The sequence below is a fragment of the Monodelphis domestica genome, chromosome 2 (assembly GCF_027887165.1).
Source record: "Monodelphis domestica isolate mMonDom1 chromosome 2, mMonDom1.pri, whole genome shotgun sequence".
In the NCBI taxonomy this organism is placed as follows: domain Eukaryota; kingdom Metazoa; phylum Chordata; class Mammalia; order Didelphimorphia; family Didelphidae; genus Monodelphis; species Monodelphis domestica.
The window spans coordinates 340,748,688-340,820,776 of NC_077228.1; the positions used below are offsets into that span (position 1 = coordinate 340,748,688).

General features: G+C 37.0%; 2 protein-coding genes across 2 annotated transcripts; both read left to right on the forward strand.

Annotated features, from left to right (window-relative positions):
• Positions 1–6,151: 6,151 nt before the first annotated feature.
• On the forward strand, positions 6,152–8,764 carry LOC130457010 (hormonally up-regulated neu tumor-associated kinase homolog). The gene is made up of 2 exons (XM_056814846.1): positions 6,152–6,581; positions 8,305–8,764. Exons 1-2 carry the CDS (start codon positions 6,318–6,320, stop codon positions 8,599–8,601), a joined length of 561 nt encoding a protein of 186 aa, XP_056670824.1. The 5' UTR covers positions 6,152–6,317; the 3' UTR covers positions 8,602–8,764.
• Positions 8,765–12,298: 3,534 nt separating this feature from the next.
• Positions 12,299–48,574, forward strand: LOC103106613 (serine/threonine-protein kinase MARK1-like). Its single transcript, XM_007484280.2, has 7 exons — positions 12,299–12,350; positions 17,385–17,523; positions 24,725–24,852; positions 26,093–26,228; positions 36,611–36,788; positions 42,560–42,785; positions 45,382–48,574. Exons 2-7 carry the CDS (start codon positions 17,405–17,407, stop codon positions 46,119–46,121), a joined length of 1,527 nt encoding a protein of 508 aa, XP_007484342.2. The 5' UTR covers positions 12,299–12,350; positions 17,385–17,404; the 3' UTR covers positions 46,122–48,574.
• The last annotated feature ends 23,515 nt before the right edge of the window (positions 48,575–72,089 follow it).

Below are 72,089 nucleotides of genomic sequence, written 5' to 3' on the forward strand. Positions count from 1 at the left end.
ACTTCTGTCTGCTTTAGTTTCCTATTCTGTAATATGGTGATAACAATAGCAGCTAACACCCTGACCTGTTATGAAGATCAAATGAGAGAATATTTTAAAGTACTTTAGAAACCTTAAAACTACATATATATATATATGTGTGTGTGTGTGTGTGTGTGTGTGTCTGTGTGTGTGTATTACACATACATACATTTATATATATACATGTAATATTTTAAATGCAAAGTAGCTAAATAGTAGTGAGGTGGCGCAGTGGATAGGAAGAAGATCCTTCTTCCTAAATTCAAATATTGTTTCAGACACTCATTGGCTCTGTGACCCTGGACAAGTCACTAAACCCTGTTTGTTTCATCTATAAATGAGCTGAAGAAGGAAATGACAAACCACTCTCTTATCTCTGCCAAGAAATCCCCAGATGAGGTCACAAAGAATCAGACATAACTGAAAATGACTGAGCAACAACCTCATAAATTATCAGTATTGTTATTATTGTGGAATAGTAAGCACAAAGGCATGGTAACCGATGATGGGATGAAATGGGACGAATACAAGCAAACCAGTTTGACTGAGCCATAGAGTATAGGAAAAGGAGGAACATATAATAAATTTGAAATCCCAAACCTTGTTGTGAAAGGCTTTAAAAGCTAAACAGAGGAGATTATAGTTGATCCTAGAGGCAACAGGGAACCATTAGGATTTATTGAGCAGTAAGTGAAAAACAGCACAGGGCCAAGGACACATCCCTAAAGCACGCCACAAGGGACAGCCTTCCTAGTTAGTATTGAACTATTAATTATTTCTATTGAATGGCCATCCATTTAATCAATTCAGGATCAGCTCAATTTAACAAGCATTTATTAAATTCTACATATAAGGCTCTAAACCAAAGTCTAACCCTTATTATCTTTCCGTTTTGTTTCAAAGATAGCAATAAAGTCAAATACATTCCAGAAATCTAGGCATACCATAGTTATAGCATTTGTCTCATCAACTAGTTGAGCAGTTCTATTAAAAATAGAAATTAAAATTAGTTCTCCATGACCTGGTTTTGGCATGGCATAGAAAGAACAATAAACATGGAGGGTATGAATTTGAATCCCAGTTCTGCAAATAATTCATTATGAGACCTAGGCAAGTCATTTCTTCTCTCAAGGCTCTCATTTTTATCATTCATCATTTGGGGAAATTAGACCAGATGAGTAGTTTTTAATCCAGTTTAATTGTCATGGACTTTTTTGTCCATTTGGTAAGACTTATAGGTGGACCTTACCTCAGAATGCTTTAAATGCATAAAATAAAGAGCATAGGATTACAAAGGAAACCAATTTTATTTAAATTCAGTTACCAAATTAGTTTTAAAACCACATTCATAGATCCAAGATTAAGAGCACCCAAACCAGGTGATATTATTATTCTAAAGCATATACAAGCTATGCAGAATTACTTCTCCTTTCCTAGACATTCACAGATGAAATGAAGTTAAACTCATTGATTTATAGCTTATAGATTCTGCCCTCTTCCTATTTGAAAAAACCAGGATGTTTCCTCTTCTCTTGTCTTTTAGTATCTCCCATTGCCCATGAGTTTTTAGAGATCACTGACAGGGTCTCAGTAATGAAATTTTACAATTCTTTCAGGACCTGGTGACTTGAATAAATCAAAACATAGCTCTGTTACTGTCTTATCATTTATCTGAGTCTCAGATCCCTATTAGCCATTTTGGTTCTGCCCTTTCCAGTCCAGAAACAAATCTCCTTTTTGGAGAAGGAAAAGAAAACTAGGAACTCAGAATTGTGGAATTCTGCCTTGTCTTATCAGTCAATAGCCATTTATTAAGTACCTACTAAACACCAGTTGCTGTGTTAAACTTTGGGGATACAAAGAAAAGCAAAGAACAGGCTCTGTTCACAAGGAGCCAGCCCACAGTCTAACAATGGAGGCAACATGAAAACAATTATGTATCAATAAACTATATATATAGGATAAATAGGGAATAATCCACAGAAGTAGACTCTAGAATTAAGAGGAATCCATTATTATTCTCCCATACATTCCCTCCTTCCATATTTGATCTTACTCTTTTCCTCATTACAGCTTTTAAAAGAAACTAGTTTTCTTGCCTTACCATCATTAGCATTCTGAGCTTAGCCATTGCAAACAGCAACATTACAGCACTATAGCTGACTTTTATATTCATCCTCCATCACTTGTCATTGCTTCTATTTTCTGTCCATGTCTCTTAAAAATCTCCTGATGATATATTTGGCAATGGCCTGAAGGATGAATTTCAGGAGGGATAGCGTGTAAGCAGGAAGATTTGTTAGAATAGTTTAGGCAAGAAGAGTGTGGTTCCTATGGGGATAGAAGGAAATGGAAGAAGATGAGAAATATCATGGAAGTAGAATCCACCAGAACTGACAATTAATTAGATATTGTGCAGGCTGGAAGAGTCAGGCTAGTCAAAGATAGCTGGGAGTTATGAGTCTGAATAACTAAAGGAATCAACAGAAATAAAGAAGTTCAAACCAAGGAGTCACTGGCTAAACAAAACATAGGAGAGGCTGAATGACTTGGTGGGACAAGATCGCACAAGTTAACAAGCAAAACTAAGACTTCAATCCAGGTCTTATGACTCCAAAAGTAATATTCTTTCTACTCTATGTCTCCTAAAAAGAGTTATGTATACAGTGTTTTCAGGAAGTAGTCTCCCATTCGACTTCTAAATTCAGAGTAGCCAATAAGAATTCTTGATGTGTAGGGTTACTCTTTAACTTTTCATGTATTTTGCTCAGCTATATTGCAAGCTCTTTAAAATTAGGGGCTATATATTTTACGTATTTATATCCCTCACAGTGCCTAGAATAGACCCTGTGTGACAGAATATACTATCAATGAATTTTTTTTAATTAATCAACCTTATGATGGATAATCCTCTGGTTTCTCTTCTTTTTTAGACTTCCTTCTACCTTCTCCATCCCTTATCCCACCTAATCCACCCTCCCCTATTCTCTACTGCCAGTCCTTTATTCACAAATGAAGTCTAATACTTAGAGCATAATAACATGAATTTAGAGCCAGAAGTAACCTAACTACTTTAACCCTTCCTCTTATCCCCATTTTACTGAGGCCCAAAGAGGTTAACCCAAGACCATTCAAGTAGTAAATAGAAAAGCAAAGGTTCTCTGACTCCAAATTCAGAATTTTCATCACAACTCAAGAATATTATTCTGAAAAGTCCTTCCAGATGAACCATGAACTGATCTTTTCTAGTATTTGTGCTTAAAATAAAACAATGTATAAACCTTTGTGTCATGAATTAACAATTTTCTCTTGCTTTCCCTCATAGGTGTCAAATGACAAGCAGTAGCATTCTTCCTGTTCATTCATTCCCATTATTATAGTTAAGTAAAGGGGTTATATCTCATTCGGGATGTTTATTTTTCTTTTCTATAGTAGTAAGCAGTATCCAGTAAGGAATTTTTGCCTGGCCAAAAACAGGGGGAAATCATTTCAAATATCTATTCTTCCCAAAAGGCTTTTATTTCACTTAATGTTTTGTTTTGCTTTATTTTTACCTCAAATTAGTTAACCCATTTCCTCCTTTCCATGAATCTCATTTTAGACATAGTGATGATTGAGGGCTATGAGTTTTAGAAATCAAGTGACTGATCAAATGTAATAAGATTCTCCAGAATAAAATCTTCAAGCATCTAGTTTCTCTGTACTATTTCTTAGTTGATGAAGGTAGTGATGCAAAGGGCAGAACACAAAAGCAATTATACTTCCTTTCTTCCTAGTTGGTTTCCTTTTTCTTCTCTGTACAATTACCAAAAAGATATCAATTGAATACTACATAAGATTGGTCAGATTCGATCCTTTTCCCCAATGGGAAAAGGGGAAGAGAGAGAAGAAAGGAGGGAGGGACCCATAGACAGCAACAACCAGAATGACGTAGAAATCAAAGGTGCAAATGCCAAAGGAATTTTACCAATCTATGAGTACACACTTATCTAGTTTACTTATAATTTGTGTGTTCCTAAAAGCATAAGCACTTTCTGGTCCAAGAGAGGAGGAGGGTACTGTAAAAGGCTCTAATTTCCTTTGTTTACTCTTTTATATAAAACTCTACAAGCCCAATGTTCTGGGTGCCATTCAAGTCATTCTACAGACCTGACGAGGTTGGTTACCCCCTGGGTAGAACTTCTGTGTACTGTGGCATGTCCTAGAATCAGGACAAAAAGGACCCATGTGGCTATGTCACAGGTTGGCACATGCCCTCTCTCTGTATCCTTTGTTTTAACATCAATAAATTACAAACAGGTAAGTTTTCTATGCACATGATCTACGTCCCACTTATATCCTTAAACAGACTAGAACAAATGCTTAGCTGGACTGAACTAAATTGTGCTTGCTACTGTGTTAGGTAAGCATTATGCCTAAATTTCACCTACAAGGACCCTGACTTTGGGAATTTCACTTCCTTGAATACCATCTATGTTCTTTCATCTCCCTACATAAAATATTTTTTAATACTCCACTTTCCCTAAATTTATACCTTTGGGAAAAGTTAAACTTTTCAAAGAACCATAGATCTAAACATATAAAGGACCTCAGATGGCATGCAGTTGAATCCCTTCATTTTACAAAAGAAAAAATAACGATAATTAAGTCATTTTCACCAAATCGTAGATCATAAATTCACAGATGGAATTTGAGCTCACCTCCTGGGACCACACTGTCTATGCTTTGGTTGTTGCACACACACACAAAAATAAGTAAAAATAAATCGCAAGTTGGTTTTTATGCTCACCTATGAAATTTGATCAAAACTGGGCATATCTTCTAAAAGTTATTATGAACCAAAGAGAGATGTGAAATGCCAGGTAGTTGGGTTGCAGTGGGGATTATTAAAGCAATAGCATGATAAATAAATACTTGATTTCTAACTTTTTTATTCTAAGGAATGGAATGAGTTAACTCAATTCCATATGTGCAATGCAAAGTTTACCTTGAACCAGAAAGAATCTATAGATAGAATTGGGACTAGGAATTTTCATACCCCAGGCAAACTATGTACAGGGCAAAGGAATATAGAATAGACCCCTCATTGTTTGGGGGTATAGAGTCGGGTAGGTATGGGAATAGGCTTAAGAGGAAGAATGGGAGAATGTTTCACCACATCCCATTATTTGATAGCTTCCTACTTTAACTATTATTCTAAGTAGGAGGCGCTTTGTTGTTTCTATGTTGCTAAAGGACCACAGGTAGCAACAGCCCCTTCTAAAATTGACACCCTAGGGCAAAGCCCCAAACACCTCACCCTAGCAACATCTCTGACTACAAGTACTGATGTAATTCAGAGGTAACAGTGTTCAGCCTGCTTTCATGCAGCAAATGCTGTGATAAATAAATGCACTGAAGTATCTTATGCAGCATCCAGCTCAGAGCAAAAATCCAATTTAAATCTTCCTGAGTCAAGTGTAAATGGTTTAGAATATGGCCCACCTCTAACTGTGTGGCAGGCATCTCATGAAGGCAGTGACAAGGATTTGTACCACACAACCTTTTAAAATGTGATTAAGAGAGTCTCTGGTCTTTACATGTAAAATATCCAGTTTCCACTTGGAATTTATGTGCAAGTTTCTTGCTTTAAAAAAAAATAAGAGTTTTAAAAATGCAAATTTGGATCAACTTTTCAGTCTAGCCATAAAATAGGTGTTTCCAGAAAAGATTCCAAAAACCCGCTCTCTGGACAATAAAAATCAGGAAGGTAGGCTATGTTTTCTGGGGTATTAATGTAACCTCAGCATGAGAGCTGGTTTAAACCCTTGCCACAAGTTTCTAGCTAATTGCATTTCATTGCCCTCCTTGCCTCCATCCGAAGTCACAGGATGCCTTTGGGGACAAACAGTTTAGCTCCAGACTCCATTCAGAAAGGCATAGTTAGAGTCCCCTTTCCCATTTAGCTGCCTGGCTGAGCCTTGGCAAGCCTTAATACCTGGTCTGTGAAGGGGAATGGTTTAGTCCAGGTAAGGGCTGGGATCGGGTGTCAAGGGAGTTGACAGTGCCCATCATTAATTGACATCATGGATCAGGTTTAGTTAATAATCTACACATTGACTCTGCCTGAGCTGATCTGTATGCCTGTGGTCAAGAGGTCAGAAGCAAAGAAATTGGCAGGAAGAGAGGAAGAGCCCATCCTTGTACCCTCCCCTGCAGCTCAGCAGAAATGTTTGTACAGGCTTAAAGAGCAATTTTTCTCATGAACCAGGCTAGCCCAGCCAGGCTGCTCTGTTTAGTGAGTGGTGTCAGTGAAAATGCCTGCAGCAGTTCAAACAACCCTGAAAGGGCTACTAACAGACACTAACGACTTGGACAGGATATTGCCTGACCTGAAAAAGAAGAAGAAGAAGAAGAGAAGGGATCTGCCGACACCTGCATCCTTCAGGAAGACATCCCAAGGAAAGGCTAGAATTTTCCCTCACACCAAACAAGTTGGAACTTATCTGGTGGGGAAAATGATCAACAGGGGCTCCTTTGCCAAGGTGATGGAGGGACTGCATCTCCCTACGGGTGAAAAGGTAAATAAATGCATCTTGGCAAAGTCAGTCAAGCTCTAACATCACATCGGTATATGGTTACCCATCAGTGAACATGGAGGTGGGGAGGAGAAACATAGAGACCAAGATTGCAGACGTTTTTCCATAAGTCACAGTGAGGGGACTGGTAACTATATATCTAAATGTTTAAGCCTTTTTCCAGACAAGGCTATATTGTTTAGAATTTGAACATGCTGAGATACATGGTGGCGTTTTTCACAGGAGATGACAGAAAAGTCATGGAATATAGAACAGGGATCAGAGTTTAAGTTGAAACTAGGGGTTGCCAATAAAATAGCTGTCAGTCTGTTTCTGCTCAGCTGAATGAAAGATGGAACCTTCCTGCTGCCAAGCCATTGTAGCAGGTAGAATTATAGAAGCAGGTTCAAGAGGAAATCAATAGTTTTCCTTGAATGTTTTATGGCAAACTTTTATTAGCTTTTTTTCTCAAACTTGTACAGTGATCAGAGCATGGTACAGTAAAAAGAGCATTATCCCTGATATCAGAAGATCTGGATTCAAATCCCACCTCTGATGTGATCTTTCTATGTGTCCTTGAGCAAGCTACTTAAGCTCCCTCAACTCAGTCTAATAATTATCTGTGAAATGAAGATGTTGTACTAGATGGCCTCTGAGGTCTCTTCCAGTTCTAGATAAATTATCTCAAAATCTGATTGATAAGCTTATTATTTCAATTAATAAATTTGGTCTTTGCATATATAAGAGATTGTATGTGATAATTATAGTTCTTCAATCATTTTCAGTCATTTACAATTCTTTGTGACCCCATCTGAGATTTCCTTAGCAAAGATACTGGAATGGTTTGCCCTTTTCCTTCCAGTTCACTTTACAAATGAGGAAATTAAGTCAAATGCAATTAAGTGGCTTGCCCAAGGTCACAGAGGTAATAAGTGTCTGAGGTTAGATTTTAACTCAGACCTTCCTGACTCTAAGTCTGGTGCTCAATCCACTACAGCACTTAGCTGCCCTATCACTATATCTACCACCTTATCCCCAAAAATGCTCCCAAGAGCAAAGCTAGTAGAATTCCAGACAAACTCTATTTGGCAGCCCTTAGCTGTCACTGGTTTCTAACAAAAAATTCATATATGTATATGTTTAGGTATGTATATATGCATATATAGACACATATATACTTATATGTGAACACATATTTTCTGTTTTTCACATGTATGTGAATTTTTGTTAGGAACTACTGATAGGAATATATACATATATGTATATTTCACATATATGTAGAATTTTTATTAGAAACTAATGGTAGGTACATATATGCATGTGTGTATATGTATCAGAATGTGTAATTCTGGCAATTTACAAATGATAAACATCTCTTTAAAAATTATGAACCCTGGGAGCAGCTGGGTAGCTCAGTGGATTGAGAGCCAGGCCTACAGACAGGAGGTCCTAGGTTCAAACCTGGCCTCAGATACTTCCCAGCTGTGTGACCCTGGGCAAGTCACTTGACCCCCATTGCCTAGCCCTTACCACTCTTCTGCCTTGGAGCCAATACACAGTATTGACTCCAAGATGGAAGGTAAGGGTTTAAGAAAAAAATTATGAACCCTGTCACTCCCCACCTCCTAGTGTTGTGTGTGTGTTGCCATTTGGGGGTGTTTTGCTTTGTGTTGAGCAGAACTAGATGCTATATTTCACAGTATTTTCTCTGTGTTCTCTGACAAAGGTCGCTATTAAAGTCATTGACAAGAAAAAAGCCCAGCAGGACTCCTACATTTCCAAGAACATGAAGCGTGAGCCCCGCATTCAGCAGATGGTTAAGCATCCTCACATTGTCCAGCTGTACGAAACCCTGGAGACAGAAAACTCTTATTACATGGTGATGGAGCTGTGCCTGGGTGGGGATCTCTTGGACAAGATCTGTGACCAAAAGAAACTGGATGAAAGGGAAGTAAGGAGGTTCACCAGGCAGATAATGTCAGCCGTTGGCCACCTACACCACCATGGCATTGTCCACAGGTAAGGTGCCTTTTTCTTTCTATCAAAGCTCTTGAAATTCCTCATGAAAGACACATCAAAGCCCTGCTTCTAAGACAGGAAGAAATAAATCTCACTTTTCTGCTAATAATATGTCCATATGAATGAACCTGATGTGTCTGTTAGGGGGCATGGGTTCCAAGCTAGAAGGGCAGGTAGGTGTCACAGCAGATAGAATCTGGGACCCAGAAAGAGTTGAGATCAAATCCAGTCTCAGATACTTACTAGCTTTGTGACCCTGGACAAGTCACTTCATCTCTTTTTGCCTCAGTTTCCTCAACTGTAAAATGGGGTTAATAATAATACCTCTCTCCAGGTTGATTTCAAAGTTCAAATGTGATAAATTTTCCAAAGTACACAGTGCCTGACATATAGTAGGCACTTAATAAGGGTTTATTCCCTTCCTTCCCTCCTTCCATGCAGGAACCAACTTGACACAAGTTTATAGTCCTTGATAAGCTTGGTATTCTGTTTCTAGAAGCCCTGCAAACAGACTTTATCCTGTGGGTCTATGGGCCCGTGTCCAAAGAGAGACTGACCAATCCCTCAGTGAGCTCAGGGGAAATCACATAGAAGAACTGCACAGAATAAGCAGGCATGGATGGGCTGCTATCTGCATCCTTGGAAAGAATATACAGACTAATGTGATCACAAATCTGCTGGAATTTTTTTTTTGAGTGGGATTTAAGAAATTTTTTTTCCCTATCTCTCTTTTTCAGATTCTTTTTGTTTTGAGAAACTGTGCTTATGAGGAAAGTAAAGCTGGAGTCTAGCCTATAAATAGGTTACTTATTCAAGACTATTGGCATGGAAAACATTAGAGTATCAAAGAGGGAAAGGAAGAAGCATTAGTAGATGTGGGACTGATAAATGCAAACTTTTGTGAGTCTAATGGTTCTATTTTAGGAGGCTAGCCAATGCTTTTTGCTGGTATTCACAATGCACTTGTGCTCATTTTCAACTTGGATGTTGTAAATACAATAGCCTTATAAATAGATTGTATGGATAAAAACATAACCTGCTAAGAAAAAGATGTTTTTATGGAACCCAATGTGCTGAACTATACAGAGTTCATTCTATTAGGTTGTCTTCAAGGTTTTTTTTTCCTTCCTTTATTTCATTCATGGTCCAGGAGGGATACTCAGACTCTGTTTGTCATTAGTTGTTTTTCAGTCATGCCCAACTCTTTGTGATCGCACTTGGAGTTTTCTTGGCAAAGATACTACAGTGAGTTGCCATTCCTCCTGCAACCCAGGAAACTTTCTTCTCCAGAGAAGGAAACTAAGGCAAATAGGGTTAAGTGACTTCCTAGGAGTCACATAGCTAATAAGTGTCTGAGACAGGATTTGAACTCATGAAGATGAGACTTCCGGACTCTAGTACACTATACCACCTAACTACGCCTCAGACTCTCTAACCTAATGTTTTTCTACCCCCTTGTTACTTAAGTAGGCTAATTAGAGATATTCGTTTTCCACAAAATACCTAGAATATATTACTGATCAAATTTGCTCCTTTGATGGGAGCAGAAGGGAAGAACAGAATAAACATAAAAACATAGACTGTTTAAAGGATTTGGCTGGGGGGGGGGGGTACCTATCGATCCACAGTGCCAAGGTGAAAGGTGCCCGGGTGAGAGTTAAGGGATCGGACAAAATGATGGCAAATATTCAAGAATGTTAGGGGTGTAAGTTACTGTGAGCAATTTACTATTTTAGAAGACAAAGGGGAATGCTACACTATACGATACTGTGAAAGCCATATTTCTACACAGACTTTTTCAGTATATTATAGTTGGGAAAGCACTAGATTTGGAGCCCAGATACTTGGATTTGAACCCTCACTATGTTATCTATATGATTTTGGGGATGGGACTTCATCTCTGTGGACACAGTTTTCTGAGGGGTTTGAACCTGATTACTAAAATCCCAATCAACTGCTAAATCCTGAGATCTTTTTGTACTTTAAATTCTGTGTATCACATTCTGAATCCAACAGCACACCTGTTAAATTGTTCTTTTCCCTAGAACACCATCCATTCCCACCAAGTCAGGAAACTTGAGTACTTAATTCAGCATTTCCTTTAAGGAATTCAAATCTTGCCTCAGACGCTAGTTGGCTGTGTGACCTTGGATATGTCAGTTAACTGCTCTTTGTCTGTTTCCTCAACTGTAAAAGGGGATAATATTAGCTTTTCAGAACCAACTCTGTGATCCTTTAACAAACTCTTTCATTTCTCTAGACCCCATTTTCTTCATCTCTATCATGAATTGGGGAAGACCAACAGAATTTGATGGTCCCACCTAGCTCTGAATCTCAATTATCTCATCTACAAAGTGAAGGGGTTCAATAGATGACCTCTGAACATATTTTCAGGTTTAAATCATTAAGACAAATGACATTTGTTAAGCACCTAGTATATGCCAGGCATTACTCTATCACTGGGAATTTAAGGAAAGGCAAAATGTAGCCCCTATTCATAAGAAACTCACAATCCAATGGGGAAACAATATGTTAAGAAACATATGTATGTGACCCTGGGCAAGTCACTTAACCCCCATTGCCTACCCCCTACCACTCTTCTGCCTTGGAACCAATACACAGTATTGATTCCTAGTTGGAAGGTAAGGCTTGAAAAAAAATTTTATAGTGAGATGGCTCAATAAAGAGAGAGTCACATCCTGGATGGAGGTCCTGGCCTAGCTCTGGAACCCTGAACATGACACTTAACCCCAATTGCCTAACCCTTACCATTCTTCTGCCTTAGGATGAATATTTAGTATTAATTCAAAGATGGGAGAAAAAAATACGATCTACCCAAGATAAAGTGAAGATTATCAAGAAAGAAAAGGCACTCACATTAAGGGAATTAGGAAAGGTTTCTTGTAGAAGATCAGATTTTTAGATGGAATGTCATAAGCATTTCCAAAGTGATTATAATGTGCTAAGCACTTTACAAAAATTATCTTCTTTCATCCTCACAACAACCCTGGGAGGCAGGTACTATCATTATCTCTGTCTTACTAGTGAGGAAACAGGCACATTTGGGGGTGACTTGCCCAAGGTTACACAGGTAGTAAATGTCCAAGACTAGACTTGGACAAGACTCAAGACTTCTTGACTCCAAATCCAGTACTCTACCCACTGTCCTCTGTACCTAGAAGCCTCACCAAGTTGAGAAGCAAAAGAAACCAAGGAATCCAGGAGTCAGAGATGAGGAGGGAAAGAGTTTTAGGCACATGGGACATCCAGTAAAAATTATCAGACTTGAGAGATGGAGTGTCTTGTTCAAAATAGAGCAGAGGCCAGAGTTACTAAAATGCACAATGGTGGGGATGGGGTTGGGAAGTGAAGGGTCTGTATAACTTGCAGGAAGAATGGAAAGGTAGGGTGCTTTAGGAAGATACTTGCAGCACCTACCTCACAAGATCCCAGAATTAAACAAAATCCTATGTGTTAGTCAGCCTCAAAGTGTCTCATTAATATCATTTTTAATCATTATTCTGCTTTGATTGGAAATATCCATTAATATTTTAGACATAAAACCAATATGGAGGGTGAAGGGTGGTAAGAGAAGGGAAAAGAGAAATAACCATTCTATGTACAACTAAAATAAGCTATAAACACACAAATGTTTCTACCACCTAATAAAGCTTAGTTTATTTCTCATCCTTTTTAGGGACTTGAAAATTGAAAATTTTCTTTTAGATGAAAATAACAATATCAAGATTGTTGGTAAGTATAAGTTGAGCTACCCTGCTCCTCACACATGGTCCCATCTCCAATATCTAGTCCTTCACCCTGACTTTCTCCCATGCCTGGACTGCCCCCCAGGTCACCTTACCTCTGCCTCGAAGAATTTCTCGCTTCCTTTAAGAATAGGCACCATCTTTTTCCTGAAGCCTTTCCTGATTTCTCCAAACTGCCAGTGTCCTTTTTCCAAGAGCATCATATATTTTTATTGAATTTTATTTATGCATTGAATATTTATAATTTTATATAATATAATAATGTTACATATTGAGAGACTTTATTTTCTACGTATTGACATTTCTATATGTATATGTTTTGAATTAGAAATTCAAATCTTTGACCTTTGTACACATTCCTTCATTCTTAGGAACTCCAAGGAACTTCTCCCCTACCCAACATAGAACCTGATGAATAGAAAGAGGAGGTGATGAAGCTCATCTTGCTCATTAAATAAAAACTGGTCTAGACTAGGATTTATAACATAATTGTCCACCATCATCCAAAGGGTGAGAGTTTTGGTGGACCACCTCTCTATTGGCTATTTACCAGTTAGAGATGTCTTGAGATGTCCAAGGGAGGTCTGAAAAAATGAGCTCCCAGACTATATTTATGCTCCAGTGTGTGGGGACTTCCTGGTCTGATCACCAAGAGACATAAGTGACCAATTAATGCATTGGTTAAAGCTATCCTAATCAATAAATTGATATTCTTACCCAGAAGTCAGTTTCTTAGAATTTTTAATTTTCCCAACATAGTATAATATTGAATATAATATAGATGTATTATTTACAATATATTTATACATATATATGCATATATATAATAGGGGATATCTAGGTGACATAATGGTAGAGTGCCAGATTTGGAGTTAAGAAGTCAAATCTAGCCTCATATACTAACTGTGCAACCCTGGACAAGTCACTTAACCCTGTTTTTCAGTTTTCTCATTTGTAATATGAGCTGGAGAAGGAATTGGCAAACCATTCCAGTTTCTTTACCAAGAAAATCCCAAATAGGTTCAAGAAGAGTTGGACATGACTAAAATGACTCAACAACAATAATAATATATATATATATGTATACATATACTTGTTACCTTTCTCATTTTCATGTAAGCTTCTCATGAATAGAGATTGTTTCATTTCTTTTACTTGTATCCCCAGTGCCTAGTTCAGAGCCTGGAACATAATAGGCACTTAATAAAAACTTGCTGATTGGATTTTGTTAGGTACAATTATAATTTATGATATAAAGACTCACAAGGCTGAATGAAACCTTCAGAAGCTCCCTAGTCTATACTATTTTTCAAAAAAAACAAACTACATTATTTCATTTAGTATTTATAGTTAGCAACCTATATTATAAACATATAACCATGCTTGTTATTTTATTATTTATTACTAATTATCTTCTCATTTTCAATTCAACACAACTGGTTAAGCATCTAGCTGGTACAAGGCATTGTAGATCACAATTTAAAAATAATCCTTTTTAGTAACATCATGAACCTTTAACAACTATGTCCAACACAAACCAATGTTCTGAAGACACAACTACAAACTAAATCAATACATGAATTGTCTATGAAATCAATGTAAAAAGAGGTAAAAGAGATCAAGTCCTGTAAATAAGGAAGTGAAAACCTAAAAAGGTCAAGTGACTTGTTCTAAGGCCATTTCCCTCTGCAATGTATTCTATTCAAAATGTATTTAATAAAATGTGTTTGAGAAGAATTGACTTCCTCTTGGAACTTTTTACTCCACAGCAAATAAGGCCAAATTTAAAACAGTTTGTACTGAACAAAATCATAATATCTCCCTCAGCATAAAGATCCAAGCTTTGGATAAGGAGGGATCTTTTGACCAACATTATTCTCTATCACAAAGTTAATTCCATACAATTTTATAAGCTCCATTGCCCCAGTGACTCATTGTACAGCATTTGTTAAACAACAGAGGAAATCAAGGAAGGATTTCCAGAGGATGAATGTTGAGGTGAGTTTTGAAGAAATTTAACAAGCAGCAGGGAAAGATAAGAGATTGCAAGGACAGAACCAAATCTGAGTAAAAGCCTAGAAATAGAAAAGTATTTCACATGTTCCATGGTGAAGGTGGCTAGCAGTAGGAAGGAAGGAAGGAAATATAAAAGTAGTTAAGTTTGGATGAAACAGAGTAAGTTAGATGGGAAAAATAGTGTGGGAATGGGTAAAGAAGTTTGACATGGTTGACAAAAGCAAGTCACAGCAAGAATTTGATCAAAAGGTTGACACTGATCAAGTCTGTATTTAAGGAAAATGACTCTAGAACCATAGAAGTATGGATGACTCAAAAGAGAACAGAGGTGGGAAGCTGTGTTAGAGGGCTAGTGCTCCCAACAGATGTGAAAACAGACCATATTAGGTTGACAGGCATGGAGGACAAAGGAACAACCAGCTTCAAGAGATATTGCAGAAATAGTATTGGACTTGGAAAGTGTCTGGTATGGGAGAGTAAACAAAGGACAAAGTTATTCCAAAAGTTTGGAAGGGGGAGACTGGATGGATAGTAACCCCACTAAGAAAAATAGCCATGTCAGAAAAGGAAGAAATGAAATCCTATATTGTATATATATATACATATATATATATAAAATAGTTCATTATGTTATTACTTGCAATTAGTTATAAGTATCTCCTCTATATAAAGCACTATAGATTACAATTTAACAGGAATGCTTACTTTTCTTTGAAAATTCTATTAATACTGCTAAAATCTAAAATCAATGCTCTGAAAATATAATTACAAACAATTCCCACTTGAATAAAACCACAATAAATCCTGAAAGATCAAGCATTGGATTAGAAATGATCTTATGACCAATGTTATTCTCTATCACCATGAAGCTAATTACTTGCAATTTTATAAGCTCTATTAGCCCAGTGACTGGTTGAGCAATCTAGATCTGGGTTGAAGGTTTTTATTTTCTACGAAATCTATGTAGAAAACAGTTAGAAAGGTGAAGACCAACAAATGAACAAAGTGAATTCCAAAAAGGTCAAGACCTAGAGGGACATTTTGTGTGTGTGATGCAGGGATAAATCACCAATAAGAGCAAGAGAAGGGATCTATTAGGGAGGCACCCTGGCCCATTGGAAAGTATAGTGTAGTATATACTAGAAGATCTACTTTTGAGGATAGTTCTGTTGATGAGATGCATGACCATGGATGAGTCTCTTCCCTCTCAGGAGCCTCTTTTTCCATCTACAAAATGGGCTAGTCAACAAGGAAGGAGTATTGGATTGGGGTGGCAGTAATCAGGCAAGGGGCAACAAAGTAAAATAGAAAATTTCCCAGACTTAGAGTCAAAGAATCTAAGTGGACATCTCAGCTGTGCCATTCCCACCTATTTTGACCTTGGTAAATTACAAATTCCCTTGGCATTCAGTTTCCCAATTTCTAAAATGAAAGAGTTAAACTAAGTAATCTCCCATGTTCCTTTCAGTTTGGATCATTTCTATGACTGTGATATACAGACCAGGAAACCTAGATAATTGAGGGTCTTTCATTACTGATCTCATTATATTAGGAACCCTGTGACCCTAGAAAGCAAAGTCAAAGTGATAAGTAAATGAAAGGAAAAAAAAACCACCTTCCTCTCCTTTGCTTCTTTCTCCCTTTCTTTTTCCAGAAAGTTCCTCTCTCTCCTGGCCAGCTAGGGGCATGTGGAAGACTGCTCCAAAGAGGAGTTATTGAAGCTGGTATTTGTTTGTTTGTTTGTTTGGAGTGGGAGAGATGTCCCTCTAGGAATCAGAAACCTTTGATTATCACACTCATGTTCTCAGCTCTGGGCATTTTCTCTGGCTATCCCCCATGCCTGGAATGCTCTCCTTCCACTGACTGCCTTTCTCAGTGTACTTTAAGTCCTAACTAAAATTCCATCTTCTAACCCAAAGAATGTTATGTACAGCTACAGAATTAACGTTTGAAGAATAATAACTCATGAGTAATTACCTCCAGATAAAGAACTGATAAATAGAAACAGGAAAGGCATAACTTATATGCTTTTTTGTCAAGTGATGCCTTTTCTAGTGTGGGGAAGGGAAAGGGAGAGAAATTCTTGGGAACTTTAATGTAACTAATAAATAAATTAATAAAAAGCAATTAATAAATATAAAGCAATTTGAAATTATGAAAATAAAACAAATTCCATCTTCTACAGGAAGCTTTCCCAAATACTATTAATTCTAGTGCCTTTCTTATTTTAATTATTTTCTATGTATTATATATAGTTTGTACATAAATTGTTTATTTGATATCTCCCCAATTTGATTGTGAGTTACAACAAGGCAGGAACTCTTTTGCTTCCTTTTTGTATCCCCAGGACTTAGCAAAGTGTGTGACACATAACAGCTGCTTGCTATATGTATAATGACTGATATCTAGACATGCATGAATGAGATGGCTGGATGGTTAGAAGGAATATCTCCATGGACAGAGTCACAGAATCCTTTCTGTATTCAAGTGTTTGAGCTCACATTTCCATAGCAATTTAAGGATTAAAAAGCATTTTTTGAAACAATAACCTTCCAAGGCAGGGCTTGAGTTTCATGATTCCCAGTTTCCACTGGGTCTGACAAAGATGAAGTGATTTGGCCATGGTCAACCAGATAGCAGATACTCTCATTCCTGGCCTTCTGGCCCCATGTAAGTCCAGGGTTCTTTCCTCCCTTTCATGCTATCTCACAATCTAAGGGCCAGAGGAAGGAGGGACCCAGGAGAACTTGCTAAAGAGAACCGAGTCATTTGAGAAAATTAAAGACCTGGTTTTAAAGATAGTACCCATACTTGTTTCGTAGACATAGCCATATCCCCATAAAAACTGCTGCTATAGTCAGAGAAAGAAAGCATTCCACAAGAGCAAACGCCGTAAGGTTTATGGTTACTTCTAGACTTTCTCACCCAGGCCACTGGTCAAAAGAATTAAGTGGTCTCTGTCAGAGCTGAACTTTTAAGGTCTGGCTGTTTGTAAATCTTTCAGACTTTGGCTTGAGCAACATTATGAAGCTGGAGGGTCTTTCTCAGGAGCTGTTAAACACTCAGTGTGGAAGCCCAGCCTATGCTGCCCCGGAACTGCTGGCTCATAAGAAATATGGTCCAAAGGTGGATGTCTGGTCCATGTAAGTAAATCACCAAATTACCATGTCAGCTCGGGGACGTTGAATCATAATCACAGTGGATTTAAAGTTATGGGAAACCTGGTTGGTTAAATTTGCAGACCGTTGAGCAAGATATTTTTCTCACCTGGAGTTTAACACACACACCACACATACAAACATACGCACTCCCATAACCAAGAGCAAAATTCCACCAAAGTGATTGAGTTTAATGCATAAAAAATATTTTCTTTTCTCTTCTTGTCACCACATTTTAGAAAGAATATTAATATGGGAGGGAAGTCAGGATAGTGATGAGACTCTAGTTCAAACCAAGTAAGAATCACTTGAAAGAATAGGATATGTTTATCTTGAAGAAAAGAAGATTTATAGGGAATATAACAGCTGCCTCCAAGTGCTTGAAGGGCCATCATGTGAAAACTAGGTTGTACTTACTCTGGCACCAGAAAGTAGATACAGAGAAAAAAGAGTAGAATCACAATAAGCATTTGTTAACCTCATAGGCTGTGTTGAGGATGTGGGAAATCAAAGATAAAAAATAATTTTGTTTAGAGCTTATCCTATCCAGCATCTATAATTTTTTTAAAAAATAAATATGTGCAGAATAAATAAAAATAAATGTAAGGTAGTTGACTACAAGGAGGGCATTGGCAGCTGGGAGATCAGGAAAGGCATCCTGTAGATAGATGCTGGTCCTCAAGCAAAAGGAGAAAATTGCAAAAAGGCAAATCTGGGTTTCTCTCAAGAAAAGTATCCTAATAATCATATTGTATTCAAAATGTAATAAGCAGACTAGGGAGATAGTTGGTGAGTCCTTATTAGATCCACCTTCAGGCAGGGGCTAGAATAATCTAGGTAGGAAATGATGCACTGGAGATTCCTATTAAGATGTAAAGTCATTTAGACTGCCACTGAAGCCCGCTCTGACTTTGAAATTTTATGATTCAGAGAGTTTTATTTAAAAAATAGTTCTGATTATGAAATAGACTACCAACCTCCTGGACTCAGAGCTCGAATAGAGATATTATTTTTGGTCATTGAACAAACATTTTGATTGGCTATATGTTGTTTTTTTTTAATCCTTACCTTCTGTTTTAGAATCGATATTAAGTGTTGGTTCCAAAGCAGAAGAGCAGTTAGGGCTAGGCAATTGGAGTTAATTGACTTGCCCATGATCCTACAGCTAGGTAATGTCTGAGGCCAAATTTGCACCCAGGATCTTCCCTCTCTAGGTCTGACTCTCTCCACTAAGTGACCTAGCTGTCCCTTGAGTATATTTTTTTAACAGAGAATTTTGTGTTTCTTCTCTTCTCAGTGAGGGTTGTGGGATAGGGAAGGAAGGGAAGGAGGGAGGGAAGGAAGGAAGGAAGGAAGGAAGGAAGGAAGGAAGGAAGGAAGGAAGGAAGGAAGGAAGGAAGGAAGGAAGGAAGGAAGGAAGGAAGGAAGGAAGGAAGGAAGGAAGGAAGGAAGGAAGGAAGGAAGGAGGGAGGGAGGGAGGGAGGGAGGGAGGGAGGAAGGAGAATTATTACGGAGGCAAACCTCTATCCGGAGGTAAAAATTTCTCATAAATTCTAAATTGATGGAGTAAAGAGGTTTTAGAATTCCAAGGAAAGCAGAAAAGTCTATGATAGTATTTTAATACTATTTTAAAGAAAATAAGAGGATGCAAGACAACTTCAGAAGAGGAGCATGGAGGAAAGTTAAGGTAGAGAAAGAGATGGAGAGAGAAAATCTGGCTGTTAAAGCACTTTGTGAAGAATTAGAGAGATGAAGATTAAAAGAAATAATGGGGAGACAGGCAAATAGACAGACAGAAGAGAGTAAAAGGGAAAAAGAAACCAAATTTTCCCTCTTCTCGTAAGCCAGCATTTTTCCTAAACAATCTTCCACAAATCACTTCGATATCTTACCCAGATCTCAAATTTTATTTGATCTCAGAATTAGGGAGTTTTTCAAAAGATTCACTCTGAGCTCTTCATCACCATTTTTCAACTGATCAATTTTGACTACTCCTCAGAACCCTCCCCACAATATCTCTTTTAATTCTAATTCTATCAAAAAAAATAAAGCAACAAGAATTGAGCAGATTCCCTCCATCATCTGGTCTTTGATTAAACACTCTTCCTATTTGCCCTCAAAAAGATGATCATAATTAGAGCATAGCAATTCTCACTGGAAAACAAGAAGCCTGTTGTCGTTCTGCCACCCCATTCAACACATTCCAATCAAAATCCACAGTAACACAATTAGGAATCCATGGAGGAAACACCAGTGCTCACTGTGCCGGTCCGTGATTTTTGTGTATCCAATTTTTAGATCCTTGGAAGGACTGAAACATGATTAACTTTCATCCACTGGCCAAATTAATAAGCCAGATGCTACATCCAAAGCCTGCCAGAGATTTCAGTGGGATGGAAGAGTTCCATTCCGTTACAGCCAATAAATTTTCAAGCTTAACATATCATCAGGCTCCAGCCACAATTAAATAGTAGACTCACACTTGTTCAACTACATATGTTTTGTGTGTCACCTTTTGAACCACAGCACCATACAATTTTACTGGGATACCTTCTTGTGGCTCAGTCTTATTCTTATTTCTAGAGAACCCGACGTTCTAGTAAGATTTATGAGAAACAGAAGATAGATTTCCTTTTCTAGCCATTTAGATGTCAACTATGCATTCTCCAGATAGCTACATGGATGGGCATGGCAACAGTCTGACAATTGAAATGGTTATTTTATTTTAACATCATATGATCTTTGTGATCCCCAAGAAGGCTCATAAGCCATTATCTAGTGCTTATGGATTTCCCTCTCAGTCTGTTTGCTGTTCTTTACTCAGCCACAGCATCACCCTGAAAACATGACCTCAGGTTCAGTCTATCTGAGCTTCCCAAGAATATTAACACCCTCCATTCCCCACCACTAAACCAGTGTTTTGGCACACCTCACTGGAAAACAGCTGAAAAATATTTGAATCTGGGTGCTTAAGTGGCTTAGAGGATTAGTAATGGGATCAGGAGTCTTTTGGCTTAGAGGTGCCTGATTCAGAGGCAGTCCTAGTTGATAGTGAATTAAATTCTGGTTGATAGCAAGTGTGAAAGCTATTGACTTCCACCCTGGGATTCTCTGACCTGCTCTTTCTTGGTGGTCTCTTGGCTCTTTCCCCACATCCCTTTACAAGGAGCAAGACTTGCCACCAAAAGATGATGAACATGTCTCTGAGGAGAATATGCTTGTTAGTCACAAATTCCAAATGGATTTGGTTCTTCTTTCTTGTAAGTCTCCTTTTTTCATGCATTTCTAAATTTTCTGCTCCGAACCAAGACTGACTGGGTGGAAATCCCAGAATGAATATTGAAAGAATATTTTCTACAGGCATATAAATGTTTTCATTTTGGCCTTGACACTTTAAAGCCTATAAACAATTAAAATCATATGTCTATCATGAGTATCCACCCCTACTTTCAACAAGTGATAATTGGTATATTGAAGTATTTTGGAACTGAGTTTTTTTACAGGACTGACCTTATATCACTCTCTTCCCTAACAGTCTTTTCTGCTTCTCAGTGAAATGTCCTCATTGGAAACTCAAAATTATATTTTAAAAGTTTATATGTAATTGAGAAAAAATAAAATATTATTTAAAAAAAAGAGAAATCTCCTTTACTTGTATGATATATTCACTCACCCAATTCTACCAAACCTTTGGCCCTTAAGTCAATGGTTTTCAGTCTGACTCTCCGTAACACTATCAAGTAAAACCCAGTTTGTCTTGGGCACCCTCCCATCTCTTTTTCTCCCCTGACACTTTCTTATACAATCATAGAGATGGAAGGGGCCTCAAGAGGTTGCCTGTACCTTAATTGAAATTCCCAACAAGCATTCACCCAACACCAGCTTGAAAACCTCCAGCAAAGAGAAACCACCTACTTCCCAAGGCAATCCATTCCACATTTGGACAGCTCTAAGAGTTCAGAAATTTTTCCTTACATCAAACATGAAATCTGCTCCATTATGATTTGTACCTACTGATCCTGTTTCTAGCCTGTGGGATAAGCATAAAAAATTGAGTCTTCTCTATATAGCAACAATCATCCCTTCTTCCTTCCACAAATCCTTGTATAGCATGGTCTCCAGTTTTCCCTCTCTCCCTCCTCCAATATCCCAATCACCCTTTTCTGAACTCATTCTAGCATGTCTATGGCTTTCCCAAAATGTGATGCCCAGAAATGAGGACAACACTCTAAATGTGGTCAGAGCAGAGCCTAGCATAATGGCACTAACCGCTTCCTCATCCTGGAAGCTATTGTTTTTAATGCAATTTAAGATTGTAACATCTTGAACTTTCAGTCTGTTAAAAATGCCTAGATCGAGTGTCACATCTCCCCCATTCTGTAACTAACTTGTACAGTTGATTTTTTTCATCCAAATGTTGCATTTTAATTTTTAATTTTTTCAAGGGAGTAGGGAGGAAGGAAGGCACCAGACCTATCATCAACATAAAGAACTCTAGAAAGGAAAGACAGAGAGAAGCATTGGTGTTAATCATCTTACTCTGTCCCAGGCACTATGCTAAGCTCCTTTAAAAAATATACTCTCATTTGATCTTCAGAACCACTCTGGGAGGTAGATGCTATTATAATTCCCAATTTTCAATTGAGGCAAAAAAAGGTTAAGTGACAGCTAGTAAGTGCCTGTAGCAGGATTTAAATTCAGTTTTCTGAATCCAAGTAGATTATGATGCAAATAGAAAACTAAATGTAGTTTAGAGTTCTAAAGAGTCACCTAGAATCCTGAAAAATTATAACTAGCATATGATCCCATAATTCATATATGTCAAAGGTACCATTTGTCTAGGTCTCCCTGACTCTAAAGTCAGTCCTCTATTCCCTATTCCAGAAATTTACTCTTATTAATTTGTAACATATTACATTCAATCCATCATCGTAGGTCAAGGATCTTGAGTATTAGTCAATGTGCTAGCTATGACTTCCAGTTTTGTGTCATCTACAAATTTGGTAAGCATTGCATCAATGTCTTCATGGGATCATAGAAACATAGATTTAGAGCTAAAAGGGAGTTGAAAGGCTATCAAGAAGATTTGTTACCAATACTATATCATTTGATTTCTAATATTGCTATGTAACATTGTATATTTTGTCCAAGCCTTTACCTCATTCCTTAGTCCTAACAGACCTAGAAATGTCCTGCATTCCTTACCCTAGAGCATTTTCTAAAATTGGGATAATTAATATTGAGAATCTAAGTTCCACTCTTTTCCTGTAAACAAATCTGCTTCTAGACAAGCATAACCAGGGGCCACATGACTAAAATCCTTTATTTTTTACATTAAAATGAATGATGGAGGTCAAATTTAACCAAATCAAATTTGATTTTATCCTCTAGATCAGCAAGGACATTGGAGTCCTGTAATCAGGCATTTGACTTCCCCCTAATTCTTATGAGAGGATCAGAAAGGGACTGGAAAATACTAATTTGCTTTCTCATTATGTACCCACCAATCAGAGGTGTCTTGAGCTAGCAAAGGGAGTGTGGAATAATGGATTTTCAGGATTGTGTTTGAGTGATTCAAAATTCTGAATGAACTGTCTCTGATTACTGAATCATTTGCTAAATAATGCATATATCAACAAGTTCTAACATGTTCATTTTTTTAATATCTGGAGAGCTACCTTTTGGAATTTATACTCATCAGTCTCATTTTATAGTTTAAGAAACTGAGGTCTAGAAACATATGCCAGAGATAAGATCTGAACCCAAGGCCTCTGACTTCACACTGCTTTTCACAATAAAGAGGAATCAGACTTTGATAAAAATGTTGACCAGAACAAGGCTAAGTTAAATAGCACAAGTCCTTGTCCATACCAAGGCACTCAGGACATCTAGTTTTAAATTATCTTTCCCTTTTCCAAACTCCCTATTCTTACCACCATTATAAAAAAACAAAAAGTTCTGTAACTTTATGGAATTGATTGATCTAAAGAAAACAAACTGATTAAAGGCATTCATACCATAATATGAAGAGATGAATGATAAGCTTTCACCTTCAAGTGAACATTGAATTGTAAAAGAGCACTCTATGGATCCAGATTGTCAGTTGGTAAAATGTATACAGATTATTTTTAAGTGGGGGGGGTCAGTGAGTGGGTGGCCTGTTTCTGACAGACTGTCAGCTATTAAATCAATATGGAAATCTTGGTTTCCTTGACCATGAAGAAGCATTTATTTGCTCCTTGTTTCTCCAGAAAAGCAGTTCTTTCTGGAGATTTCAACGCGACTTGAAGGTTGACACTCCCTATTAAATTTATATTCTATTTTCTACAACTACTAGAAAGAAATACCTTTCCAGCAAATAATCTGATTTAAAGTTTCTTTTGCATTCCAAAGAAATATCATTTCCCCCAGTCACATGTATAAAGTGACAGAAGCAGCTTTTAAAAATTTGAGCTCAAGGTTGAAGGAAGAAGCAGAGGGAATGGCATATTGAGAAGTCAGTATTATATCCACTATTCCACGTTGCTATTCTGTTATCCTGTTTTGTCAACCCACCATGCCACATATTAAAATGCACTTTTGGAGGTAGAAGGCTAGCCCCAGTGAAAAAGTAGGCTGGGATCCCAGAAATATGCTAAAATGTCTTTGTGATTCTTCTGAACAGCCTACATGCCACAATGAAAAGATAAGATATTTATGGTCCTGGAGGACTCTTCTTTCCATAATATCTTGATACTTCAGCCCTTTCTACTCTTTGAAAATCAGTGAGTTTTTAAAATGCAAAAAGACAACATCAATTTGTAAGTAAATAGATCCAAATTCACTTGGAATTTGATTTCTATTTAACATTCAAATTTGCCTCCAGGAAATTTTTAACAATTTTTTTTACAGATACAATGTATACCCTCCTATAAAGAGAAATAGAGAAAGCAGCAACCAGCAAGAAGTTACATTTATGTTGAGCCTCTCTTAGGTTCCACAGAGCTCCAGAAGAAATTTATCTTTTATCCCACTCTTCTTTTCATTCTGCTAATAGGCTAAATCATAGCTCCTAGGAAAGCATTTATCATGTGACAATCTAGTATGTATTGTTAAACACCCATAAATTCTTTCTTGTTAGAAGTTTTGTTTTGTTTTTTAGATTTATTTCCAAACTTTTCAGCTTTGATGGTCATTCTCTTGACAGAGGGGTTAGTATGTTTGCTATGCTCACGGGCACACTGCCATTCACTGTGGAACCATTCAATATCAAGCAGCTTCATCAGAAGATGGTGAATGGGGAAATCAGCTCTGTTCCAGATAACATCTCTTCTGGTAACTAACTCATTGGTATTTCCTAGTTTGTAAATTAGGATTCAGTCTATGGCAACCATTTGGGAACACAGAATTAAGCTCATTGATATGATCCAGTAATAAATATAATAAACAATGATATAATCTAAATAAGGATCTATAGATCATTGACTCTTATTGCCAATGGGGAAGAATGATTATGCATCAGGGGCCTGAAATTTTAAGATGCTTTGAGGACTTCTTTGTCTTCAATTTCCATAAAATTAACTTGTAGGAAAAAGAATATAACTCCAACTTTCTATTATAATAGTCTTAATTTAAGAAATATTCTTAATGGCCTCTTTTGGTCAAGAGACAAGGGAAATACCAACATGGATAATTCCCTTCAGCAAGCATTTGCTAAGCATTTAATATATGTTAAGTGTTAGGCACACAAAAACAAAAACTAAATAGGAGGGCAGTCCCTCTAAGAGCTTATACTCTACTGGAGAAAATAAAACATACATGGAGATTGATATATACAAATTAATTGGGGGATGGAGTGAAGAATGCCAACAACTGAGAAGATCAGGAAAGACCCAACTTCGATGATGTGAGGTAATCTGATGAATCTTGAAAGGAACAGGGGGTCAGCTAGGAGACTCAGTGGACAGAGATCCGGGTATAGACAGAAGGTGCTGGATTCAAATGTGGTCTCATTTAACTCCTGAGCAAGTCAATTAACCCCAATTGCCTAGCCTTTACAGCTCTTCTACCTTTGAACTGATACCTAATATCCCTTCTAAAAATAGAAGGTAAGAGCTTAAAAAAAAGGGGGGGGGGGAGTTATGGATCCCAAGAGGTGGAAAGAGATAATGAGATTAGAGGAGGAAGAAATGTTAGCAGTTGAATAAATACTTTTCTGCACCTTTTAAAAATTGCTCACAATGCCAGATTTTTATAATAAATCAGCTGAACATATTCAATCTCTCCTTTATCCACACACACACAACCTCACACACAAAAACTTGGCCACAAAAAGTATTTTGTAAAAGACATCTGGACATTTTAAAGTTCCTAAATTATCACTTGAGATGCCAGGGTTGCCAATGGAGCCATTGACTTTGGTAGTCAAACTGAGGAAGTTGGCTCATGGGCAGATCATTAGTTGTTTCAACAGAAGAATCTTGCCAACGAGAGAGGCTGTGGTTCATTGGGTTAATACTCCCAAACTTTGGAGGTTTTTTTCATCCCCAAACACTTCATCTGAATTGCATTCCAGGAGCTGTGCATTTCATGCATTCCTTACTGGAGCCTGACCCAGCCAAGAGGCCTGCCATTAAAGAAGCAATGAAAGACAAATGGCTGAATGAAGGATGGAACAGGAAACCACTAAGTTCTATTACATATAAGAACAGGTAATTAATTTCTCACACCTCTCCCATTCCTTATTAACTCTGTTGTATGCCCAGCTTCCTTTTAAGACCTTGGTACCATTGGGATGTACCTTCGTCAATCCTGGTATGTCAACACTCAATAAAATTCCATGGTCACCTCTATGAAACAAGGATTGCATTCCAGACTTATTCTGGAAGCCCAGGAAAGATGTTCAAATGGATGGATGAATTCCTTGAATTTGCTTACATCATGTGGCTATCAAGCTCTGGAAGGCTATGCTGCTTGAAGGCTGTGAGACCTAAGGACAAGTAACCAAGACACTCCCTGAGTTTCATGTTCCTAACCTCCAAAAATGCCAGGGTTGGACAAATGACCTCAAAGGTTCCTTCCAGCTTTGATCTGAAGATTAAAGAAGTTCAATAGTTTTTTTTTTTTAATTTCTAGAAGAAAGGAGAAGACAAAGATAATAGAGCCCCCTTCATCTGAGCTGGACATTGAAAAAGTTATAAATCAGACACCATAATAAGAGTTGATGCTAGTGCTCAGGGTTTAGAATCCACCAACGTTATCTTATTTGTTCCTCAGAACACTTTCTGAGATAGGTGCTATAGAAATTATAATTCTTGATTTACAGATGAAGAAATTGAGGGTCAAAGAGTTTAAATGATTTGTCCCTGGCCATACTGCCAATAAATGTCAGAGGGAGGATTTGAACTCAGTTTCTCTTTGAAAATGTCAATAATCCAATTAGAATGTGTTGATACCTAGTCCCCTGCCCCAAGGAGGATTCATCTTCAGAATTTCTTCAATCTATAAAATCATTGATTTCTTGCCAAAAATGCATAAAACTATTTGGACTTATGGTTTGGCAGGAGAGTTCTGGAGCCAGCTTAAACCAGCTTAAGAGAGTATTGATTTTTCAATGTGAGCATTTATAACTTGGAAATCAGCAATTTGTAAATTGGGGTTTCATCTATTGCTTTGTTGATTGTCTAGACTTAAGAAAGTGATGAAGAAAATGTTAATAATGTATATTAAAGTTTAAAGTGTGTATATAATACTCTTTTTTTCAGATTACCAACTGTAAAATATTTGTCAACACACTGCTGGATAGAATGCAGAGAGAAGCAAAACTTTTCTGTTTTATTTTGTTGGGGTTATTTTTATTTTAAAACTTACAAAATTGCCTTCCTGAGCATAATCAGCCAAAAAATAATGCCGATATCCTTCCATTGTTTTATTATTTTTTAGTGCTCTCTTAGTAGAAACACAGATTTGGCATGTTTTAAAGTTTTGAGGGCCAACTAAGGAGAACATCTGGACTTAAAATACCTGCCATCTTTACCTCAAGGTTTTGTCTCCTCTATCAACTTGACTGCCTCTGGGTGCCAAATCCAGCTATACTGAGGTTAAGTAAACTTTTGTAGAACACCTTAGGGATCTCACTTCTATTAATAATATCACTTCTGTGAGTCTCTATGTTCCAAATTCCAAAAAAAAAACTTACAAATGAACTTTTCCAACAACTCATTTTTTTAGTTGGTGACCATTCTTAAATAAATTAAGCTGCTATGCAATTTGGGATATGAATAGATGGCTGCAAAAACCTGAAAATGAACTCAGTTGTGAGAGGAATATACTGTGCCTTTTTGTTACAACAATGTCCCTACATAAAAAATTATTAGTCATTGGAAAGTTTCCTTATTAAGAGGCAAGTGTAAAAAGAGCAATAAGTGACAGTGGAGTTTCACCAAGCAAGAAGAAACCTTACAAGGTCATGCTATTCATTTTCAGTTGGTAGCTTTAAGATTGGAAGAAACTTTAGAAGTCATTTTGTTCAAACTCACCCACCCCATTTTTAGAAAAAGGAAATAGGGACCTATAGGTTCATATATTTAAGGCTAAAAAGGACCTTGGAAGTCATTGAGTCCAACTCCATTTTATAGATAAGGAAACTGAGACCCAGGGAGATTAAATGCCTGAAATCGCATAACTATAACTGAATAAATCAGGATTTGAACTCAAGTTTTGCTGACTCTAAACTCAGCATTCTAATCTATCCCTCAAGTCTAGACAAGAAAAAACTAGGTGATAATCCTACTATACTCTACCCTGGAGAGATCACATATGGGTTATTTTATTTAATTATTGATACTATATTTTATAAGGAAATTAGTAAAAGTAAGTCAGTCAATAATTACATGAAATTATAAGCCCCGTGAGGGTAGAGACTATCTTATTTCTTTTTTTTATCCCTAACATTTAGCACAGTGCCTGGCACATAATAGGTGCTTAATAAATGTTTTTCAATTGATAGACTGAACAAATATTTAATAAATATTTAATAAATATTGTTAGACCCTTGCTATATTGGAAATACCAAAAAATATACACATATATATAATTTTTATATTTTATTTTATGTTTTTATAAATAGATATCATATTTTTATATTTGCACTCATTTATAATATATTTTATATATCTATTGCATATTATATGTATATATTGTATTATTTTATTATTCTGTTATATATTGTTTTATTTATTATATATTTATATTATATATCTTAAAATATATTTCTATTTTATGTTATTATATATAATATCTTTACATATATATAGACCCTCTCTCAAGGACCATACCTTTTCATGAGAGAGTCAAGATGTAGACAACTAGATACATACAAGATTTATATAGAATAGGTGGGAAATAGTCTAAGAAAAAGCATTAGAGACTGGAAAAAAGGTCTCCTGCAGAAAGTAAACTTTCAACCTACTCTGGAAAAAAGCCAGGAAAGCAAAGAGGTAGAGCATTCCAGGCATGAGAAACAACCAATGACAAGGCAATGATTCTAGAATAGAATATTTTATTCAAAAAACAGGGAGTAGCATGAGTAAGCCAACATAGCTAGATCCTAGACATGTATGGAGACGAATAAAGAAAAGCTTAGGCAGGTAAGAAGGGATTGAGTCATAAAGAGCTTTAAATCTGAAATGAAGGATTTTACATTTGATCCTGAAAATAATAGGGAGCCACTGGAATTCATTTAGCAGGGAGGTAACGTGATCAGACTCTACAATTTAGAAAAACCTTCTTGGTAGATGAGTGGAGGGAGGCTGAGCAGTGTCTACAGTAGGACAACCGGGATGGTAAAGGACTTTATGCTCCTGACATATGAATATAAGTTAAAGCAACAGGAGACAGGTATTGTTGGTTTTTTTCCAAGAGAAGATTTCATAGGAACATAACAGTTATCTTCAGTCATTCAAGAGGCTGTCATATCACAAGGAAGAGATATCTACTCTGTTTAGCCTCAAAGGTAGAACTAGAAGTGAGAGGTATATTTCAAAGAGAAAATTTGTTTGTTGTAAGGAAAATTTCTCTAATGATTAGAGACCCCTCCCCAAAGTGAAATGAGGCTCCCCCTCATGTGACCCCCCAAAAAGAAGCTAGATAGCCATTTATGAGGTATATGCAGTAGAAGGGGTTCTTTCCAAGTCCAGATTGTCCCCAGTGTCCCTCCTTACTCTGATACTCTGGGATCCTGTGGAAACCTTCCAGTCAAAGGAATTCTCTGTGCTGTCTTTAGGAATGTCAGTGGAATTCCATTGCCTCTCTCAGTAAGTCATGGATCACATTCAACAAATCCCCTATCATAAGATTCTCTCATATTCATTGTTAAATTTCTAATATCACAAAGAAAAGGAATAAGATTCTAGGATTCAATTATGGAGAGAGTCAGGAGTGGGAATAAAGGAACCGAAGTTTCTAGAAGGCTTTCAACAACTCCCACTCTCGTCACTACCTACTATGATTTTGTGTACAATGCCTCTAGCTCAGCACAAGGTCTTTTTGTGCTTCACAGATTTATTGCAATTTACATCTCTTGCCTGACATAAGAAATGAGGGACAGGAGAATGGAGGTAAGGGAAATTTAACATAGTCCTAGCAGGCAGGAGAATAGCTGCACACAATGTTTCTTACTGCAACCATCAGTATCCCTCAGCTTCATTTTTTCCCATAAAAGGTTGTTTTATACTAGCAGTTCTCAAAGCTTCCAGTCTCAGGACCATTATACTCTAAAAAGATTGAGGATTTCAAAGAGGTTTTGTTGTGATTAAATACATGAATCAGTATTTACATATTAGAGATTTAAACTACTAAATTTTAAAAAATGAATTAATTCTAAAATACAAATATTTTAATTAAATAATTTATTCTGAAATAGTAACATTTAGTTAAATAATTAAATTTAAAATTATTGTTCTAAATGTATTAAACAATTTTAAGAAATAATAAATCTATTACATCTTAATATGAATAATATTTTATTAATGTAAATGGATTTGAAATGTTTTATGGCTATAAAATAACTATATTTTCAAAAATAGTGAGAAAAGCAGCAGCATTTACATATTTTTACATATCTTTTTAATGTTTGGCTAAGAAAAGATAATAAGATTCTCATATCTTTTTCTAAATTCCATGTTAATTATGTTGCTTTGGTTGAAGTATATGAAGAAAATCTGGCCTCATATAGATAATGTAGTTGGGAAAGGAAGGAATATTTTAATGGGAAATAACTTCTTAGTATTATTATTAAAATAGTTTTGACCCTCCCCCCAACCCTCTGAAAGGGTCTCAGGGACCCTCAGGGTTTGTGAACTATTCTTTGAAAACCACTGCTTTACAGGAATGTGAGTTAATGTCACTATAAGTTTTGACAGAGTAGGACAACTGGGGTGGCCGAAGGGTTCAAGGAGATGACATTTAAATAGAAGTTAGAGCAACAGTGTAAGTCTAAAGAAGAGAAAACAATGAGAATATGATAGCTTTCTTTGGGTTTTCATAGACTGTAAGTAATATCTTGTACTTATGTGTCCAATCAGAATAAAATCAGTCTCTATTCAACCCAATCCATCCTGGCATTCAAGATTTTTTCCACTTATTCTATTTTCATTATAGATAATAACTCTAATGTTGTTGATTTTCAGTCATTTCAGTTATGTCCAATTCTTTCTTTCATGAGTTCTTCTTAGCAGTTTGCTATTTCTTTCTTTAGCTCATTTTACATTTTACAGATGAGTAACTGAGGCAAATAGGATTGAATGACTTCTCCAGGGTCACAAGCTAGTCAGTGTCTGTGGGGAGATTTGAATTCCAGAAGATGAGTTTTCCTGAATCCAACAATACTATCTCACATGAAATAGTGCTTTGAGCTTTGCCAAGTTATTTAATACATTATCTCATTTGAATCTCACAGCATCCCTGTGAGAAAGGACTTAAAGATATCATTAGCTTGATCCAGAACAGTTCTGAGGCACTTAGGAGAAAGAACGCTATCCATATCCAGAGAAAGAACTGTGGGAGTAGAAACACAGAAGAAAAACATATGATTGATTACATGGTTCTATGGGGATATGATTGGGAATTTTGGTTTTAAAAGATCATTCTATTGCAAATAGTAATAATATGGAAATAGGTTTTGAACAATGATACAAATAAACCCTAGTGGAATTGCTCATTGGTCCCTGGAGTGGGGAGGGAGGAAAGGAAGGAAAGAGCATAAATCACGTAACCATGGAAAAATATTCTAAATTAAGTAATTAAATAAAAAATTTTAAAAACAAAATTTTAAAAAGATATCATTAGCTCCATCTCACAGATAAAGAAACTCATGATCATGAACATTGCGACTTGCCCAGGATCCTGAAGTTTCTAGGTTTCAGCAGTAAGGTTTGCACTCTCTCTATAACATTTCTCTGATATTAGATGCTACCTAATGAAAAAGAATCTTTCTCATTCGGTTACATTTTGATTGCTATCCTTTACATAATTAGTCCTTCATAGGGTGAGATGATGTGGCTTAATGAATAGAGTACTGGACTCAGAGTCAGGAAATCTTGGGTTCAAATTTCAGCTCTGAAACCTACTATGTGATGACAGGTAGCAACTCACCACCTCCCTAAATCTCAGTTTCTTCATATGTGAACCAATACAACCACACTGACCTCTAAGCCTCCTTCTAGCCTGAAATCAAGAATCCAAGGAGTCCTACTCCAAGTAGGACACATATATTTGTAGCATCAATTTCTCAAAGTTGTTATGAATCTCAAATTAAATAATGTATAAAAGCCATAATTTTCCAAAATATAAAGCTTTATGTACATCAATTGTTAAGGTTTGGAAGCATGGTTCTCTTGGGGGATATAACTGGATGTTGTTAGGTTCATGATGGAGAACAGAGTGAGAACTTGATTCATCTAATCCAAACTCTTCATTTGACAAATGAGGAGACTGAGACCTGGAGAAGTAACTTGCTCAAGGTCACATAGGTAGAAAACAACAAAACCACTATTCCAAACACAGTTCTTTTGACTCCATATTCAATGAGACTTCCATTACCCCACATTATCACCATGGCCCACTTCCCAATCCCAGGTGGATGGGATGCTAAATTTGGAAGTTGGGGAGCCAGAAGGAGCTAAATTACCCAGTGGGTAGAACACTGGATCTTGAGTCAGAAAGATCTGAGATCAAATCTAGACTCAAACACTTACTAACGGTGGTACTCTGAGCAAGTCATTTAATTTCTGTCTACTTCAGTCTTCTCATTTGTAAAATGGGAATAATAACACCTATCTCCCAAAGTTGTTGGGGGGATCAAATAGGGAACTGTAGGTAAAGCACTTTGCAAACCTTGGAATAATAAATAATTGATATAACATGATTGATATAATTAATAACAGTATTAATATGTGCTAATGAGTATCTACAGATTCTCAATTATAAATTTCCAGTATAGATTCTTAATTTTTATTAAGAAAAATAACCATTTGAAAATGAACCTGGAGACAGCTAGGTGGCTCAGTGGATTGAGAGCCAGGCCCAGAGATGGGAGGTCCTGGGTTCAAATCTAGCCTCAGACACTTCCCAGCTGTGTGACCCTGGGCAAGTCACCTAGCCCCAACTGCCTATCCCTTACTGGTCTTCTACCTTGGAACTGTTATTTAGTGTCAATTCTAAGACAGAAAATAAGAGTTTTTTAAAATGACATAAAATAAACCTATATGCCAAAATAAAAACTACCAGAACAGAAAATTTAGGAAAGGGTTGGAATTTATCCATTTTATTAAAAGATTTTTCATATTCACAAAGTAATTTCCCACAGTTTTCTTTTGTATAGCACTCCCCTAGTGCATTTAAAATATATGAAATATTCTGTGTCAAACCATCCAGTCCAGCATTTGGTCTCAGAAAGTGGCACCAAGGGACATGTTAAAGACATGATTGTCTTTCTTGACATCAACCTCAAAAGTCAAGGCTGTTCTCTCAAATACTCTAATTTCCCTTAGTAACCCATTAAGTACCTGTCATTCATGAATATATCTGAATCATTTTTGAAGCTATTTATATGTTCCATCTGTATCAGTTTTTGAGGTAATGGATTCCATAAGTGTATTACCCAATAAGTCAAGTAATACTTTTTACTTCCCTTAAACTTTACTCTTCAAATCTTCAAGTATACTATACTGATATCTGATTAACAATGGGTGGGAGATGGAGAAAAATAAAAAATCAGGTGTATAAAATGTTTTCAATAAGTTTATCAATGAAGGATAGGATTGATAGCTGGATGAACTATAAGGGTTGGGAGAAAAATTATTAAAACTGGGGAAACTTGAGAATATTTGTAGGGAGATATGAGTTTCAGGTTTAGGGGAAAAGATAAGCTTGGCTTCCAACCTGTGAAAGACCACTGGCACATTAATGGAATTTATGGTATCAGTAGATGGGGAAAGATTAAAGATATAAGGGGAATACAGGGGAATAATGTCTGGGAAGAGGTCTTAAAAGAGGCCAGAGAGAATGGGATGAAGAGCTCTGGTAAAGGGGTAAATCTTTGAAAAATGTAGCAATAACTTCTGTGACTAAAAGAAAGGAGAAAAGAGTAGATATGGAATATTTTTTAAGGAATTAAGGAAGACTGAAGAGTTTCCCTATGTTCTCAGGGAAGTAGAATGTTTAGTCATCTGCTATAATTATCTGTCCTCCATAGATACACCAAAAAGATAATGATAAAATATCCAATTGACTTATATCCAAATTCCAAACTCTCTGTTGTCTGTATTATCCAACATAAACTCCTCTGTTTGACATTTAAAGCTTATTATAATTTGCTTCCAATCTACCTTTCAAGGCTTCCTGTCCTCCCTCCATTATTTCTCTTCACACTCTACAGTATCTTGGTCTTCTTGCTGTTCCTCACACACAATATTCTAGCTCCCATGTCTGTGCCTTTGTACATAGTCTGTTCCCCATAACTGGAATTAACTACCTCCTGACCTCTAGCTCATAGACTCCAAAATTTTCTTTAAAGTTCAGCTCATATAGATTTCATCTCTCAAATAAGGTCTTTTCTATTTTCCCAGATACCAAGGCCACATCCCATCAAATTGCTTTATATTAACTTTGCATATACTTAAATGTGTATGTATTATTTCCTCTGATGGAATGAATATAAGCTCCCCAAGGGAAGAGACTATTTAATTTTTGTCTGTGAAAGCCCTAACAGCTAGCACAGCACTTGGTACCTTAGTAGACTCTTAACAAATGCTTATGGATGGATGGATTGATAGACATATGGATGGATGGAAGGATAGCAGATAGATGGATGGACTGATGGATGGATGGATAGATGGATGGATGGGAGGATAGAGGATGGATGGATGGATGGATGGATGGATGGATAGATAGATAGATGGATTGGGGCCAGTGTGGAAAATAAGAGGAAAAAAGGTTTGGAATAGTGACTGTAGGGAATGAGAGAGGAAATAAATGAGGGCACAAGGATAGTTTGGCAACAATGAGCAACCACATGAAGTTATATATCATAAATCTGCTTAAATCTGTTTCTACATTCAATCTGTTGCTTTATATTGTTTTGGTTTAAGTATATGGAGAAAATCTGACCTCACACAGACATGTGGTTGGAAAAAAGAAAAATTAATTTAATTGTCAAATATTCTCTAAGAATTATTATGAAAATAGCATTGACCTCACAGATCTTCTTAAAGTATCTCAGTGACATCCAGGGGTCCATGAACCACACTTTGAGAACCACTGCCTTTTGTCATTTTATACTTTCATTATATTCCATCTTCATCATTCCAGGCTGAAGCTTCTTAATTCTTTTTTCCTTTCTCCTCCTATATCAAGATCCTTGTTACCATGATTATTTTACATGCTGAATCTCTGAACCTACTTCAGTTCCATATTTCTTGTTGAGAGATAGCAATCAGAAATGCATAAAGGAATCCCAGCACACAGATAGTTGCATTATTGACTTATGTAGGATTCATGTCATGCTTTCCATTTTATTTCAGTGTTCAGACCCCAATCAATCACCCATTTTATTTCTACTTGAAGGCAGTTTCAGTCAGAGAAGCACACTATTTCTCAACCCTTTCTCTAGCCTGAAACCCATAGCCTAATAAGGATCATTTGAATTCTTTTTCCTATTGTGAATCATTTTACAGCAGCCCACACTGAAGCATATCAGCCCTTTTTCTACTACGTCCATAACTTCTTAAGTTCTTCCTGAAAAGTATCCCTGTCAGCTTGACAGTCCCTTTCCCAAAAGAGGAAACAGAGATTCTTCTGTGTAGTGTGCCTCAAAGTCATTTTTTTTAATTCCCAATAATATGAGCCCTAGAACTCACCCCTAGAAAAAAACACTATTTATACTTTTCCACCCAGTGAAATATACACTTATATCCATCTTTTGTTTCTTGTCAGGATCCTCTTCTTGAAAAAGAATGATATCACATTCCTCACTTATCACTAACCCAAACATAGATATCCTTAGGATTATCATACCACTGTTACTACTGTGACTATACAGACCTCAAGATTTCCTATGTATCTGTCCGATGTATTTAGTGGTACCTTTGATCATGGCAGAATTGATTCAGAGGCAGCAGAATTCCAAGGGGAAATTCTGTTGTTGACAAGTTGCAAACATTGTCTTAAGGCCCACCTTCTAATAGAAGAAGATGGGACTATGGCATCCCATGTTGCCAAAGTCAATCAAACTGTTTTTGAACCATTTTCAGATATTTAATGAAACTAATTTATCCAGATGTAATTTTCTTAAGTACATGTCTATGTAAAACCCAGTGGAATTGCACATTGGCTATGGGAGGGGGGTGGGAGTAGAGGAGGGAAAGAATATGAATCATGTAACCATGGAAAATTTTTCTTAATTAATTAAATAAAATTTAAAAAATAAGTACATGTCCATTTTAGCATCTGCTCCACTCAAACACAATAACAGAGTCTGGGTGTTCAGACAACAAGTTCCAACTCTTTCATGAAATACTTGTCCTGGCATTTTTAGGCTCCATCCCGAGGACCTTAACTCCACGGTTCTGAACTACATGGCCAGCACCATGGAACCTGGTCTTTCAGAAATTATCAGTGTGCTGATAAACAACAAGCCATCTTCAATCATGGCTTCCTACAGCTTGCTGCTGAAGAAATTAATAAAGTCTCAAAAGGAACATAAAGGCTTGAAGGTAAAAGATCATCTCAGAATTGTAGTATGAATTTCACTGAGATAAAATTAACCAATCAAACCATATTCTCAAAATATTTCTTTTCTTAACACGTCCCTGGAATAGAATAGCTATCATGCTCATAAAAGAAATATAGGGGTTTATTAAATGTTTAAATAGAATTTGATGTTGATAATTATGATGATAGAAGATGTAGATGAGTTAAATTTAACTATTTTGCTTTATAAGCATAGACTTTGTATTGTCTTTCATAGCAAAAGGAATTTTTCTGTTAATTTGTACACTTAAAGATTAACTAAACATCTACTTAGTGTAAAATCTCCCACTAACCACTATAAAGGTTGACAAGGTTAAGTGGGTTCGGAGTTGAAAGGCTTGGTTTTAAATCCCAGTTCTTCCCTCTACCACCTGTGTGACTTCAATAAGCATCTTTCTCTTTTCTTTGCCTTATTTTAGAAATAAGAAAGTTAGATGATATGTGACTTCTAAGGTCCAGCTCAAAATATTATAAAATTTTTAGAGAAGTACAAGACCTGGCCCTTGACCACCATCTACTTGGGATAAGAAACTAAGGCTCAGAAAAACCAAAATAGCAATATATGAGTAGTCACGATTCCAGTGTTGTGCCTGCCTACCCTACTCTTTCACTCTGAGAGCTATTTCTCAAATATGTAAATATTCTCTGAGATTCTGAATTAGATGGCTACCCTTGCCAGGGCATGTTGTTAGTGTCTTATATCTGCACACGAGTAAGGAAACAGTCATCAACCCCTTTCCCTAAAAGGAATGCAATGAGGAAGACATCCTCCAGTTCTGTCTAGACTCCACAGAACATTCTGAAATATCCCTCTCATATTCTCATATCCCTTGGCCCTGTCACCAGACCTCACCTGCCAAAAACTACAGTCATATGACTCTTCCTATAGACTATAATGCTAAATTAACCATCCCTTTGGTTCCACTGTGTGCTGTGCCAAAGACCTTCTTTCCTATCTCTCAGTTTCCCTCTTAGGATCATCTTTAAAAAGGTATTTCCCACAACTTAACAATTAAAATCTTGCCTTAAAAAGGCAGTAATCTGGCAAGCAAAGGGTTTGTAATCTAGTTTCCATGGCATATGTGCAGTAGATTACGTCTTTTCAACTCAAAAAAAAAGGATAAATATCATTTAGTCCAAAGACTGATTTGTGCCCCAGAAAATGTGCTTATTCTTTTATCCAAAGTTTCTTTAGTTCCAACAAGAGGGTTCCCTCCTTCAGCCTGAGATTGTGCAGGCTTTGTCCCTGTTGGCGTGGGTGGATACTTAGGATTTTTTAAAATTACATTAAATTCCAAAGTGGAGTTATTCATTGTTTGAAGTAGAAAAGGGAAAGAATAATCCTGCTTTGTGCCAAATGTCTAGAAAGGAATGCTTTTTTATTTGTTTTACTTACCTTAATCTCTAAGGGGAGGATGATCTGATTTTTTAACTGTGTAGAATAATGAATTTGTTGTAGTTCATAATGTTCAAACTAAATGTGGGTTTGTTTATCCATATTTGCACACACGCATACACATACCACACATACATCTTTGGTTGTTTGTTTTTTTTTTTCCTAAAGCATATCACCCAAAGCAAAAGAAATAAAACCATCAAAAAAATTTCCTCCGATAAATTGTCACACTTTCTCCAAATTTGAAAACCTCAGTAAGGTGAGAGATTCTCCCTCACTCCATGGAAGGCAGCCAATATTAGCCCCCTCCCAACACCATGCTTATTTCTTCTTCATTTCTACATAAGACAAAAAGTGGGAAGAGGTAGAATAAGGGTCTTTGGAGTTGACTCTACAAATAGCCTTGATTAGTACTTAAGTTATAAATTAAAAGGCATTAAAGCCTTTGTCAGAAATACCAAGGGTTGGTGTCTGTCCCTGCCACCTTATAATGATTACAGTCATTCAGTGTGAGATGGTTCCCAGAGAAAGGAAATGGAATCAGGAACTGCTCTACTATCTCCTGTTATTATCAAACTTTTGTCTTCTAGAGAACCCCACTCCCCTCTGGCAGCAATGAGCTTCCCTGAAAGATTCTCTTAGATTCGTGGCATGTCCATAGGTCAATGGACACTCAAATTCAATGGCTCTGAGACACCCCTCCCCCATGTGTTTCCTTTTTAAACCAGGAGACATATTAATTCAAAGCAATGGACATTTAATCAAACTGCATAGCAAGGTAAGAGATAATTATCTTCCAAGATAAAAGAATAATCTCTTCCTTGAATTACTATACCAAAGTCAGGAAAGGAGATATGCACACGGAATAAAGTTGGGGGCATATAGGGTGTTTGGGAAAGACTAGCACCTCTCATGTGAGGGCTTGCCAAGTCCTTTTCAGCACTGTTCATCCACTTTTGGTGTCCATCTTCCACCCAACACTTACCTATAACTCCAAGAGTTAGTAAAACTTCTCTGCAGATAGGCTAAACCAGATTGAGGATGACTGACAGGCATCAAACCCATCAGTGAGTTAGAGAAGATGTCTTCCCCTGCATGTGAAGACTCCCACAGAGGAATGGACAGGTGAGAATAATCTATTCCAATGGCCATGAAGATAACTGAAGTAGGCACTGTGGGATGCTTAGAGCTTGGTCAGACATTGAAGATATCTGTCATCCACTGCATCCCAAGCTATCACAAGCCATCCTGACTTTGGTCCACCCACTAGACTCCAAAGTCTCTAGAAGAGAAAGTGAGGTTAATGACTTTGTACAACTCTGTCCCACTTGTATCTAATCTATGGGTGAGTCAAGGTGTTACCCAGGGGTGTCACTGATGCTGTTCAAAAATGAAGGACAAACAACAGCAGTCAACTATTGGACATGGGAGCAAACAAAGAAGCGCACTGATAGGGAACTGGACTAGGATTATTGATGCCTTCTTCCAATGATGTCATCAGGCAAGTTGCATTCTTGACTGAGTCTGGGATCCCTGTGGTTCTATTTTCTTTGCTGGACTCCTCCTTAGCTGCTATTGCTTTCTAAATATCTTTAACTACTAAGTGATTTCTTTGAGTCCTTGGCCACTCTATACTAGACTCTTTCAGTGAATTATAGCTATTTTATATGTACACATATATATCGTTCTCCTTGAAAAGTCATAGAACTATAAATAAAAGCTAGAAGGGACTTCAAAAGCCATCTAATTCATTTTATAGAAAAGGAAATTGAGACCCAAAGAGGTAAAATGACTTATCCAAGGTCATTCATAAAGTAAATGTAATTCCATCAACCACAGTACATCCATGCTGGCAATACGGTTTTCTTGGCACATATACTGGAGTGGTTTGCCAATTCCCTCTCAGCTCACTTTAGAGATAAGAAAATGGAAGCAAACAGGGTTAAGTGATTTGCCCAGGGTTGCACAGCTAATAAGTTTGTGAGGTCAGATTTAAATTCAGGTCCTCTTGACACCAGAGCCTGCACCTCCTACACTGCACCTCCTAGCTGCCAAAGCACTGTCATGTCCAACTCTTTTGACTTCTTTTGGGGTTTCTTGGCAGAGAAACTAGAGTGGTTTGGGTTTGGCATTTCCTATCACAATTTATTTTACAGATGAGGAAATTGAGACAAACAGGGTTAAGTGACTTGCCCAAGGCCATACAGCTAGTAAGAGTCTGAGACCAGATTTGAACTAGATATTCCTGACACCAGGCCCAGCACTCTATCCATCAAGCCATGCAGTTGCTTTCTCACACATGGTAGGTGCTATATAAATGCTTATTCCTTTCGCTCACAGTTAAAGTAACTTCAAGAGGAAAACCTTCTAGATAATAATGATAAAGGCTAAGCCTTTGAAACACCTTCTACCAGTAAAAAACAATACTTTCTCTCCAAGTTTTTGCCTAAAGAGCTATGAAGTTGAGTGACTTCCCCAAAATCACTAGTATGTGTCAAAAGCAGGAATTGATCAATCTTCCTGGCTTTATCTACTATGCCAAACTGCCTACTAGATATTAATAAAAAATATGATTCCCATTTTATAGATGAGTAAACAGAGCCTTAGAAATTATATGTGGCTCTCCCAGAGTTATGTAGTTAGAAAGTGTCTCATGTGGAATTTAAACCCATCTTCTTGTTTTCATGTCCAGAGTTCATTGTACTACAATGAAACCTAGTGTACATCATTATATCCAAGTGTTCCTTAAATGCTATATGAATATCTCCTATGTTCTGTAATGCAAAATGCCCAGTTACAATTAGCTATCAAAAATCTCATCCCTACGTGCTGGAGAAAACAGTTTCTGCACAAAAAGTTTTTTGTTCACGTACTTTACCAATTAGCTGTTATTCAGCCTGGCTGTAAAGCCATTAAGAGTGAGTTTTCTGATATGCCACAGAAGGTAACAGCTTTCAAAAATAATAGTGAAAAATCTTCCATAACTGGAAGCATGTGATGAATCAAAAGTCTAGTTGACTGCTTTGCCTAAATATTTATGACCTTTCAAACTCCTAGAGATGTTCAGATTAAAGGAGAAAAGGCAACACTTTTGTGTGTGTGTGTGTGTGTGTGTGTGTGTGTGTGTGTGTCTAAACCAGAAGGTAATATTAATTATTTAACTACTTATAGGAAGCATGCTAAACATGTCATGTCAAACAGGGAATAATAATAATTCAATAATAGATTATTTTACACACTTTCTATCATTTTATATTTACAATTAACCTTATAAAATAGACAGGACCAGCTCTATTAATCCCATTTTATAGGGGAGGAAATTGGGGCTCAGATATATTATTATCTTTCTCCAAGATCACAGAGATTAGAAGTGGAAGAATCAAACTCCAACTTGGGTCTTCTAATATTAAATCTCTCTTTCCATAAAAATTTTTATGTTATTTAAATTTGAAATGAAGTTTCACAAAATTGGACCAAACTGGCAGACTTAAAGTAATAATCATAACCAATACTTCTCATAATGGTGAGATATGTGAGTTCACAACTTTGTTTTTAATTTTATTTTTATTGTCATGCAAAACACATCTCCATAATGGTTATTGTTGTAAGAGAACACTCATACATAACCAAAATCACAAAATAAAACTGACATGAAAGATGACTCCAATAGTTCTTTTTCTGAAGATGGATAGCATTCCCATCATGACTTTCAGGATTGTCCCAGATCATGGCATTGCTGGGAGTAGCCAAGTTTTTACAGATAATCACCTTCCAGTCTTGATATTCTTGTGTACAATGTACTTCCAGCTCTGCTCATTTTTCTCTGCATCAATTTCTACAGATCTTTCTAGCTTTTTCTGAAATTATCTTGCTTATCATTTGTCAGAGCACTATAGATTTCCATCGCCAACATGGAACACAATTTGTTCAGTCATCTCCCAAATGATGACCATCTCTTCAATTTCCAATTCTTAGTCACTACAAAAAAAAAGCTGCTATAAATATTTTTGTACAAGTAGGTCATTTTCCCTTTTTTATTATCTCTTTGGTATACAGACTCAGGAGTAACATTACAGAATCAAATCAATGCACAGTTTTATAGCCCTTTGAGCCTAGTTCCAATTTTCCTTCCAGAATGGTTGGACCAGTTCACAACTCCACCAACATTGTAGGAGTGTCTCAATTTTGCCACATTCCCTCCAGCATTTGCTATTTTCCTTTATTGACATACTGACCAATCTGATAGGTGGGGTTCACAACTTTTTAAATTCATTTTTATCTACTGCTAAACTATTATCATTTTAATGATATCATATAGAATTGTCTTCACGTTTTCAGAAAAACCACATGCTCTCAAAACATGATGAAAAAATTCCCCAAACCATGAATCCACATCCAGAAGGAGGAAATTGGGTTGTGCAAGGGACCAAAGCAGCACCTCCTGGAGCCTTCAAGAAAGGTGATGACAAAACTTTTCTCTCCTCACATCACCCAGCTGTGCTAGACATCATTCAGGAAGATGAAATTGATATAACTTTGGAAAACCAAGAAAATGTGCTGGCAGGTACTGTGCTGAGACATGTATCTGCTCCCCTGTATTAGTGTGGTCAAAGGACTTTTTTGACTAACCTAGGAACCAGAAAGTCCCAATTCCATTCTGGTTTTTAAAGGGTTTTTGCTTTGGTTTTGGTTTTTGCTACCAATGCTTGCTTTTTTTTTTAATTGTCTACATGACCCAGGGCAGGCCATTCATTCTCACTAAGCTCTGTGTTCAGTATGTCACAGATGTATGATTTCATACTGGTCTATGTTCCCCTTCCACAGATACAGATCACAACCACTTTCTCTGTTGTAGCAAAGGAATGGGCAAACTATAGCCTGCAGGCCAAATCCAACTTTTTGACTCTTTATGTACAGCCCTCAAGCTGAGAATGGTTTTCACATTTTTAAATAAGGTTTTATTGTATCTAAAGATATAAATCCCATGCATACTTAGATCACTGGTCAACCAAGATAAAATGGTGGGCAAGATTTGGTCTATGGTAGTTTATCAATCCCAGCCCAAGTGAATGAATGATCTTTGTGATTTTCTGTGGCTAAATGGAACACAAATCATATTCTGGTCTCTGCAATTCTCTGAAATGTCTAATTTCAAGAGGGGCTAATGTTTGTCTTGATCCCCAATCAAATGATTATCTGTTAGTAGAGCAGGCAAGAACAATAAATCAAAGTGAAAGTATTCATCAGAATTGAATAGAAAAGTAAATAGCAGAGAAAAATCAAGAAATAAATTATTGTTACTCTCCATATACAAATAAGTGAAGGTCATATATCAGTGATGGAGGGGTTTAAACTAATTCCCCTAGTATCAGCTGTCTCACATTAGAGTGGGAATATTTTTTTTTCTTCACTGCTTCTTGGCTCTGCCTCCAATAATGCTATGGTATGGTCAATAAATGTCAAGATGATGCGAATCTTTATACGTGGCTAGACCTCCTCAAAAAATAGACAGTCTTATCATCAGACCTATACTTGATGACCTGACAACCTGGTAGGCTTGGAACCCATTCTCAACTATTTGAGAACCCAGGGTCAAACTTTCACAGTTTGTGTCATATTTAACTTATTTATAAACACTACTCTGATGCCTCAGTGCAGCATTAAGGGCACCATTGGTTCTTGAAGCCTACCTACATCAGTAGAATAAAAGCTCTGGCATATTCTATCATGCTTTAGAGAAGATTTGAGTTCAACAAGTATTCATTTGTGGTCTGAAGGCAAGCCTACCTAAGTGCCATGAACTTTTCACACATAGGACAATCGTTTGGAGCAGAATTCTCCATAGAAACCCATGAATTAAAGGAAGAACCAAATGACCCTTAATTTTGATTAACCTCCTTTGATTTGTGCAGTGGTGGCAGTAGCCTTGCAAAAAGAAGACGGTGCCAAGAAACACACAGTTTTTACATGATAAACATTAGCTTCAACTTTTCATACTCTTTGAGTGATCCTTGTCTGGTGGCTAATGAATAAACATATTACTGGAGGAACAGAATCATAGCAAGCTAGATATTCTTAATATAAATTAACTATAAGACAAAAAGAAATAGCTAAAAACAAGGCTAGTTCACAGGTATTCTAGGAAACTAGCAGGAAGGAAGGAAGGAAGGAAGGAAGGAAGGAAGGAAGGAAGGAAGGAAGGAAGGAAGGAAGGAAGGAAGGAAGGAAGGAAGGAAGGAAGGAAGGAAGGGAGGGAGGAAGGGAGGAAGGGAGGAAGGGAGGAAGGAAGGGAGGAAGGAAGGAAGGGAGGGAGGGAGGAAGGAAGGAAGGAAGGAAGGAAGGAAGGAAGGAAGGAAGGAAGGAAGGAAGGAAGGAAGGAAGGAAGGAAGGAAGGAAGGAAGGAAGGAAGGAAGGAAGGAAGGAAGGAAGGAAGGAAGGAAGGAAGGAAGGAAGGAAGGAAGGAAGGGAGGGAGGGAGGGAGGAAGGAAGGAAGGAAGGAAGGAAGGAAGGGAGGGAGGAAGGGAGGAAGGGAGGAAGGAAGGAAGGAAGGGAGGAAGGGAGGAAGGGAGGAAGGGAGGAAGGGAGGAAGGGAGGGAGGGAGGGAGGAAGGGAGGAAGGGAGGAAGGGAGGAAGGAAAGAGGAAGGAAGAAAAAGAAAGAGAGAGGAGTTAAAGTTGAAATAAAATGATGAACAAAGAAAAATGTTTGAATATATTAATAATGCAATTTACATGCCATGGGCATTTCAGTACATTTGACTTTATAGGTTTTATTCCATAATTCTTCAAATTCTTTTTTTTTTTTTTGGCCATAGGGGCTTCATGTCAAAATTGTGAATCCTAGAAATATTGACATTTTGGACAAGTAAATGAGAGGTCTTCTGACATCCTTATAAAGTTAACTGAATACCTGAGTTAATAAATGAAATAATTTAGACAAAAAATAATAACAGTATCTCTTTCATCTGACTATTCTGATAACAGAAATAGGAATTTTACTTTAATTATCTGGACTATAAGCTCAACTCTATTTAGTACATATATGGAATTAGATATACCTAATTATTTCTCTCTTCTTGGGAGGAATATCTTTTGTTAAGTATTCTTTTTATAACCACATGCCGATCATCATCTCATCATGTTTGTTCTCTGTTTTTCTTAGTTTCCACTTTTTCAGAGAGAGACCTGAATGATCTTGACTCCCCTACATCTGCAAATAGAAAGGGTTCAGATGAGCCAAGAAATCAGCTGTATTTGCATCTTCCCCTAAAAACAGATGGTCCCAGGGGCTCCTCTAAAGCCAGGATACCTTATCTCCTTGAAGTGCCATCTCTGGGGTTGGAGACTCACTCCATAAAACTACCAAACCAACAGTCTCATTTATCAGAAGCATCCTGTATAAACAAAGGGGCTATGTGGAGCCCCATACTCTCCCAAGATATGAGAATTAAAGACCTCCTGAGATCCAGTGATGAAAATATTCCAAACCCAATATGGCAGCCCCAAGAAAATTGGAGTGCTACCATGTCAATGAATGAATCCCCACAGTTGTCCCCCTTGCCGATACTTAAACACATGGCCTTGAAAAAGAGTCTTTCAAAGACTTTTTGGATGAAAACAGCTCAGCAAGTGTCAAGTGCATCTCCTCTACTTTTGGTCAATAGTTCCAGACCACCTGTGATTCCCATGTCTCAGCAGCAGATGTTCCCGAGAAGAAGTTTAAGGCAATATAAGGAGAAGCCAAGAATCCTTTTTAACCACAAGAAGAATAGAAACCTATCAGAGCACAAGACTGCTCAAAAAATGACAGATCTGAATCTCCCAGTGTTATCACTCCCCTCTCAGACTTGGTCAGATAAAAGGGCTGAGGTCTTAAAATTAGATTTTGCACAAAATAAATGATTATATTTGTGCAGTCAAGAAAGAAGCAGAATAGAATTAACTGCAACTTTTTTATACCCGTACTGTACAAACAAGGGATCACCTGGGGTCAGGAGCCTAAACTACACAAAATAAAAGCTATGACTGTGACCTAAGAAAAAACAGATTTGAGTTCTATGCTGGTGATCTAATTTGCCTTAACCCTTTTTTTCTATGTAACTTTGAAAGTGGTGGTCCAGAACTAGAAATACAAGTTTGGAAATGAGCCTAGTTCTAATGATTATTTCTAGAATTAATTGTAATATAGGGAGCACAGTGGATAGAGAGTCAGGTCTAGAGTTGGGAGAACCTGGGTTCAAATCTGAACTCAGACACTTCCTAGCTCTGTGACCAGGGGCAAGTCCCTTAACTCCAATTGCCTAATCCTTGCTATTCTTCTGCCTTAGGGACAATGCTTAGTATCAATTCAAAGATAGAAGGTAAGGTTTTCTTAATTGTAGTATATCTAACATAGTTGTATATTTACTTTAAAAGTAATGCCTAATTATTAGAAATAAGCCATCCCATAGGGACTTCTAAAAGACATTTTAATGTATGTCTCATAATTTCACTAGTGAAATCTTTCTTTGGTTAAAGGACTCAGTGTTTTGTTTTAATGTCTACTTTATTCATAGCATATGCTAGGCATAGTGTCCCGGTATTGTGAGTACCCATAAAAAAGGCATGGTTTAAACTGCTTGATCACGTGTGTCAATGGGGATATGAATGGGTATGTAGACTTTAAATGATCACCCTAATGCAAATATGTGAGTCTTGAAATTTCTCAGACTTGTGAATGTTAAAAAAATTTCCCATTGGGGAATTCTCCATTGGAACAATTCCCTACTGAGACCTTTCCCCATTTGGAAAGTGAGAACTCTACTTGGATCAGAAATGGGAGGACCTCTACTCCACCACTTAGGACTGCTTTAGGGGAGAAAACTCCTTACTGAACAATGAGAAATGCTTACACCCATACTTAAGCCATGCCTATTTTTAGAATTAATACAATAGGGTGCTAAGTACCTATAAAGGTCAGGCAACTTGTGAATTTACAAGGAGCAAAGAGGTGAAAACTTATTCAGAAGTTTTTTCTGGTTCAAACTTACTAAACGGATTAGTCTACTCAGCTGTGAATTCAGAATGGGCTGTCCTTTGGAAAATGTCTCCTGTGATTGGTAGATGGAAGAACTTAGGGGAGGTGACATAGGAGAAAATCCCCTATGTAAGAAAAAGGAATCTCTTGAGAAGGGGATCACTTGAGAAGGTCTTGAGAGACAGGCTCTAAGGAGGATCTCTTGAGAAGTCCCTTAGGATTGACTCTGGCTGGAACTCCCTCTGGGGAGACTCTGTCCCCCAGAATCCTCGCTTGAACAAATCTTATGGTGAGTGATAACTGACTGACTGATCTTTTCTTTTAGGACTTAGGCCTGGGTTGGCCAGTGCTGCCCTGGACCGGTCTATCCTTTTCTCATTATTCCTTTTTTCCTCTCTTTCTCTCTTTCTTAAATTCCTCATTGTATTATTAATTAAAATTCTCTATAAAACCCAGTTGACTTGTGTGTATTCATAATTGGGAATATTTCCCTGGCGACCACCTTATATTTGATTTAAAAACAAAACACTGTAGTGAAACATATTTCCAGTGGTCACAATTTACTCACCCACTCTTATATCTACTACAATTTATACCTTCCACTATTTTACTCACTACAGTTTATGAACCTCAACCATTTTAACTATTATAGTTTATGGCATCCACTCTTTTAAATGCCACAAATATCAATAATATGTAAATAGGTCTTGATCCAATGATACATGTAAAACCCAGTAGAATTGCTCATTGGCTATGGGAGGAGGAGGAAGGAGGGGAGGGAAAGAACGTGAATCATATAACCATGGGAAAATATTCTAAATTAATTAAGTAAATACATTTTTTCAATTTAAAAAAAGTCATGGTTTAGTCTTTTTTCATCAAGGTAAAGAGCATAGATTCTCCAAATACTATCCTCACCAGGCTCCTGCTCACCATTTCAGTCTTTGCCTAGACAGTTCAACCATTCATTATCTCACCAATCTGGGCCTCATGTTTGGTTGTTGGTGATCCATTCTGCTATATGAGCTGCCCCAATTTTAATAGACATCTCATTGATTGCCATTGCATAGATGAAGCTAAAAATAGTCTGGTCTACTTTATAACAGACTTTAAACATACAATAAAAATAACATTCATAGCTATGTATTAGTTGATAAAAAAATTTAGAATTTCCCATTTAGAATTTATTAAAATAAGCATAAAAATAGTCTAAGTGAGCTTTTTTAATGCAGAGTTTTTTTTTTAAAACATGGTAGCATTGAAGATATTGATAATCATAACTTTTGATCACTAAGCAATACCAGTATTTTGTCTTTATTATAGCTATAGCACGAAAAAACCTGTTTTATACAAATAAAATATTATGAATAATAAATTTGTTTTGATTTTTCTTTGCTCACCTGTGACAAAATACAATAAAAATTTCAGGATCAAACAATTACATTTTCACACATTTACAGGACAAGCTTGCTAACTTTTCTTCTTAGAGTGAAGTAAATTTAAATTTTAGTGTATGAGTCCCTCATTGAATAATATTTAGAAATTTCCAGATCTTTCATATGAAATTAGAATTTCTTCTTTTTATTAACATGGCAATTTTTTAATTGGGAAGCACATCAAACACATTATTATATAAATTTGTTTTCAATACCTCTTCATTTTACAAAAAATATAGTCACTTTATCTTTCTGAATTCACAGTCAAATCTGGAAACTTTGTGTTGACTTATTAAGAACACTAAATTTTTGCAAAAATATTTACAAAAGTTTCTCAAGAATCTCAACCCAAATTTTAGGAGGAAATTTTTGTTATGAAATAATTTTACTTTAGTTTTATTTTTAACACTAACATGGCAAAATATGCTTTTAGTTCAAACAGCCTTCAGATTACATGGAAGTCTGTGTGTTTTGCAATTACACAAAACATTTTTTAATTAAAAAAATTAAAGCCAGAAAAAAGTTCTTTGAGCATTATTTTGCAAAGAGCCTTCCTTTTTATTGACTCTTATATAAAGTTAATTACTTGTGTAATCAAATTGTTATAACATAAAAAGTTATATGTAACTGCTCACTCATATTTTTCAGTACAAACAATTAAAAAAACTTGAAATAAGTCTAAATTACATGAGGAGCTACATTTTTAACTATGACTTAGAGATCTACTTTCCACTCTGGCATTGACTGGATTTTGTCATTTTGACCCAATAACATTGTCTCACATTATGATATTTTTTATTTTCAAAATTCATCAATTATCCAAAATTTTTCTTGATATATTATCTTCAATAAGTTTGCAAAATAAAAAAAAAACTTCAACAAATATGAGTTTTGGCAACACACCAAATAAGCATCTTTAACTACATTTGTTTCTTCACTTACTTTCAATACAAACTAGGAAGATTTTAGTTTCTCAATTTATTGATTGCATAGGTCTTTGAACATCTAGCAATTCTGTTTTCCTATATGTTCTCTGAAAGCAGAACTATTCGAAACTATTTTACAAATGATTCATTAAGCATAATTCCTACTATATCAATAACCACAGGTACCACCACTGTTATAGTGAGAACTTATACAATCTTATACAATGCAAGCAATCCTTGTTGTTAGATTTTTAAAGTTTGTTTTTACTTACTAAAATCATTTTATTTTCTCAAGAAAGGGTATCTTGTCTTATACATATTCTGTAAATGCCTCTTCAAGATACCATTTCATTAGTTCTAATGCTTTTTGTGACTGAAAAATAGTATAAAATAAACAGAAGTTTTTCCTCTCCATAAATAATAGCATTTGTGAATCTGGATGACAGCAGATCATATTTTCTAGATTCAGGCATTTTAGTTTATGTACCTGTATTTCTTCTATGGCAATAGTTGCCATTGTCTCTACTTATAGTCATTTCAGATATTTTCATGGACCTTTATCTTCAAACTATTTTGTATTTATCCATCACAAAGAGATAATATTACTTTTAAAAATTTGTCAATGAAAATTTAAGAAAAATAAATTTGAATTTGATCCTGAAAACTTTAAATGTTTATATAAAACCTCAAATATTTTAAAAGTGGAAAGTTCTTTGGAAGAAAACTTATTAAACTGGATTAACAAAATTAATATAAAGAAATATAACAAATAGAATGATTAAAATTCCACATATAAATTATTTAAAGTTGAATTTAGACTCTTCATATTCAAATGCAGGAAGCCAAATGATGACATAATTCATTTGTATCATGACCCTATGATGATGAACTTGATATTGCTAACTCATAACCATAGTGTCTGGAGTATTAATAGTATACCTTCAGGGGTATACTGGTGAGCATTTAACAAGCAGCTGTTATAAATGAAATTAATCTTGGAGACTTAATACTTAAATTGATAAACATTTAATAGAAAAGAGAAAGATAGAAATAAGGTTTCCAGCCTTTCTTATTTAAGGTAAAATCTGTCCTGTATTGTAACTGGTGTGGTACCCTCCATGCCAACCCTTGCCAGAGATAAGAGCCAGATAAGAGGGCTCAAAGAAAGAACAAGCCCAAAGAGAGAGAGTCAGATCAGGGAGAAGAAATGAAGAAAAGAGAGTTGGTGGCTTTCCCACACTGGCTTTTCAAACCTCCCTCTCAGTCTCGGCCCAGATCCTTCAAGATCCTTCAATCAGCCGAATGCCTCCATACATCATATTTCCTGACCTCCTGGATTTTCTGGGGCCTTGCAGATCCATGACTGTGACTCCTGTCTATTAACTGGGGTGAGTCTTCAGGCATTAAAGATGAGTTGGAGGTCCCCCAGATATTCAATTCACACAAACAGCTCTCCAAAAAAATTTACATACAACATACTTTTGAGGCATTGTGATGAGAGAACTTCTTTCTGTACTTTAAATTTAATCTCCATTATAAATATTTTTCCATCACTTTCTTAAGTCTAAACAATCAAGAAAACAATAAATAAAGCCAAATTTGTAGCATTTGCTGATTTACCAGGTATAGATATTCTCCCACTGAAAATTTAATAATTGCATCTCAGCAGGACATAGCTTTAATTCATTGTACATTGACTATAACCAGACCCTGCGGTAGAAAGAGATATAGGAAGAATACTATTAGATGCTGAGGTATCTCTTCATACCTCTCAGATTAGCCAATATGGCAGTAAAAGAAAGTGATAAATGTTGGAGGGGACTTGGCAAAACTCAAACACTAATGCATTGCTGGTGGAGTTGTGAACTGATCCAACCTTCTAGAAGGCAATTTGGAACTATGCCCAAAGGGGCTATAAAACTGTGTATACCCCTTGATCCTGAATACCAAGATAATAAAAAGGGGGGTGGGGAAAGGACCTACTTGTACAAAAGTATTTATAACAGCTCTTTTTGTAATGGCAAAGAATTGGAAATTAAGATATCCATCAAATAGGAAACAGCTGAACAAATTGTGGTATATGCTGGTGATGGAATACTACTGCATTCTAAGAAATAAGCAAGATGATTTCAGAAAAAGCCAGAAAGATCTACAAGAACTGATGCAGAGCAAAATAAAAAGAACTGGGAGAATATTGTACACAGTGACAATAGCATTGGACAATGATTATCTGTGAAAACTTGGCTACTCTCAGCAATGCAATGATGAAGGAAAATCCTGAAAGATATGATGGGGAATGCTATCCATCTCCAGAAAAAGAACTGTTGGAGTCATCTTTTACATAAGTACATTTGTGGTTTTATTTTGAGGTTTCGATGTAGGAGTTTGCTCTTACAACAATGACCAGTATGGAAATGTGTTTTGCATGGCAATTAAAAATTAAATTTAAAAAAAAAAGGAAAAAAGAATACTGTTGGGATTTTCCTTCCTCTTTTTCATTTGAATTGAGAACTATTAGGATTGGTCTTAGCAAAAATAACCAATGTGGGTTAGTTGGGCAGGGTGAAACATGAAAAGCAACTTAATACTATGGATAGAATCAACTACTTGAAGTCAAAAAGGCTTGTTTTCAAGCTTTTTCTCAAATATTCACTAGCTGCAAGATCCTGTCCCTTTCATTCATTGCACTCTAGTTTCCTCCTCTGCAAAATAAAGGAGCAGGATCAAATAACCTGTAAGGTCTCTTCCAGTTCCAAATCTGAGGTTCCATGATTTACTTTTGAAGACTGAAAAAATACTTCTCTCAGCAAACTTGTCCATAAAGGGGGTGACAGCCCCAAAAATAGTACCGCAGGGTGACTAAAGCCTATGAGCAAACAAGAATTGTACCTTTTCAGGCAATTAAACAAGCACATACTATATGCCAGGCATCATGCTAAGAGCAAAGAGAAACACAAGCCAAAAAGAGACATTAAAAGGAACTTGAAAATGAGATGGGTTGGGGAAGAGGCACTCCTGAGGCAGCATGGTAAAGAAGTCTGTGACCTTCCTCAGAAGGGAGATAACAAGAGATCACCAATGGAAGAAGAGGACTTCAGGATAGAGTAATAAATACCACGGTGTGCTGGAACCAACCCAAACCTTGAGATGCAATTGTTAAACTTTTAATGTGGATATTTTTACCTCAGAAATCAAATGTGATAAATCAGGGCTTGATTTACTGTTTTGTTGACTGCTTGGACTTAGTAATGTGATGTAGAGCTATATGAAATTATGCTCAAAGAGTTATAAAAGTGTATATACATTTTAACCCAGATAAATCACTGTTGGGTTTATTTTCTAAAGTGATCCAGGAAAAAGTAAAAAACCTGTATGTTCCAAAATATTTATAGCAGCTTTCTATTTAAAAATGAGAACAGAAAATTGAGAGGATGCTCATCAATTGGGAAATGACTAAACAAGTTGTGGCATATGCTTGTGTTGGAATACTGTTACACCATAAGAAATGAGGAGCGGGTTGATTTTAGAAAACACGTAAAGACCTACATGAAACTATAAAGAGTAAAATGAATAGAACCAAGAGAATATTATGTACAGGAACAGAAAATATTGTTTGAAGGAGAAATTGTGTATATCTACCTCCAGAGAAAGAACTGATAACTAGAAATAGGTAAGATATACATGTGTCTTTTTACCAAATGATGCTTCCCTAATAGAGGAAAATAGAGAGGGTAGGAGAGAGGGAATTAACTGGGTATTTTAATATAATAACTAAATAAGAAAATTTTAATTTTAAAAAGATGACATAAAATGTTAATAATGGTGATTATTAAAAGTAAGGCAGGTATACTTTTTTAAAGAGCCATTTGTTAAACTTTTGCCATCATACTGCTGAATAAAAACTCTTTATTTAGTACCCTATAACCTCACAGGGGCAGCTAGGTGGTAGAGTGCCAGGTCTGAAGTCTGGAAGACCTAAATTTTTTTAAATTGTATTTAATCAATTCATCAAGAAAAATTTTCCATGGTTACATGATTCCTGTTCTTTCCCTCCCCTCCTGACACCCTCCTCCCATAGCCAATGAGCAATTCACTGGGTTAAGACCTAAATTAAATTGCAGCCTCAGACACTTACAAGCTATGTGACTCTGTGCAAGTCACTTACCCCTTTTTGCCTAAGTTTTCCCATCTGTAAAATGAGGCAGAGAAGGAAATGGTAAACCACTACAGTATCTTTGCCAAGAAAATTCCAAATGGGTCACAATGAGTTAGATACAACTGAAGCAAATGAACAACTAATAACTTCACACCCTGCAATTAAATTTGCCTAATTCCAGAGCAGATAACTAGGAATCAACTGCTGTAAATGAAATGTGTCATGAAAGCAGCAATCATAAATCACCAGTCCCTCTGATAGGTGCCTGGTACACTTCCTTGTTGTATCTCACAAGCAAATCGACACATTCTTATCAATTATTAAGAAGTAAAGGATTTGAGTTGACCCCCAATTTACCCTTTTAATAATTCAGAGGAAACTGCTATTAGATCGCCTCAGTTCAGAGGAGGGTATTCAGCCAGTATCAAAATGTGAAGAGAGATTGCAAGGAGTGCACCACCATGGTAGGATCTCTCACATTACCACTGATAGGCAGAAAGCAATTTGAATCAGAAGGCTCCTCATATTTCTCCACAGAGGAAGAAGGAAGAGAAATAGAGCACCCAGTGCTAGGCATTTACCCCAAAGAAGGTCAGTTATGAAGAAATTCCCATAGTCGCCAAACTATAGTTTGGTCTTTTTTGGTGACAAATGACAGAAGTCAAAGTTGTTTATCCATTTGGCAATGACTAAGCACACTGTGGTACACGGATTTAATGAGAATGAGATATGTGGCACATTCACAGATATATGCCATAAGAAACAATGAATATGAAGAATATAAAGGATCATTGAAACACTTCTGTGAACTGATACAAAGTGAAAGAGATGTAACTGGGGAAACAATAAGCACAAAGTCAATGAAGACAAACAAACAAAAATCTGAATGCTATGAAGTTATAAGATCAAGCTTTACCCCAAATAAGAGATATAAGCATCCACTTTCCTCCTTCCTCAAAGAGGTGGGAAACTATGGGTGGAGAACACTGTATATACTGTCAGGTTTGACTGATGTGGTGGTTGGCTTTGCTGACCCATTTTCTCCCCCTCTGTTTTTATTTAAGAACTGAAGAAGATGGAGGAAGGCTATCTTGGGAAAGGAAGGTGACATGAAAACAAAAGTAGATAAATAATTTTAAGTTATTACTTAATTAATTAATTAATTGGGAAATCTCCTATGTGACACAGGATCATTAAGCAATGTTAGTCATGTATCAATGACATAATTTTAGTCCCTCTAGTCCCTGATCCATCAAATCCACATGGGATTGAAAGTGAGGGAGGAAAAAAAGCACAGGGAAAAGGATGTATCATAATTTTATGGAATTGAATAATATAAAAACTACAAAGGCAAGTAAATAGTCACCAATGACTTATTCAATAGAAACTAGAGTGTTTACAGTCACACTTACAGAGTTTAAATTCTCCAAACCCAACCCCTACTCCAAAGTCTAATACATATTCCCAAGGAATGAAAAGGAGGCTGCAAGTCAGAACATGACAAGAATGAAAGAAAAGAAAATGGCATTAGTTATTAGTGAAAGGGCTGCCTCTTATATGCCATGCTATTCTTCTAGTAGACTTCTTTAATGAGTTCCCCATCCATTAGAGATATGGATACTTTCAGTCTAAAATGACTTTTCATCCAGAAATCTCACCATCACCCCCAACATCAAAAACTGCTCATTAATCAGATATTCATAACAATTTTCTTTCCTGATTAATAATCTTTATTAATTTACTTGTTTGTTGGTTACATGAAAATTTGCAGATAACTCCCTGCCTTCCTCCCCTCACCACACTAGAGAAGGCATCATTTGACCAAAAAAGGAAATGTATATATAAACTATATCTTTCATGTTCCTCTCTATTAGTTCTTCAAACCTTGTTTCCATAGCTGTATGTAATGATCTCTTGGTTCTACTCATTTTTATTTTTAATAATTTCATGTAGGTGTTTCCATTTTTAATTAACCTACTTATCATTTCTTTGGGCAATGATAACTTTCTAGAAACCAGAGTCAACCCCTATAACAGTTTCCTACATCTAGAACAGCGGTTCTCAACCTGTGGGTCACGACCCTGGTGGGGATCGAATGACCAAAACACAGGGGTCACCTAAAGCCATCAGAAAATACATATTTCCAATGGCTTTAGCCACTGAGAAATCGTGCTACTTTACAGCAAGATCTCAGAAAGAATGGGGACCCTGCTGCCTGCACATTGTACTAATATTAGTTACTTATCAGCAGCCCTCCCCCCCCCATGCGGGGTGATGGATTTACCCTGTTGCCTGGAGAGCAGACTCAAACAGAGACCCAGAGAGAGCACCTAGGCACTGGCTCCAGAGGGGATAAGAATGAGTCCTGGAACAGATAACTCCTAGAGTGGATAACGGAACCAAGTAACCCCAGCAAAATGAAGCCTCAGTTCGAGCTGGAGGGAGACAACAGAAAGAAGAAGGCAGCGTCTGCAGACCCCCTCCCCAGGCAGGACTTCCCTCCTGCCCCAGCACCCAGGCTGCCTCCTACTGGATTAATATTTCTCAACATATAATTAAATATTGTTTTTGTGATTCATCACTATGTTTAAATTATTTTTGATTTGTAGCAATAAGAATACATACTACATATCAGGTATTTACATTCTGAATCATAACTGTAGCAAAATTACAGTTTTGAAGTAGCCACCAAAATAATTTTTTGGTTTGGGGTCACTGCAACATGAGGAACTGTATTGCGGGGTCACGGCATTAGAAAGGTTGAGAACCACTGATGTAGAAGAAACTGACTCTCTTAACTACTCACCTTCTCATCTTAGAATCCCTAATTTCCTTCATAGCACAGCTCAAATTAGCTGCTGCAACCTGCCCCTCCACTCCAATTATGTTGAATTTCTTTTGCATGTGTGTTGCCCATACATGTGAGTATACCTATCTCCTCTGATAGAATATGAACTCCATGAGGGCAAAAAACTATTTCCTTTTCTTTTTTCTATCCCCAGAGGAAGTAACAGGACCTGGTATACAGAAGGAGTATGCTGATTGTTTGCTTGCTTGGTGTCGCAATTGCCTCCCATAGAAAACTCAATGGTATTTTAAATGATTTGTTTAATCTCTCTGAAATTTACCCATCACTTTATCATCTACACATCAGTGGTAGTCTCTCAGTGATCGAGAATGACTATTGTCTTTGTGCAGTTTCATCTACGGTGTACCCTCATGTGGCTTTGGAGTCCAAAGGCTGAGGCGCACAGTTTGTGGCACATGGGGCATGGGACGCCAGTTGTTATGGGAGGTGCGGCTGTGGCCTGTTGTCGGCATTCACGCGCAGTGGCAAGACGTCGACATCGCTCATCTTCAAAGGTGGTGGCAGCATGGTTAATGTGGGTTCGCCAGCTGCTTCTGTCAGAGGCAGTGAGTTCTAGTTGCTTTGGTGTAATGCCAGCCCACTTACACATAGCGTGGCACCTAATAAGCATTTAATAAACACCTGTTAATTAACTGATTGACAACCTGTTTGGTGGTTCAAATATAGCTTAGTGATATTAGCATCCTCTCTAACTACCTTCTCTAATGTTTTTGTTGTTATTCAGTTGTTTTTCAGTTGTGTTCAACTCTTCATGACCCCATTTGGGGTTTTCTTGGCAAAGGCACTGGATCAGTTTGTCATTTTCTTTTCCAGTTCATTTTATAAAGGAAAGAGCTTTGGCTAACCTGGTCAAGTGACTTGTCCAGAGTCACATGGCTAGTGTCTGAGGCTAGATTTGAACTAAAGAAGATGAGTCTTCCCAATTCCAGGTTTGGAATTCTATCCACTATAGCACTGTTTCTAATGTTCAGAACTATAGAATTTTTAAACAGATGTTAGAGATTCATTACTTCGGCCTCAGTCCTTTGCTATATGTATGACATTAGACAATTCCCAAATTCTCTTTGAACTCTGGTTTCCTTATCCGTAAAATGAGAGGGTTGAACAATATCCTTGGAGCTCTAAAGCTCTGTGCTCCTTTGATTTATTTGACTCAGATACCTCTATTCTAACTCCTTCATTATGCAGATGAGGAAACTCAATTGAGAGAAGGAAAATTATTTGCCAGGTCTCACACAGGGAATTAGTGGCTCGTTATACAAGCCCACACTTTCAGTGGATACAAACTAGAACTCCATAGCTGATCACAAAACTATAATAAATTTGATTATAAAAAAGTTCCTAGCAACCATCAGTGAGTTGAAGTCAGCAGGCCCAAAGAGATACTGGGCAATTCCCCAGGTTACTCAAATAACTGGATATGATTTTAGAATCTTTCAATAATATTGAAAAATCTCAAAGTTAAAAAGAGATGACACCAGTCTGGATATAGAAGAATTACATCCAAACTTTTAAAAGAATATGAAAAATAATAATAATGATCCTTAGCATTTATAAAGTATAGAAAAAATATATTGGGAAATAAAGGTGATAGGGAAAGAAAAGATAAAATAAAATTTAAAATATCTCTGTCAACATAACAGTAAAAGAAAGTGATCAATGGTGCAGAGGATGTGGCAAAATTGGGACAATAATGTATTGTCAGTGGAGTTGTGAACTGATACAACCATTCTGGAAGGTAATTTGGAATTATGCCCAAAAAGCTATAAAACTGTGCATGCCCTTTGATCCTGCAATACTATTCCTGGATCTGGATGCCAAAGAGATCATGAAAAAGAGAAGGACCTACTTGTATAAAATATTGATAGCAACTCTTTTTGTTGTGGCAAAGGATTGGAAATTGAGGGGATTCCATCAATGGAGGAATGGCTGAACAGATTATAGTGTATGTTGACAATAACATATTATTGTCCTATAAGAAATGATAAGCAGGATGATTTCAGAAAAAAAACTGGAAAGATCTTAATGAACTGATACAGAGCAAAATAAACAGAACCAGGAGAACATTATAATATTGTGTGATGATCAACTGTGAAGACTTAGCTATTCTTAGCAATTCAATGATCTGGGACAATTCTGAAGGACTAATGACAAAGAAAGCTCTCTGCCTCCAGGGAAAGAACTGTTGGAGTCAAATAAGATCAAAGCATACTATCTTTCACATCAGATTATTTCTGGTTTTATTTGGGGGGTTGCTTTTATATGAGTAGTCTTTTACAACAATGACCAATACAGAAGTATATTTTGCATGATAATACATGTATAACCAGTTTGAATGGCTTACCATCTCTGAGAGTGGGGAGAGAAGGGAGAGGAGACCATTTGGATCTTGTAATTTCAGAAAACATGTGGAAAATTGTTATTACATGTAATTGGAAAAATAAAATATCTTTAAATAAAAAAGAATTTAAAAATATATCTTTGAGCCTCTGAGATTTTCTTATTTGTACAATGGGGTTAATAATTTCTACAATGTCTTATTCCCAAGGCATAGATCAAATGAGATGATATATGTAAAGCATTATACAAATGTGAGATCCTCCTTACACTGGCTTGTGAATATTCAACCACTGGTTTCACTGCAGTGACTAAGAAAAACAAATAGAACAAGAGAATCCCTCAGGGCCCAGACAAGGTTATGGTAGCATTGTGCTGAGAAATTCATAAGATCTAAGGTCCCAAGTCTGAAGGCACCAGTTAGTGGTACCACAAGGTATTCCACCCTTAACAGCTGGTTATATCAATCTAGCCAAACACACTCTCTTACCTATAGCTCTCCCAAGGGAAGCAACACATGGAATCCATTTACTGGGCCACACATAATCCTGTACTTCATATTCTGGGGACAATAGATCCTATAGCCCCTGACTTTCAGGGTGAATTTGAGCTGCATTATACACATTCATTCTTTATGTAAGTAGTTAACTAGGGACACAAAGACAAGAACAAAATAAATCTTCCTTTTAAGATTTTAGAATAAGAGCTTAAAAGAACTTAAAAATCATCCAGTTCAACCTCCTGGTTTTATGGATGGGGAAACTGAGGCACAGAGAAGTTAAATAATTTGCCTAATTAGGCAACTGCCCAAAAACAATTGTGAAGGTTTCTTATAGGAGGTGACACAAGTTGAGCCTTTTAAAAAGCTAGGAATTCTAAGAAAAAGAAGTGAAGAGAAAGAACATTCCAAACATTAAATATAGCTTCTGCAAATGTATGGAGGTAGCAAATATAAAATTATGTCCAGAGAACATCAATGAGCCAGTTTTGTGAATATAGAATATTTTCTTCCCAACTGTTATACCCCCTGTCTATTTTTATTCCTTTATATTTATTCTGTCTATATGAATCATACATCAGGAAGATCATCTAAACCTCTCATACTCATTGTACAGACTGAGGAAACCGAGGACAGGATGCTTAAGGTCATAGGTAGTTAAGTACTGCTGTTAGAGCTGAACCCAGTCCTCTCCAAACATACACACACACACACACACACACACACACACACACACACACATTTGTGTAAATATTGTGCTCATGTGTACACAAAAAGGTAAAATCAATCTTAAAAGAGAACTTGGAACCAGATTAAGAAGGGTTTTAAATGTCAAACAAATTAATTTTATTTTATTCTAGAAGGCACAGAGAACCAGTGAAGCTTCTTGACCTGGTCATGCTTGTACTTGAGAAAAATCAATTTGGCAGCCATGTAGAAGACGAATAAGGGGACAATGCACTCTGTCTACTACTTTAATCCTTTTAATAAGTCTTTATGCTTGAGGGAATTTCTTAGATCTCATATAGGGAAATTTAGGGAATCCCACATTTCATAGAATTCAGATTCAACAATGTTGGCTATGATATAAGTATCATATTCCAATTCAATTCTATTATAAAATCAAGAGTGCTTTTCCATTTGGTAAGGATGGAGGAGGTGCAGAGAACTCCATTATTTGTTGTTGTTCAGTCTTTCAGTCACTTCCAACTCTTCATGATCCATGGACCATAGATATGCATGGAGTTTTCTTGGAAAGGATACTGAGACAGTTTGCCATTTCTTTCTCCAGTAGATCCAGGGGGTCCTTTTTGTCAGGCAACCAGAGATTAAGTAACTTGCCCAGGGTCACACAGTCAGGATATATCTGAAGCTAGATTTGAACTCAGGTCTTCTTGACTCCAGACTTGAACACATTCTATCCACTGAGCCAACTCTCTACCTTCTAGGCATACAGTGATTAAGTGGCTTTTCCAAGGTCCTACAGCTAGGAGCATCTCAGGTTGGATTTTAAGTCAGGTCTTCCTGACTTCAAGACAGTGTTATAACCACAGGGCCACAGCTGCCTCCAGTAAAATGGTCTATGGAAAGAATTAAGGGATATCATGATTGGCAGAGATTTCTACATGTCATCTAGACCTAAATATTAAATCCTCTTATTATGGCTTGATAGCAACCATTCGAACATTGCTTTGAAGTCACCAGTGACACAGAATTCACTACATTCCAATTAGTATGAATGAAGAATTCCACTTGAGATGATCACATTATTCAAATTTGCATTGCTTATTTCCATTGAATTGGAACCAATTGTCATATTTTACATAATTATGTCTTTGAATAACATAAATGCAAATATATGCAACTACCTCTGAGGAGTCCTTATTCGCACTCATCAGGACCTAGCATAGGGACCTAGCTATGACTCCCCAACTTTCCTTTTCATTTCTGGAGACATCTATTTGTTAGGAAGCTAGGGAGAGGGGGAAGTCCCCTTAGTCAAGCCAAAGTCTGGTTCTCTAAACTTCTACCCATTGCTCCTAGTTCTAACTTCTAAAAGACCAAGTTGAGTAAATTGAACCCCTGTTCCAAAGGCAGCTGCCCCTCACTCCTGAAGTTTGAAGATATTTATCAAGCAGCAAGGCAGTACAAAGAATAGAGTACTGGACTAGGAATCCAAAAGACTTGAGTTCAAATCCAACCTCTGACATTTTACTTTAACCTTAGCCTGCCTCAATTTCCTCACCTATAAAAAAGGATAATAATAGTACCTATCTCCCAAATTTGTTGTAAAGGGGAAAAAATTTTAAGTGCTTATATTTGGAGTTTTCTTGACAAAGGTACTGGAAAGGCTTGACATTTCTTTTTCTAGCTCATTTTACAGATGAAGAAACTAAACAGGGTTTAAAATGACTTTCCTATGGTCACAGAGCTAATAAGTGTCTGAGGTCAGATTTAAATTCAGGTCCTCTTGACTCCAGGACCAGAACTCTATCTACTGTATCACCTCGCTGCCAAAGCACTATATAAAAAGCTGGTTATTATTATCATCACCCCCAATTTTTCTCTTCTCCAGACTCACCATTATCAGTTTCTTCAGATGTTCTTCATTTGGTCTGGTTCCCAGTCCATATATCATCTTTGGTTTTCTCCTCTGGATGTATATTATAGCTTGTCAGTGCCCTTGCTAATATGTGGAATCCAGAACTAAATACACTATTCTTCATATGGCCTGACTAGTGTGATTTTTTAAATCTCCTCCATCTTGCTTGGTCTAGCACCGAAGACCAATGATAAATCAGAAATACCTAACTGCCCACCTAGGCTGTCCTAAGCCAAGCTTGAGTCACCATTGGTACATGTGAGGCGCAGAAAGTGAGGTAGAAAACAGCCTCTGGAGTTTGCTCACTTCCTGTGGACACGGTTAGGCACCAGTTCATTCTAGGAGCTCGAGCAGGGAGGAGGTCCGCAGGCAGCATTCCTTCCGATCAGTCACATGAGTGAAAGGACTGATTCCCTTCTCTACCTTGGTCTTCCAAGGCCTAAACTCCCTTCTGGCTCTTCCAGAAGGTTGAGTTAACCTCTTTCCTCATCCCCTTCTTTCCTTCTCTCCCTCTCCTTCTTTCTTACTCCGTTGTGATTGAACTACCATAAACTCCATTCTGATTTGAATGTTTCATTTAGGATTTTCATAAGTAAAATCCTTGGTGACCTTAAATTAATATATATCAGTCTTTTTTAAGTGATTTAACTATAACAGTTTGGCTGATCATGAAAGTTTAATGAGTCTCCTCAATAAATTTCCTGAAATTTCTTGCCTTTCACTCTACTTTCTCCTCACTAGTCAGTCCTTTTTACCAGCTAACTCGGCTTAAGGACACAGCTGCTAGAACAGGTGAGTATAAAACACTTTTTCTCTCTTCTTTTTTCTCCTTAAGTTAAATTGGAATCAGCATTTTTTTTTCCTTTTAATCTTAAGGGGCAGCTGGGTGGCTCAGTGGATTGAGAGCCAGGCCTAGAGATGGGAGGTCCTAGGTTCAAACCTGAACTCAGATACTTCCCAGCTGTGTAACTCTGATAGCTAGATAGATAGCTAAATCTAATTAGCTGACTCTTGTTGATTAGCAGCGAGGAAACTCTGGAAAATCACAAAAACAGCTGAATACAGCTAGTGAGACAACTTAAAGCCCATTTTCCTGTTTTCCAGACTCTCTAGTTTTAAAAATTTAAGTGGGCTTTGCTCAGAGAATAGCACATGGTCCTAGCAGTTTTAGCCTGAGTGCTAAAGACAGATCACTGGGGATCTCTCCCATACACACTTTTGAAAAGAAAGAGTCTTGGCTCCACCCTTTGTTTACCATCTTTTCACTTGTAATTTCTCCCAGAAGAGTCCTTTTCAAAAAAGCCTCTGCCTTCAGGCATAGGGCTTGGTCTTGTCTCCTCTTTTACTTATGACCCCTCCCAAACCTTTAAAAAGCCTAACCTAAGAGAAAAGAAAGGAGAATTTACAACAGAATAGACTCTTAGCAGTAGGCAGTAAGGAGAGCCACCTACTGACAAGAGGAAAAAGTTACTGGTGACTTAATAATTGACTTTAAAAAAAAATGTGGATGCAGCCCATACATGATTTATTTAAGAATTGGTTTGTGAGCTCCATAATCAAATTTATGAATTTACTAACAGGTGTTTCTCTAGGATGACTCTTCTCAGAGACTTTATGTCTATACGTGATCCTTGCATTTCTCTTCCTTGGGATTGTAATTGTTGGAGTTGTAATAATATATCTAATTTCCTCTAAGAGAGCCCTGGAAAATACCTTACATAAGATAGAGACACAAATAGGATTATGTCAGTCTCCCCCTAAAGACCATGTTTCCCAACCAAACCAAGCACTTGTTCCTTCTATTTCTCAACAATTTGCAGAACAAAATACTTGGTTTGAGCTTATGGAGAAAAGATGGAGGGAGTTCATAGCTTCTATGCAAAGCATTAACGGAGACTTAAGGGCATCCCGCAATACGAGTGATTTATCTCTCCATTGTCCATCATTATCAGATTCCCTGTCCCATCCTGCCCTATGATATTTGGCTCTTGATTCTCAAATAGCACCCCCCCACACACACTTCTAACCAACCCAGAAAGTATAAGAGTATTGTCATGTCTTTCATTCTAACCACTATGCATCCAATAATCAATTTAATTGACTGCTATGTCACATTGTTTACTCCTATTGAGCTTACAGTGAACTAATACCCCCAGATCTTTTCTGCACAAATCATTATCAAAGCATCCCTCCCTAGTATTATTCTTCGGCAACAGAATTTTTTTAAACCTCAATAAGTATTCCCTATTAAATTTCATCTCAATAGATATGGCCCATCATTCCATTCTGCAGAGATGCTTTTGGATCCTAACTCTGGATTAGAATATGTTGACCATTCAGGTTTGTGATATTTGCAGATTTAAGAAACTAAAAGGAGGGTACGTGATCAGATGGCACCCACAGTAGCATGAACCTTCTTTACTTGATTTGTTGAAGGCTGAATAGTTTTCAAGTTTATGGCTTTAGGGCATGTAAATACTAAGTAGTACCCTACTGTATCAACCAGAATTTGCAATTGGTTATTTACTTAAAGTAGAGACAGGAGAAGTAATAAATTACAAATCAGGAACCATCCCACTGTAGCCATCTCACTTCTATGAGTTGTCTTAATGTTTGCCAAGGAAAGTTAAGAAGAAAAACAGCAAACTCCAATCCCTCCAAGAATGACATAGCAAGCCAGGAGAGAGGTAAATTTCTGAGAGTGTTCCAAATCAGTCATCCTCACTAATGATCTTACCACTGATACTCAGCAGACCAGTTATTCCAGCGGGAGAAGAAAGCTTCCCCCTTTATTCATTGCCAGTAAGTCATTTCAGTCATAGCTAACTCTTCATGACTCCATTTGGTGCTTCCTTGGCAAAGAAATCAGAATGGTTGGTCATTCCTTTCTTCAGCTCATTTTACAGATGAGGAAACTGAGGCAAATAAGATTAATCGATTTGATTTCCTGACTCCAAATCTGATACTTTATCCACTTCTCCACTTATTGCCTCCCCTCTTGCTACATAGATTTAAATCAAGGCCTTGGAATGGCACAAGGGAGAAGAGCGAGTTGCCTAACTTTAAACGGTGCAAGAGATAGATTTAAATCCTTTCCTAGCATCAAGTTCCAATAACCTGAGCAGTCTCACCCTGCTCCTCATCTAAGAACATGGAAACATACATTTTCCATTAAATGAAGAGGTCACAAGTGGCATGCACAGGCAGAGCTGTGTGGGGAAGCTTGTTCAGCACCTGCCTACATGTGTTTGGCCCCATGCCGTCAGCTTTAGTTTCTCTTCTATTAGAAGCACATTTATCTACAACACTAAAAAAAATAAAAATAAAAGAATAAAAACTCAACCCTGAAGAATTTCTCCATATTATCTTGATTTCAGGAAAAAAAAAATCCTTACCATAGAGAGTATTCAGTTGAATTTCTCCACTGAAACCTACTTGTATCCTTGAAGTAGGTGAAGCAAAGGTAAACTTTATCTGATTGCCACCCTTCCATAACCCATCTTAGATTTTTGTGTAACCTCACCATCTTGCCTTTGGCCTCTCCTGGTCAACTTGGCAGTCAATTAAAAGAGAATGAAGTGACCAATCTTGGCCACCATGGAACCTGACTGTCAAAAGAGCATTTTGTGACCCATGATCTTTAGGGGAAGGAAAAGGCGGGAAAGAAATTCAACTGAACTATGAATTACTCTCCCAGGAAAAGAAGTCACTTGCAGAGAGGATTTAAGATGACCTCTGAAATCCTTGGTTTGGGATCTTGGCTATAAGCTCATTAAAGCTTACCTAAGGCTAGAGAAACTATCCTGTGCCATCACACATAATGTTCTAAAGCATATAAAGCTTTTTATATAAGCTATCTCATTTGATCCTCACAATAATTAGGGGAGGGGGTACTGCTATAGGTATAAGCATTCCCTCATTTTACAGATGAAAAAAACTGAGGCTCAGAATGTACCTTGCCAATGGTCATCCAGTTATTAAGCAATGAATGAAAGATTGAAACCTTTGTTTATCCTGACTCCAAGAACCACATGCTTTCCACTATGCAGCACTGTGCCTTAGTAGCTTAACAGCTTAACATTGCATTAAAATCCCATTCTGACACTTCATCATGGCAGGGAAGATCCTATAATATTTCAAACTATAGCTAGAGGAATGGATGTGCCTACCAAAATTTACTCAGCAAAAACTACATCGAAGTTAAGTAATTATTTTTGCATACCCCTCCTTCTTCCTTTTTTAATCAAATTATCATATTATTTACCATATTGTTGTCAGGAACCAATGTATTTGTAAAAGTGCTATGTGTATTCATATTGATTTGGCTTGACTTAGTGAGGAATAAGGAAATATATGAAATCAGTTTGTGGTACCAAAGATACCAGTGCCACATTGTCTTTGTAAGAATTGAGTAATATGTCTACCCAGATATATATTTTATAAAGTTTATTGGAAAGGGTAGACAACTATTCCTTTAAATAACCTGGCCACTTGGTGCCTAAACTGCATGTCTCTTCCTCATTCCTTACTCACCTGTCTGCTCTGTTCCCTTCTCAGTTCTCCTGATTCTTTCTCCATTCTCCCTCAATTCTCCCGCTCAGAAGCCCCAAACCTTGACCTTTAGTGACATACAGAACCAATGCAAAACCTGGCACAACTATGGTATGTCAGGAATGTTTGATAGACAGATAAAGCTCCTCAGAGCGGGGAGGGGATAAACTTCCTTGACACATATTATGATCTGTATTTATTCATTGTGAGAAAAAGCATAGTGTGGTGACTAGAGAGCCAGCCATGGAATCAAGAAGTCATGGAATTTCAGGTCTTGCCTTTGACATACATTGCTGTTGTTCAATTGTTTCAGCCATGACCAACTTTTCATGATCCTATTTGGGGTTTTCTTGGCAAAGATACTAGAGTGGTTTGCTATTTCCTTCTCCAGCTCATTTTATAGATAAGGAAACTGAGGCAAACAGGGTTAAGTGACTTACCCAGAGTCCCATGACTCATAAGTGTCTGAGGTAAGATTTGAATTCAAGTCTTCTTGATTACAGGCTAGGTATTCTATCCACTTTGCCACCTAGTTGCTCCTCTTTGACATATACCAGGGGTTTAAAGTATGGGAAAGTCGCTTAACCTCTCAATGTCTCCAGGCAACTCTCCAAGACTTTAAAGTTGAGTTATCCATATGCCTTAATGGAAGGAATTTCTGCACTAGGAGCTGGCCACATCAATGAAATCACTGGTCTTGACTTTTTATGAAAAGAATTATCATGTAATGCTGCCTATTTAACATATGCCATAACTGTAATACCATTGCCAACATATACTGGCTTCTGCTAACAGTTTGTAAAACTTTCAAAATTCAAGCCACTTAATACTATTATTGTTGAAAAGCCTTTTTTTTAGATGAATAAAAGTCAAGAGTAAAAGCAGAAAACAAATTGGAGCTTGTTGGGGGAGGACACAAAATTATATGATCAGTCTCTAGATGATTTAGGGAAAGGGAAAGGCACTCTTTCATCCCTTCGAGTCACTTGTTTCTGGTGAACAAGAAAATTCTCCAAGTTTCTCTGTTCATCCTTTGGCCTAATGGAGTGACTTAAGGCTAACATCAGTCAGTATTCCCTTCAGTATAGTAGCACAGAGTGAGAAGTTGAGTTGAAGAGACAGGAAAGCAGTAGCCCATAGCTCCAAGGAGGACACCAGTCTCTCTCACACTCAGAATGGGTCTATAGAGAGAACCAGAATTCCTGGAATGGCATTCCAAGGCTGGTGTTCCAATTTTACTATAGTTAGAAAGCCAGATTGAATATTCTTGAGCTAGAGGAGAATGAGAGGCAGGGAGAGAGGAAGAAAGGGAAGATACCAAGAAACAGGCAAAGAAGTTCAGCTTTTTCTTAGGTGACTTTCCCTGCTTTGTGTTCTATGTGCCTCTGGGTATGTCTCAGTTGTTGAGCCATACTGTAAACTTTGAACATGGGGAACAGTACAAATCTGGGGTGCTAATAACTGTCTAGATCCTTTCACAAGATCAGTGTTAGTTATTTCATTGCTAACTACTCCTATGCTGTTTCCCAGGCTCACAGGCATGCCTATAGCAGAGATTGTGTAATACTCTCATTGCTTACCAATTTTTTCTTCTGATAACACTCCCTCCCCAAACAATAACTCAATTCTTTAAAGTCTAACAGCTCTCCACATCCTGGATTTTCTTCATATTGTCCTAAATAATGAGAATGAGGATCCATAAACCTGGGTGTCTTAGTCTATAATCAGTTTGAAGTTAACACATGTTATATAGACAAGCAATATAGGCAACTCTTATTTATCTACAAAGGGACTATCTGGTCCACAGGTTATCTTTACTCTTCTGGAACGCTGCCAGCCTTTTCAATGGCAAGACAAAAGTCAGGATGACTGGTGATAGTCCAGGATGCTGTGGATGACCGTGATGTCTGATGTCTGATCAAGCTTGAGAGTCTCCTTCATAACCACTGAAACAAATTGTTCTCCTTCACCCATTACCTCTGGGGAAAGTTGTTCTATGCTTGGGGTAGACATCCTCCTAAGTCATTGATGAGCTTGAGGCCTGTCAGTCTAGTTTAACCCATCTGCCATGATGGTTTGCTGGAGAAGGTAGCTGCTGCATTACCAGTTTCTTGGAACCACAGGCAAGTGTTGGGTAAAAGACAGACACCAAAGATGGATGAGCAGCTCTAGAAGGATTTGGCAAGTCCTCGCACTAAAGGTGCTAGTCCTTCCTGAATACATATGAGGACAATGAAGCAACGGGACATTAAATGACTTCTCCAGAATAACAGAGCAAGCAAGCCTATGAAGTAGGGTTTGAATCCAGGCTTGCCTGATTTCAAGACTGGTGTCCTATCACAACTAATGACTCTCACATGTCATGAGACACACAGAAACATCCCAGTCAAGCTCTTGTGCCCCAGAGAAAAGTGTTTTGCCAGCATTGTAGTCTGCTGCTGTTCCAACTAAAAAGGCAAGTGCCAGATCCAAAGGCCATGCTGGAAAAACACTCCACAGATCCTGCAAACTGTAGCCAAGTAAAGTCCTTGATTATAGCCAGGGGGTCTGGTGAATACAGAGGGAAAAGGAAAAAGGGAACATGTGCATATATTCTGCCAACTCCAGGAGCAAGAGATGCCAAGAACACACTAAAATTACCAGGAACTTCCAATCTGCCAAGGACAGCAGGATATGCACTTTCCCAGCTTTGTGATAAGCAGATGCCCACACTCAGCTCTCCCTTTCTCAGCCACTTACTGTCTGGGCTGCACAATGGAATACAATAACATTCCAACTTGTATAGTACCATGGCAATAATAACATCTGACATCTACATAATGGTTTTTAAGCTTAAAAAGTGCTTCCCATAAGTGATTCCATTTGTTCCTTGTAAAGCCTAGACTGACTAATGTTACCTGAACTACAGGTAGATCTCCCCAGCTAGATTGCCATCTCCTAGAGATATAGCATGGTTGTGATCAATCATTCTACAAATATTTGTGCCCATTATTTATCAGACAATGGTATGATAAAATGAGATAATAGATGGGAAGGTACTAGGTAAGTCATCCTTTAAAAGTCACCTTATGGTTAGTATCAATTAGCACTAGAGCTCACCAAGATAGGATATGGGCTCAATTTAAAAGAATTGTCTAAAAAGGATGTTCAGGAACAGTGATAAGAGCAGTAGAGAGTTGTGCCAAAAGACTTAGATTACAAAGGAGTTTCTACATCTAAATGAGAAGGGAAAACAGCAAAAATGTGGTATCAATAGATAGAAAGAGATAAAGGTGTGATGCATGGTTGAGTCAGTCTATCATTTTGTAAAAACATAGACGGAAATGGAAATATAAAATATCCAATGGCATAGAGAGGAAGTTTTACATTATAATTTCACTCAGATACTTGGGACCACTGATGTCTCTGGAAATAAAGTTGTATCCTGATGTAAGTAAAGCCAAAATGAAAAGAATCCAGAATTCAAAGACCAATTGCATAAGACTCTCCTCATTAATAGAGACTGATTGATTCAGTACTCCATACCTATGTGAGGAACAACTTGGAGAAAACTTGGGAAAGGAGAGACATTGATTTTGTGGTTTCCATCTTTGAGAGAAGACTCAGGGTTCCACAAAACTAGGATATCTTCTCTCCCAAACTCTCCCTAATTCTGTCCTTCAGGAGCACTGAGTATTCAATCTCCAGCAATGAGGAGAATCTTAGGCAATTGTGCCCAAGATTTCTGGCATCTTATAGAGAGGAGAAGGTATAAAAGTCGGGGCTGGAGAAATAAGGAAGAGATTTCATCTGTTTCATAATGACTCCAAGAGCCAGGCCTGCCTCTATCATTCATAAATTTATTTGGTGAGGTTGAGACCTCACAAATATCATTACATCTTATAGGACACCCTTTAATATTTAGTGATTTACTTAAATGACAAAGTGTATATAAGATTTCTATTTTGACTCAATCAGTCCTTAGGAAAGTTTTGAGTTTGGATACAATTATTAACAAAATTTAAAAATGAACCAAAGAACACTGAAAAAGGAAGGATTAAAATCTCCAGTGTTTACTGAGTTATGAGAAGATAAATAATGCTTGTTGAAGGAATAGGAATGACTTTGATTAAAACAAAGATTGAGAAAGGATTTCAATTGGACCAAGCATAGAAGGAGATCAGCTGGCAGGGATCATTTCGAAAGCATCAAGGGATCAAATTTCAAAGTATCTGAACCCTAGAAGAAGATAACAATGTTTGGGGGGAATTAAATTCTAAGACATTCTTGTTACTCAAAAAAAAGAAAACCTAGAAAACACTAGTAACTACTGAGCCATTTATGTACTTTCTCATCTCTATAAAATTTTCATAAAAATAGTATGCATTTGCAAAAGTCACATACTTGATGAAAACATCAGAAGGTAACAGAAAGGCTTTTCACAAGTCTTATTCGATAGTAGACTCCATTTTTATCACTCAATCTGCTGAAGAGTGGAAAATGTAAAAATTCCCTGTGTTTAATGTTTGAGAATGACAAATAAGCATTTGGTCCAGCAGAGTAAGACATTGTCTCAAATAATCTCCTCTAGTTAAGTATCTCACATGAACATATTAAAATCTATAAAGTGAAAGGTGTTTTTTGCATCTACTACTTTTTTCTCTGTAAAGTAGAGAATAGTCTTTTATTACTAAAAATGTAATAAGATATAATTAGATGTTAAGAACCAAGGACATCATTCCCTAGCATTAGTATTGCTTATGAGCATCACCAACTCAGGGCATAAATGAAGACATTTTCTCACAATTTGAAAAAGGAAAAAAAAAAGACAGACTTTTTCTCCTCTATATTCTTCCTGCTCCTAATTAAAGTCTTTCCTTCTCTGTGAAACACTTCCTGATCAGAGTGACCTCTTCTGAACTTCTGTGGAATTGATTTTCAATAGCACTTAGCATAGCAATACTTATGGTTAATTATATTCTGTATACGTGTGGATGTCCCTAAGTGGATTATATATTCTTTAAGTGCAGTAAGCAGACATTAGAGGTCTTCATGACTCTCCTAGTTTCTGGAACAAAAATAATGATGCTGTTCAGTGTCTCTGGGATTTTATCACTGGGGAAGACTCTCTAGACCAGAAGTTTCCAAAGTAAAGGGAGGGGGAAGACAAAACCTTGGGAAGAACATGTTATGACTTGAAGAGGGCCATGACTTGTCTTGAAGGGAACCATGGATTAGTCCCAAAGGGTATGTGATCAAATAATCAAAGAGTGGGAAAATATATGTCCTCCCATCTTCTCAGCAATAACCAATCACGGGACTGGTATCCAACAGAACCACCATTTATTTTTCCTCCCACCCTTCCCTACTTTAATCATTCTTTCCACTGTACAAATTCCCAACATTCTCACCTTTCCTGCTCCATCCAATATATATATACCCCATTTATGCAAAGTCACTTTATTGCTGCAGCAAGCATTCTTTGTTAAACGGGTTCTG

Coding starts and splice junctions, on each gene's coding strand:
- LOC130457010 (XM_056814846.1), top strand. CDS start 6,318: ATGCCTGCAGCAGTTCAAACAACCCTGAAAGGGCTACTAACAGACACT. Junction 6,582..8,304: donor ATCTCCCTACGGGTGAAAAG/GTAAATAAATGC, acceptor TCTCTGACAAAG/GTCGCTATTAAAGTCATTGA.
- LOC103106613 (XM_007484280.2), top strand. CDS start 17,405: ATGAAGCTGGAGGGTCTTTCTCAGGAGCTGTTAAACACTCAGTGTGGA. Junction 26,229..36,610: donor TCTATTACATATAAGAACAG/GTAATTAATTTC, acceptor TGGCATTTTTAG/GCTCCATCCCGAGGACCTTA. Junction 42,786..45,381: donor CCAAGAAAATGTGCTGGCAG/GTACTGTGCTGA, acceptor TGTTTTTCTTAG/TTTCCACTTTTTCAGAGAGA.